We start from the raw sequence: 72,089 nt of genomic DNA on the forward strand, positions 1-72,089 counted from the left end.
TTAGTTATCTCATGATGATAGATAGATAGATTATTTATATGCAGTTCTATGGTTACTTACCCCATACTTGCATGTGTATGGTGTACTTTTCTATTTTACTTTATTTTTTACATTTCTAATGTGGTTGAGGGAGGGAGTCATAGTCACCTACTAGTTGGGATCTACATGATGCACCACTCCCTTCCATTGCTTGTTTAGTTTAGAATATATGAGTATGTACATGCATGGATTTTATAAGGATTGCAGGTACAAGTATCAACTTCCCTAAATTGCCAGGATGAGTGTACCCTATCGCAGTATCTCAATGGTAAAAGTGGGGAGATAATTCTTGAGTCCAAAACCTAACCTAAGCCAATTTTCCTAGAAAGTAGGACAAGTATCTGAGTTGTTTACCTGTCTGAATTCATCAAGTGAAGTGAATTTGTGGTTTTGATCTTGGAGTTTGAATATGTTCTTTATCTTTAGTTGAGTTGTCGTATTTAGTTTTGTGGGTCTATGGTGATTTTCAGTTATAATTAAATCAAATTTAAAAGATAATTTAATAATTTAATTTAATGAAAAATTTATAAGGAAAATTCAATATTTAAGTATATTTAATTAATTGAGAAATTAATTAAATTTAAAAGATTTAACTAAAGTTCTAATTTTGGCATATTTATATTATTTAGGAGTTTTATTTTAATGATAAACTCTAAATAATGTTATTAGTTAAATTAATAAATATATTATTAAAAATGTCTCGTAATTTAATAAAAGAGAGAGGAATTAATTTAATAAAGTTTATTTTAATTAATTTCAAAAAGTTTGTGCATGAAATTAAAATAACAATAGTAATAAAGAAAAGGGGTTTCACGTGATTGCATAGTCGAAGCCCTAAATTAGGAAAAATTCCTTACTAGGAAATTAGAGTTCATTTCTCCATAACAAGATTTGGAGGAGCCAATTTCTAAAAAGAAGGGTTTTAGAAGAAGGGGAAATTTCTTGCGAGTTCTATGCATTTGTGGTTTTAGCATCAGATCCAGGTAGGATCCTATGGGTTTTGCACAGTAGTTTCCATTCTTAGAATTCTCAGACTTCTTCATGTTTGGATGAATCTGTTTTCAAAGTTTTAAATTGGGTTGAAACCCTTGTTGTAAATTTCATTGTTCTTCGTTTTGAGATTATATGTATATGAATTGATAAATGGAAACCATCGTTGTAAAACTTTAGAGAACCGTATTTTGATACGAATAAGGTTTGGAAAAGATATTAGGATTTTTTATATAGATTTGATTAAATTATTCATATTTCTCCTATCAGTTTATTTAGGGAAATATTTTTTTAATGTTAATAAAGTTACCACGGAAAATTATTTTATTGTGATAATTTTATGACATATTATTTTAAAAAATTATAAATTAAATGGGGATGGGGTTTCGGCGATTTTTGGTTTTTCTTTTTTTTTTTTAAATAAAAAATAATGTCATGGTGGGCAAGGCCACCAACCCCCCACCCACCTTCCTCCTCTCCTATCTCCACCGGTGGTAGGTACTATTGTCTGCGCAACAGTATTCTATTATGATCGCAGCAGACTATTGTGGCAGCTGTGAGCTGTAGGTCGGTGAGTCTTTAATCTTGCTTTTAATATATGTTTTATTTTTAATTAAAATTTAATAATTTTTTTAATATAGTTTTTATTAATTAATTTAATTAATATAATTTGTTAATTATTATTAATTAATTAAATTTATATTAAATGTTATTTAATAAGTTTAAATTAAAATTTATTATATTATTATTTAATGATTATGATTATTAATAACTTTGAAGTATGTTATTAATAATTTGATAATTATTATTTAATAAATTAGTAATTATTGTTTAAATTATTTTGTAATATTTTTTATGAAGGTATTAGTTCTATAGTGGTAAACTGTGTATTCAAGCTCTAAAAAGGGAAAATGGGTTCAGTTATTTGGGAAAATTGTAAACTTTATCAAGTCAAAAATTTATAGCAAAATGTAAACTTGAATCTTACTATTAAACCAAACTATATATTTTCAAAACCAAACAGAAACTATGAAACTACACTATCAGTTGTATGTTTTATTATGTATAGATTGTTCGAAATATAAGATGGGCTAGATTACTAAGAGGGGAGGGGTGAATTAGGAACCAATAAGACTTATTGTTGTTTCACCAATTAATACTTCATATATATTTTGATCTAATTGCATGCATGAAAAACTAAAAGCATTAAAACATTCATAACACTCTGACACAAGATATGGTGATCCAAAAACCTTCCAAATAGAAAGTAAAATTGGGTTGGGGATGATACCCACAAGCTTTAGTACTGCAGTATAAAGTTGGTTGGTTAAGGCTTACAATTGATCACTTCTGATGATCTGCTCTGTTAGGAGCAATAAGGACTGCTAGGTCCACCTTGTTAAAGAATTTACAAAACATACAATGAAGTATGTACTTGGTAAAGAGATTTGCAAAACACTACTAAGTCTACCTTGTGAAAGGATTTAACTCTTCCACCTGTTAGGATGAACTAGTGCTTGATCTCTAATCTACACCTCTAATTTGATGGTTGAGATTCCTTTGAAGTGTAACGGTCACCTTGTTGTGATAGATAAATCTTTGCTACTCCTTATACTACTTGTAACCTTCTTACTTCGCACTTCTGCTCTTATTATATCTCACACATATATTTCTTGTCTCTCTTTGGATGTGATAAAATACATTTCATATATACCAATCCAAATTACAATTCATCAAAGTTAGCTACAATACAAGTTTCACCAAAATACACAAAGTCAGCTCAATTTTTGGCACTCAAGCTCTAAAGACAAACTTGGTGAGATTATGATACTTGTCAACCATTATCAACACTTGGCATCATCATGCTCTAGATAGAAGTAGAAGCTTGGTTCAAATTGATCACTTCCAAGTAGTTTGAACTCAGTCAGCACTAGTGACTTGATGAATACTACGAAAGTCGGCATATAAACTGAATCACTTGGTTGACACTGCATGGCTTGGTCAACACTAACATTGTGATCTCAATATAAGTTGAATCACTTGGTTGATACTTCCTGGATCGGTGAACACTGGATTCATATCATTGATACTGCAAACTCGATAAACATTGGAGACCACAACTGACACTATGTAACACAATTAATACTATGAAGCTCAGTTTGCACTGTTACTTATCAACTCAGTAGATATTGCTTGGTGTGAATTGAATACTGGTTTTAGAACTTGGTAGAACCTTGATTACTCGGTTAATATTGTAAACTGCAAGATAAGCTCGATAGTTGCTAACCAGTTGACTAAGTGTGAGTCACTAATAAAAAAAACTTGACCATAATGTCAACAATCTCCCCCTTTGGCATTAGTGACAAAAACACTTATCAAACAAAACTAAATTCTCAAAATTTCAAGTTCATAACATTCTTTTGTCTTCATCATGTGTCTTCAACTCAGTAACATACTTTGTTTTTGAGATTTTTCAAAAAATACTTTTGTAAGAGATGTTTTCTAATTAACTGTACATGTATTTATATAATATTATGTTGTTGCCCCATACATATATCACAAATTATACTTTATTCACTATACACATTACTCATATCTTATTTTCTCCCATTATCACATCTTCTCCCCCTTTATATATTATCTTATCTCCTGCCCCCTTTTTTACATAAATGCCAAAGGTGTATGTTACATGGTGATGCCAAAATGTGACAAGAAGTCAGAATATACCTTCAAAATCAATTCCATTATCTTGTCCCAATTTTCCTCTAACACCTTGCTTGCATGAAGTGCAATCTATACTTCTACTGATAAGTCTATCATGTGATTAGCTATGGAGAAGTTATTAACATGGATGAGAGTTTTGGCATGTGCAATGTGTTTATGCAATGCAACCATGTTTGGGAGAATCATGCCTTGGATGTCTACAAGTGTGGCCTTGATCCTGGCTTCTTCCCTTAATAATTTTGCTTGCATATTAGTCAGAAATTTGATCTTTGAGTAGTGAGCAGAACTGTAGCTCAGGTCAAGTGACAACTGGTGTGCACTTGCCTTCAAGTCTTCATCTATCTTAGATATTTTATCTTTGATTTCTTGAGTAAATATAGATGTATCACATAACTTGCTAAATAATGAAGTTACATTATTTGTAGAGGTTTCCTATGAGCTAAGAATAGTAGATAATTCTACTTGATTTATTGCAATTTTCTGTACAACTTTCTCCAATACTTTGTTCTCAAATTTCATCTTTTCTCTTTGTAAAAACTTTTCTTGTCCATTTAGATCTTCATTGAATTTCTAGATAACTTTTTCTAACTAAACCAAAATAAGTTGTGTACTATCAACCTCAGTACTTAGTGCATCTACAAGTATGTTCTTCACATCTTCAAGCACTTGGTTTTCTCTGTTTTTCTCTTCTCTAAGCTTATGTTGCTTAGCTTTCTTTTGCAATAGTTCACCTACTATGTTCATTTGATCAAGATTTAGAGTAGAGATATCTTAATCGGGATAACTATATCCTCATCAAGATCAATGTCTTCTTCTTTACCTTTTCCCTTGCTTGAAACTTTAGTACTCAGTTGAGGCTTGCTCTCAACTATCTTTGTACTTACTATTTGTATACTTGGAATTGTAACAACGGTAGAAATAGAAGGGCTAGAAACAAAAGTAGATATTGCACTAACAATAGAAATACCTTGTTGCTATGTAGCCAAATCTGATGATGGAGGAAGCACTAGCTGATTGGTAGATGAAGTGTTGATCACTTCAGTCAAAATGGTACTCAACTGAACAGTTGTAGAGATTGGTTGGGTGCATGTTGTTGTAGTAGTTGCCACAACCAACTTGATAGAAGCTTTCTCTAAGCTTGATGGAATTTAAGCTTTGCTCAGAGAGTGAGGAAATGAGGCCATAACTGTTGTTGCAATCTTCTCTTGATTGGTTTCCTCAATGCTTTGAATCTCAGGGAGATTCTACTCGGTAGCTTTCTATTCTTGCTCCTCATCATCTAGATTTACATTAATTGTTTCTACATCTTCTTCATCATTGTTGTCATTTTCTTCCTTCTCATCTTCATCATCTATGTCACTAACATGAACAACAAAATCACTATGTTGATGAAGTGTGTAGATATTCTTTCATGTAATTATAGCTAACTTCACTATGAATTCTATGTCTTTGAGAAGAATCATGCATGTGTTCATTTTGAGAGTGAACTTCTATTCATTCTTCTTCATAGAATCTTTCACCTCTTTATCACTAAGACTTGGCATGAGCTACCTCAGAGTTTGTTCAAATATATCTTTTGTAGTTTTCTTAGCATTTTCCCATCTTGGCTTGATTGCTTGCATAAGCTCATTGGGGATTTGTTGTACAAGGTCATTAGGAGAGTATTTCCATCTTCTTAGTTTATTCATAATAGCATCCTCAATTTGCCTTTTCTCATTTGCATTCCTTGACTCATATTTGAGAAATCTAAAACATGTCATACCAATTCCTTCTTCAAATTTCTTCAACTTTTCTTGAAGTGTAGGAGGAGAATTTTTGAAAATAATTTCCTCAGTATCTTCTTCACTTAACTTCAACTTCCTTTTGGTCTTAACTGACCTTCTTGTAAACATAGTTGGGGATGATTTGGTAGGTTTGGTTATGATAACCTTACCTTTATTTCTTATTGGCTCTTCTTCCTAAGACTTTGTTTCTTCTACTTCATCTTTTTCCTTATCATCTCCTTTTCCTTCTGTCAATAAGAGAGTAAACTTGCTTGCCTTAGTTTTTCTATCCTCTTCTTTCCTTTACTGACTGCTTGAGGAAGCTTAATTTGAAGTTCTATTCTAGCTTTTGCTTCATCAAAAGTACCAAAATATGTGGCCTTGGGATCCATAGGTTTATTCAATAGTGCCTCAATGATACCCTTGTTGTCATCAATGTTAATCTCATAGCTTAGAGGCTTAACCCACGCCACTCTAGGTTTGACTACTTGAATGTACACTTTGTCATAGTCTACCATGAAACAAACATCATCCTTGTAATCTTCTACAAGTTTCATTGGAATTATATATTTGTTATTCATCTTTTCCTTAACTAAATCAAAGTAATTGTCCATGATACTAACAAAGTTCTCACCCATCTCTGTTATATATTCATTAATCTAATATAGTACCAGTACATCTTTTCTCCATACTATTGTACCTTTTGAAGGAAAAATCTTTTGTACAAATAAAAATAAACAAGTCAGGAGTGAACCAAACTTACATGGGTTATTCTTTGAAGTTCTGATGCTCTCCATATTCTTCTTGAATTGATTCAACATCATCTCAGCAAGGTCAAAGGACATATTCTTCACCACCTTGAAACAAACATCATCCTTGTAATCTTCTACAAGTTTCATTAGAATTCTATATCTATTATTCATCTTTTCCTTAAATGAATCAAAGTAATTATCCATGATACTGATAAAGTTCTCACCCATCTCTGCTATATATTCATTAATCTGATATAGTATCGGTACATCTTTTCTCCATACTATTGTACCTTTTGAAGGAAAAAACTTTTGCACAAAGAAAAATAAACAAGTTAGGAGTGAACCAAACTTACATGCGTTACTCTTTGAAGTTCTGATGCTCTCCATGTTCTTGTTGAATTGATTCAACATTATCTTGGCAAGGTCAAAGGACATGTTTTTCTTCACTACCTTGAGAGCTAGATCAATTGCCTCCCATGACACGTTGTTAAGATGACTAGAGCTATAGATCTTATGAGCTATCACATGAATTCTAAATTTCATATTCATGTCAGTCACATTGCTGATCTTCATACTTCTTCCATCCCACTTGGCAAGAGTTTTGTTTTCTAGCTCTACCCAACTTAGGGTTTTGGTAGTCTTTGCTTTGTTCAACATTGGGAGTCCTATGATTCGATGAATCATTTTCCTTGTTATTTGAATAGGCTGCTCCAACCATAGTTGTTTGTTGTGTACATAGCTAAGGATAAACCTTATCCTATATGGAAGTCTCGGGACATATGAAGAATGTTTGTTAAACCCTTGGTCTCCAAATGTTGATGCTCAGGTTTCAACACACCATTCACACATAACTCTTTTAGAGTCTCATCCATCTCTAGGGTTTCAATATCTTGTATTAAATGGTGAAAATGTGAACAAATATCATTAACAAGTAATACCTTTGGTGGAATCTGTGACTGAGCTCTGGTTGGATCAAGTGCTTCTGCAATTAATGGACTCAACTTGAAGTTTGGTGCCTTCCAATCAACACCTTGAACCAACATCTTGGATCCTTTCATGTTCTTGATGCTACAAGATTCCATGCTTAGTAAGGTTTATGAAAACACAAAAATCTTCAATAATAAACACACAAATCACTTGGAAGCACAGAAATTGCTCTTACAAATAGTTATTTGAAAATTCACAATGAAAAATGAATTAAATTTCCTTCTTTTTAACAAATTTTCATTTTTCAATCACCATAAATGCTTGGTACGATTACTCAATCGATGATAGATTGTCTTCCACTTGGTTCAATCTTAATGCTCAATAGAGACATTCATAGCTCAGTTTCTACACAATATTATAGTGTATCATGACCTTTCTCAGCAAGGTCTTGCAACGTAACCTAGCTCGGTAAGGTCTAGATTTTCCTTAGTCACTCAATGATCCCTTTGCATCTTGAATGTTGATATAGATATTTCCTTCTAGCTAGTTGAAACTGATGTAAGATGTCTCCTTCAGAGTCTCAATTCCAATCATCCCTTTGAGAGATCAAGTTGAAATGCTTTTGTCACCCAATTCTTGAGTGACATGTGCTTCATGGCTCGAACTTGCATTCTTAGAATATTTAGGAATCCATTGCTACCTCATTTGCTTTCTAATATTATCAATTTTGGCTTTCTTTTCATCTTCAATCCTTCTAGTGTTCATACAGTTCTTGGCAAGATGTCTAAGCTCTATACAAATAAAACATCTTCTAGTGGTGCCTCTTGTCCTCATGTGATGTTTCACACAATTTTCTCCAATGTGCCCAAATTCTCCACAGCACTGGCATCTACACCATGTGTTGTAGTCCCAACCAAATATGGCTTTCATAATTTGTTTTGCTGGGTTCAATATCGTGGTTTTGCATTCAGAAGATTTATGCCCATGCTTATTGCACTTGTGACATTTACTTTCAAGTTTAGGTTTCTCTTTGCATTCACTTGCTCTATGACCATGTTTATTGCAATTGTAGCATTTTCCATTGAATTTTGCTTTACCATTACTCCAAAATTTGTTTGATGTATGACCTAACTTACCACAGTAATTGCAAGTACGCCTTTTATTTTTTTGAGTTCCTTGCTTGGATGATTCACCTTCTTCTATGTATCGTATTCCTACTTTTCCTTTCTGTCTGTATTGACTTTGCTCATTCAATTGATTCATGTATGATGGAGATTTCACCATCTTCTCATTGGTTTTCTTTTCAGTGTTTAGATCATTTTGCAATTTTTCATTTTCTGATCTTAGATTCATGATTTCTTCATTTGTATTAGTAAGCCAATCAATGAAGTCTTCCTGTTGAAGGGACAGAAGCTGGATTTCATTGTTCTTTCCTTCTATCTCTTCTTTGGCTTTGTCTTTTTCTTCCATCAGTTCACATAATCTTACTAACTAAATTCCTTGTTGTCTTTTTAGTTTTCTAACTTCTTCTTGAAGATTGCAATTCTTTTTCAATAGGTCTTTGATTGCCTCATCAGCTTCATGTCAGTTTCTTTCTGGATAGATATCTTCAATTCTTTCTTCAGTGTAGAGATTGTCATTTATTTGTACTGCAAGATATTTTCTTCTTTTTGAGGATTGAGAGAGTTGATCCTTTGCTTTCCTTAGTTTCCCAATAGTGAATTCCAAATCTAGCTTTTCATTGTCAATAGCCTTGTCTAGCCTGTATATCTCCATTGCCTTTGATCTTTGCTCAAGTTGTTAAAACTCTTTTCTAAGAACCACAAAACTCTGATACCAATTATTAGAAATATAGGATAGGATAGGTTACTAAGAGGGGAGGGGTGAATCAGGAACCAATAAAATGTATTCTTATTTCACGAGTAATCCTTCATATATATTCTGATATAATTGCATGCATGAAAAATTGAAAGCATTAAAACATTCATAACACTTTGACACAAGAAATGGTGACCCAAAAATCTTCCAAATGAAAAAGTAAAACTAGGGTGGGGATGATACTGACAAGCTTTAGTACTACAACATAAAGTTGGTCAATTAAGGCTTACAATTGATCACTTCTGATGCTCTGCCCTATTAGGAGCAATAAGGACTGTTAGGTCCACCTTGTTAAAGGATTTACAAAACATACAATGAAGTATGCACTCGGTAAAGAGATTTATAAAACACTGTTAAGTCTACTTTGTGAAAGGATTTAACTCTTCCACTTGTTAGGATGAACTAGTGGCTAATCTCAAGTCTGCAACTTTGATTTTCTGGTTGAGATCCCTTTGAAGTGTAACGATCACCTTGTTGTGATAGATAAATCTTTGTTGCTCCTTATACTACTTGTAGCCTTCTTACTTCGCACTTTTTCTCTTATTATATCTCACGCATATATTTATCTCCTCTCTTTGGATGTGATAAAATCCATTTCATATATAGAAATCCAAATTACAATTCATCAAAGTCGGCTACAATACAAGTTTCACCAAAATACACAAAGTCAGCTCAATTGTTAGCACTCAGTTCTGAAGACAAACTTGATGAGGTTATGTTCTTTGGAAACCATTGTCAATGCTTGGCATCATCATGCTCCTAGTAGATATAGAAGCTTAGTTCATACTGATCACTTCCAAGTAGTCTGACCTTGGTCAGCATTGGTGACTCGATGAATACTGCAAAACTCAACATATAAACTAAATCACTTGGTTGACACTACATGGCTCAATCAACACTAACACTACAAGCTCAATACAAACTAAATCACTTGGTTGACACTTCTTGGCTTAGTTAACACTAGATTCATCATTGATACTGTGAACTCGATAAACACTAGAGACCGTGGTTGACACTATGTAACTTGGTTTATACTGTGAAGCTCATATTACACTATTACTTATCAACTTGGTAGATACTACTCAATGTGAACTAAATATTGATTTCGGAACTTGGTAGCAACTGTAGAACTTGGTAGAACCTAGATTACTCAGTTAATACTGTAAACTACAAGATAAACTCGATAGCTACTAACCATTTAACTAAGTGTGAGTCACTAATAAACAAACTTGACCATAATGTCAATAAGGTTTCGAGTTAACTTAGAGTATTGACTAGTTTTGGGATGTCTACCAGAGCTTGAGAGTTATTATTTTTCGTGATGTCATGGTTGTGTATATGTGTGTTTGATTTTGGATTAGTCCTGTTAGGATGATTGTATTGATGGGATCTATGAATTTTGATCAATGATATTCCAGTGCTTTCTAGTTGCTTGTTTAAGAACTTATGTGTATTTTATGGTCGTATGAGACCTTCTACTTTTACTAAGCTTAGGGTATGTTATCTTCATGTCATGTCTTGCAGTGGCTTGCAATGGAGGTCGGAGCCCTAAAGTGGCTACTTTGGTAACCCATTGTAGGTTATTTTAATAAGTGATAACATTTCATTAAATGAGAGTGAAATTAATTAATAAGAGCTATTATTTTTCCTCACCCATGCCTCGAGTTCTAGTATAGGCTAGGATGGGAGTAGAGAGGATTCTTGGTTGCGACCTTGCTTTGTTAGTATGCCTTATTAGTACGAAAGGATACTAGTGCCGCATAGAGTCACTAGGTGGTCAGAGTCTAGTGAGGTTGCCAGGGTAACCTTAGATTTGACTCGTGCGATGACACTTTCCCACTTACATTGTAGATTTCTTTCATGTCATTATTGCCTATGGGTTTAGATGTCATTTGTGTCTTGGTACCTTTGAGATAGATTGCTTTCAGGTTTTCCTTGACCTAGATGTTGGTTATGAATGTTAGTATTGATACATGTATGGGACTTGAGATTATCTCCTCAACATGGTGGGAGAGGACCATTTAGGTTACCACAAGGTCAGTGTGGTAGTGCTTTCTACTTTTACCATTGAGATCCAACAGTTTGATGTTATTGTTGGAATTCCTTGTTCTGTATTACCTTTCACTTTGTTCTTGTGTACTATCATGGATGTTATACGCTATTGTATTGTATTTGATTTCATAGATCTTATGAGATGATGTAATCTATTTTATGGTGTATATTCTTTCAACCTTTCATACTCTGTGACTTATACAGTGGATGATTGTGCATTCTGATTATTGCCAAGTGGTATCCCATTATTGTATATTATTTAAATGGATTCATACTTGTAGTTATTCTTTGATGTGGATTTGTTATATATTGGATTTAGTATTAATTAAACTTAAATGTGATTCAATGTCATGGGACCCTTAAGAGATGTAATCTGCTTATGTGTTGCTTATGTATGTGTGTATGTTATTGTTTCCATTATACTATATATGTTATTGTTAAGTTATTATCTTTCAAAAATAATCGTAAACTTAGTGAAACTTTAAGTTAATTTCTTTTGGGTTCCCTGGCGGGGCATTATAGGGCATATGTGGCCTTTTCACACTTTCCTTAATGTTGGGATCAACCTTCTGGACCATTGTCACCCTATCACATCAAGGCATTATACAGGATGACATATAGTCTCAATACTCCAACAAGATACGTGTGCCTCAACAAACATCTTATCTTGATTAATGTGTTAACCCAAACCCCCAATAACTTATTTATTTTTAGTTAATGTTTCCACTTTATTATAAACTCATGTGTAGAGCCAACCTACTCAGGGCCCTAGTCTCTACTAAATAGGATCCTCTAGTGACCACTTTTGGGTCCCAGCACCTATGGTGAGCCACTCACCTAGAACACCTAACTCTACTCCACAACATTCCGCAAAGAAGGTTAAAAAGGGAACCTATATTAAGGTAATACATTCTTAGGTTCACCCCAAAATCTTAATCATTTCCATCTAGGGTTTCTTAAAACACCATAAGAAATATTTATCATAACAAAAGGATAATTAAAATAATATAATTAACACCATGACTAACTACTTTAAAAACTAAGAATCACAACAACTTAATCCATGGGTAAAGGGGATGCCCAAAAAATTGAAACATTTACAAAATATATGAAACATAAAATATTAATAGAATAATGTCATGTTTATTAATTAAAAATATTGTTTATTAGTCGCTAATAGTTAACATCTACTCTACTACTCTTATTTCTAAGTCTTATTAGAGAGGGGAGTAGAACTTGGGACCTCTTACTTATGAAGGCTACAATTCACCAATGTAGTAAGTAATTTCCTTAAGAATCTTACCCTATTATTTATATTTTAAATAAGAGCTAATAAATATGAATTTTAAAACAAATAAGATTAAAACTTAATATATGTATTATCTATATTTGTTAAACTTTAAATAACATCATTGTTTAAATTGATACACCAAGTTATCCAATGTTGATGATTAACAATATTTTATTTAAAGTAATTTTTTAAACATATATTATTTATTTTTGGAAAAACTAATTAAAGATTATATATATTCTTTCTACATGGAGTAGTCCTATCTTTATGTTAATATGGTTGTCTTTGGCATAATGTAACCTAATATTTTATTTTATTTTATTTTAAATCCCTATAATCTAGGCATTCCTATAATTTTGGCTATTAGCTTGCCTTGTTTTCCTATCCACTTCAATCCTATGTTATTCATTTCTATATTATATCTTTCTTATTGTACTTGTCATAGACAATACTATTGCATTCACCTCTATTCAATTAATCAATAGTTTTGCACTCACAAACTAATCATAAAATTGTATTTTTTCCATATTTAATTATTACTAAAGTAGTCATAAATATTTATTAATTTTAAATGTTATATAATTGATTTATTTCAATTATGATTTGCTCAATCAATTTGGTCTTATAGGACCCCTTTTTTCGGAGTACTCGAGCAAGATTTCAGGATTGCTTAAATTTTTTAATGTGATCTTTCAATTAATACGTTGATTTACATTCACTTTCAATTAATACATTGATTTACATTCACTTTCAATTAGTAATATAATTGGGTTAAATGGCACCACCCTCATAAGCCATCGTTAAATGAAGGAATTAAGAAAGGAAGTACAAAAATGCTTGTACAAAGTATGCTTAATTCAATAAACAGAGAACTTGTCATTTCTATAGAAAAGGTGGCTACACCTTATAGAGAACCCAAAATTCTTGTGGAATATATTACTCTACAACTAAAGGAGAGAGTTGAAATAAGAAAAATAATGAAAAAGCTATTCAACTAGCTGAAAAGGCAACTGTCGAAGGTGTTAAAATAAAAATTAAAGGGCATCTTAACAAAATTGAGAGAGCCCAAAAAGAATCAGTTATGAAAGGTAGAGTGGCCCTAGAGACCCTTCGAGCTAAAATTGATTATTGTTATTATGCGGTTCAAACTGTCTATGGAGTATTAGGGATAAAAATTTGGATCTTTTTTTAAGATGAGCAATATCTTTCTATAATCTAACCAATCATAAGTCTTAAATTCTATAAGATCAAATAAAAATTATTAAACTTCTTGGAGTAGTGCTATGCTTAGTGTGCGACTCATTGAGAAGCTTTTGCTTCTTTTCTAAAATGAATGATAGGGAACTTGAAATAAAAACAAATTGGTCTCTAGTATATTTTATTTGACTAAGATCCAATAAGCTACTTATTTAAATATAGATAGTTCTATCAAAGAAATGAAAGACGGACCTTTTTTTCCATGACACAAAGAGACAAACCTATATCTCTCGTAAAGAGAAGAACAGTCTTTGGTAATGCAAGAAAAGAAAAAGCAAAGGAGAAAAAGAGAAAATGAAATATTCTTCCTTACAGTATTGTATGGTTCATAAATCACCCTCAAAGAGCAGTGTGATTATTTCTATTCAGTTTATTAAAAAGAGCTTCGGATCAATGGAAACTAAGAAAATTGACTCTTATACTAAATATAAATAAGAACTCCATTACAGAGGGTATACCTAAGTAGCCATTTAAAATCTATGGGAATGATAGAACCTATGACTACATAAGATCATATTGAAATCTTAATCATTCATTGGATAGGATGGCGAAATAAACCAATAAATAATAAATTTCCTTGGAGTCCAAGAGCAAACCCCAAATAACTTAGAGTTAATATTTGCCTGTAAGATACTTATTGGACATATAGAGGCATTTGTATCCTTATATTATATGAATAACTAATATGTGTAATGATTCAATACTGATTGATATCTAGGACCTCACTATTTATGATCCCATAGATTCTTCACAAGGAGTCGGATGAGAAGAAACTTTCATATCCAATTCTGAAATAGAGATGGAATTCAAATAGTATTATACTATACAACCATCGACTAGAACCCAAAAAGAACAAAATTTTGTCACCAACATAGGGGAAGAATCAAGGGAATATCTTCTCGAGGTAATCGCATTTGTTTTGGTAGATTTTCTCTTCAGGCATTGGAACCTATTTGGATCACATTTGGGTAGATAGAAGCAAAACAAAGAGCAATTACTCGTTATGCCCATCACGGCGTTAAAACATGGATACATATATTTCCTGACAAACCTATTAGAATGAGACTTGCAAAAATATGTATGGGTTTGGGGAAAGCTAAGGGATCTCCGAAATATTGGGTATCCATCATCAAACTAGGTCGAATACTTTATGAAATAAGTGGAGTATCAAAGACTATAGCGAGAGTAGCTTTTCAAATCGTTGCATATAAAATGCTTATACATACTAAATTTATTACTAGTTCACGTAAATAATGCCAAACCAAAGAGATATTTCTAGCAGGAAAAGATCATTTATTTGATAAGAAATACCTTTTTTCTGCTGAGGTAATAATTGGAGGAAAAATGATTCAATCCCAAACTTACTTGAATGTAGCAAACAACAGTGGAGCCCGAAAATTAATGTACATTCGAGTGCTAGGAGTAGGTAATTGTAACATCGCTAATATTGGTGATATTATCATCATTGTAATTAAAGAAGTAGCTCCTAATATGCTTCTACAAGAATCAGAAATATTTAGAGCCGTAGTTATACGTACATGTAAAGAACTTAAATGTAGCGATGGAATGATAATACGATCTAATGACAATGCAGCAGTTGTCATTGATCAAAAAGGAAATCCAAGAGGAACTCGAGTTTTTGGTTCAGTTACTAAAGAATTGAGAGAATTGAATTTCACCAAAATAATCTCATTGGCTCCTGAAGTACTATAAATACTGATAAAATATGTAAAAGTAATGTCAGGCATATTCCTAAAAAAAGAGAAAAGATAAACATGCTTTTATATTTAGTAAATTATTAAGAATTAGTTCATCATGGGTAACGACACTATTGCCAATCTAATGACTTATATTACAAATGTTGACATGGTAATAATAATAAAAGTTTGAGTGGCAGCTACTATTATTATCGAGAACATCACAAGGATTATTCTATGAGAAGGCTTTATAGAGGAGGTTAAGAAACATGGAGAAGGTCAAAAATATTATTTTTATTTTAACTTCAAAATCTAGGGGAAGGACACAAAAGAGATATATAACCGCTTCAAAGCATATTAGCAAACCTGGTCTGAGAATCTATTCTAATTATTGAGAAATCCCTAAAGTTTAAGGTGGAATGGGGATTACAATCCTCTCTACTTCGCAAGGAATAATGACTGATCGAGAAGCTCGACAAAAAAAAATAGGAGAATTATTATGTATTTTTTGGTAACTCCAAAACAAAAAGTAAATGCCTAAATTACATTTTTGCCTACAATATTGCAATGCTATAAAAAAAAAAGTAATTTACTATTATTATAAAAAAAAATTATTGATCATAATTTAATTGAGTGTTCATTGTCAAAAATTTAGCTGACAAAAAAAAGAATTCAATTATATTCAATGAATATTATTAAGTTAGTAATAGCTGATAAAAAAAGATATTAACAAAAAAATGAAATGTCTTTTATTTAATTAAATGATTCTTCTCTTTTAGAAATCGAATGTTATAGTTAGGTAATAACAAAGTTAATAATATTATAATTTAGCAAAAATCTAGAAAAAAAATGAGTACCAAAAAGAATTTTGTCACTATTGATGGCGTAGTTACCATAGCATATTCTAATGCTATGTTTTTAGTCCATCTAGATAATGATAAGATGTTTTAACGGTTATATCAGGTAAAATGAGATTTCGAACAATACGAGTAATACTGGGGCATAGAATAAGAGTTGAATTACCTGTTTATGATTTAAGCAAAGGATGTATAATATATAGACATCCCATCAAACGAAAGGATGATGCTACCAATGAGGCCCATTAACAAAAGATTTTAGCATTCAAAAAAGGACCAAAAATATGAAAATGCGTGCTTCTATTCACAAACTTTGCGAAAAGTGCCGCCTGATTCGTAGATGGAAACACCTTGTTGTAATTTGTTACAATCCGAGGCATAAACAAAAATAGGGATAATTCCCATTATAAGGAATTATAGAATAAATAAATTTCAGCGTCATATTCATATTATTAGATTTTAATCTTTCTAAAATAGATTATAATCTATTTTAAAATTATTATTTTTTACTTCAAAATATCAAAATTGATCAGAAATTATAACAAGAAAATATTTGTGTTGTGTCAAAAAAATGAAAAAAAATTGTGTCAAAAAATACAAGAAAATATGTGCCGCATAGAGCTACAAGAAGATTTTTGCCACATAAAACTAAACATCGAATACTAAAAGGAGTTATTTTTGTTCAAAAAAGTTTTCGTAATACCATTGTTACTATTATAGATACACAAGGGCAAGCGGTTTCTTAGTCTTCTACTAGTTCTTGCAGATTCAAAGGTACAAAAAGACGTTCACCATTTGTTGCTCAAATTGCAACAGAAAATGTTGTTCATACCTTAGTAAATCAAGGTCTTCTAAAAGAAGCTGAAATTATGCTAGGTGGCAATGGTCTAGGGAAAGAACTAGCATTGCGAGCTATTTATCAAAGTGGTATAAAATGTAAATAATTAATTTTTTAAAATATAACTTACTAATTTTAAAGATAAGAAATGTTGATGTTAATAGAAAATACGTTAGTAAAATGATTTTTCATTTTCAAAAATATATTCAAATAGTATTTTTTTTTATGTTAATATTATCTTTAATTAAGAAATTAATATTATTATGTAAAAAATAAGTCATTAAATATAATGAAATTAATTAAATAACTATATGATTTTTATGTCATCTTTCTATTTCTAATACAAAGTTGTATTTGTAATTATAATAATAATAAAAAGTCACATATTTTGATATAGTTAAACTCCTCTTATTATTTAACATATTATATATAAAAAAATTGTAAAACTAAAAGTTTTCTTTTTAAATATATATTATACTTAGTTGTTGTAAATTTTGAAGAAATGTTGGATAATAAGATTCATTTTTTACATTTATATAAAGGTAGATCTAAATCTAACAGAAAATTGAAAGTGTATATTTCATCATTGTGACATAAAATATTTATGCAAAATTTATATATTAATCACTTTTATTTAAAAAATATCATATTTAAAATTATGAAGTATCGTGTTGACCTAAAATTACACTTGAATGTCATTTACACAATAATTATAACAATTCTATTTTTGTTTTTCTTTCAAATTAAATAAATTATGAAATTAATTTTAGTCCTAACCTTACATTGTAATTAATTTCTAATCTATTACAACAAATAAACACCATTATTTAAAATAATGTAGTATCTTGTTCTAACATAATGTTATATTTAAAGAGAATTACAACAATTTTATTATATTTTTCTTTTATATTAATTTTTGAACTAAATAAATTATAAAATTAATTTTAGTCCTAACATTACATTGTAATTGAAAAAAAATCATTGTATTTTCATTGTTTTGAAATTTAGTCAATGGTAGAAATTAAATAATAAACCATGATGGCACTCTGTAGGTCGACGGTGTGTGCTAGGGCCCGTGTGCCCTAGTCGTTGTTCCTTGCTCGGTGTCTATTGGAGGTGTTGGTGTCTCCGTGCATGGGGGGGTGTCTGTTTTTGCTAATCCGCAGGGGCTGCAAGGGTGGGATTTGTTGCTTGCAAGGGTGAATTCTTTGCTACATTTTGGGCAGTTATGCAGGTTTATTTTATTTATTTTGCTAATTGCGGGTGAGAGCACATATCTGTGTGTGTGCATAATAATAGGTTCTTGGGCTGGTGGTTGTGGGGAGATTGGAGACTGTAGGTTTCCTATCCCTTCCTCCTTTATTGGTGGATTGTTGGGTTGGCCCTATGGTGAATCGAGGCTCGGTATTATCGCAGATTGCTTCTGAGGATATGGAGATGATTGAGCCATCTTCTTCAGCGCTGGTCAATGGTGTAGATCTGATAAGCAATTCTGCATTGGGAGATGGAGGGTCATCCTCAAAAGGAGTACCCCGAATTTAAAAAGTTAATGGATGTCTGGAAAGATCTGAAGATCGACTGGTCTTAGTCATCCAACCTGAACAAATTTTTGAGGATGTTGAATATTGACAAAATCATGCCCTCATTTGCAAATTTTTGGGCCTTCATCTTTCCTTACCAGTGTTGGATTCCTGGGATCGTCTGGTTTGGAATCTCGAAGGTGATATGGAGATTATTCTGGCTGCGAATAATTATTTTTTGGTTATCTTCTCATGCATGTCAGATAGGAATAGGACATTTGAAGGCGGCCCTTATTTCTTTAATTAGGTGGAGCTTTCTATCAAGCCTTGGCACATGGGCTTTAATTCATCTGAGGAGATCCCCTTGAGGGTACCTGTGTGGATTCGGTTGTCAAGACTACTGCTAGAATTTTGGAGAGAAGACATTCTTCATTCAATCTCATTACTGCTTGGAAAGCCTGTGGGAGTGGCTACACAAACTCAAGATCGTAAGGTAATCTCTTATGCTCGTATTTGTGTAGAAGTTGATTTAACTAATCCATTACCAAATTCTATGGAAATTCATATGGGATCCTCTTCTTGGATCCAACAGTTGGATTATGAGACCCTTCCTTTCAGATGTCGTATTTTCCATGAATATGGCCATTTACTCCGTAAGTGTCCCAGATTCAGGCCTGCTCCTTTGGATACTTCTAGACCTCTTAAGGGTGACAAGAGGACGGCTCCAATTTCTACTGATCCTATGGATAAGGAGGGTTTTACTCAGGTTAAATCTCATAACAAAGGAAAAGGTAAGAAGAGAACCTAGCTAGACAGACACAATGATGGTACGTTTAACAAATTTGATGTTCTTGAAGACCTAGTTCAGGAGGAAGGTATTTCAGTTGAGCTTTCTTCTGGGGATAAAGGTCTGCATGTAGTTCAAGAAGAAGAGGAAAAGAAAGAGGATGATTTGCTACCTTCAAAGGACCTTTAGAATGTACAGATTGATATGGATTCACATCCTCAGGTTCAGATTACCAGGGATCACCAAGGTTCATAGGTTATGATGAGTTGGATAGAGATGGTTCTAGCCCCCCCTGCTCCTAAAGGGGCCTCAAATTTGGCCAAGGGAAATAAAGCCCATCCTACATTAGGCTTACAGCAGAAATCTTTTAAAAAGGGGCCTCTTGATAAATCGACAAGGAGTGGTAGGAAGATAGATCAAGAGAGGGTGAAGATTATGGGGGATACTTTAGTTGAATCTGGGTCTATGAAACCCATTGATTCTCATTTATCTCACCCCCATAAATGATTTTTCTATCACGGAATGTTAGGGGGTTGAACAGCATCCCTAGACAAAAGGCTATTCAAAAATTAATTGATTCTTAGTCACCTAATGTGGTTTTTACCCAGGAAACTAAGCTTGTAGTGGATGGCTTAGCTAATTGCGCTCCTCACATATGGCCCCAGGGCAACTAGCAAGGGGTGGGAGCTCGAAATAGTTCAGGGGGGGTTGCTTTTTTTTGGGAACCCAAGAAAATTCCTTCCCTTATGGTGGATTTCTAGTCGATCCTCTATTTCTTTGGTTGCTTTTTGTTTGGACACTGGTGAAATATGCCTTCTCTCCAATATTTATGCTCCTACTAATATTTCAAGAAAGTCTAATATTTGGGCTCATATTAGCTACATTCGTGCCTTAAATCCATTTCTCCCATGGATTTTGGTTGGGGAATTTAACTCTATTATTAGTCTAGATGAAAAATGAGGTGGGATTGCCAGGCTGGACCCTTCTGCAAATCTTTATAGAGATATGATAGATTCCTTGCAGTTCATTGATGTGAAGCCAAACAATGGTGTTTTCACATGGAATAACAGGAGCTGTGGTGCTGAGGCTATCTCAGAAAGACTGGATAGATTTTTGGTTTCCTCTTACTGGATGAACAACAAGTTGATGACCAGCTCAAAAATTCTTGATTAGAGAGGCTCTGATCATTGGCCCATCAAGCTCTCAGTTACTTCTTATGGAATCACCAAAAACACTTCTTTTAAGTTTCAATTAATGTGGTTAAGAGACCAGTCTTTGCATGACTTAATGGTGGATTGGTGGTATGAGGGGAGGATTGTGCATGGGATGGAAATGTACACTTTCTGCAAGAGGCTCTAGCATGTTAAGTACAAGCTTAAGATGTGGAATAAACAATGTTTTGGGAACCTACAGGCAGAGAGGATTTCTGCTCAATCTAAGTTAGACAATATCACTCGGTTGATTCGAGATCAAGGGAGGACTATTGACCTAAGTGAAGCTGAATCCTTGGCCATTAAAGGATTAGAAGAGTGGGAGCTTTGGGAGGAGATTTTTTGGAAGCAAAAATCTCATGTTGATTGGCTTCAAGAGGGGGATAGAAACACATCATTCTTCCATAATTCGGTCAAGGCTCGGAGATAAGGGAATTCTTTATCCTCTTTGATTTTTCCTGAAGGGGATCACCTTTCTTCCAATATTGAGATTTCCAGGGCTGCAATCAACTATTTTTCATATCTCTTTTCTAAGGAAGACATTGATGTTAGGGAAGAGGAGAGGGCAATATTGGATTGCATTCCTCATCTTGTTTCTGAGGAAATGAATGAGGCTCTCTTATGCCCTATTTTGTTGCCTGAGCTGGAGAAAGTGGTGTTTAATATGAAGAAAGGTAACGCTCTTGGCCATGATGGATTTTTGATTGAGTTCTTTCAAGAGTTTTGGGAAATGGTTAAATTTGATCTCCTTGAGGTGGTTTAGGAATCTCATAGAAACAAGCAGATGCTCAGGTCCATAAACTCTACCTTCTTGGTTCTTATACCTAAACAGGAAGGGGCTAATCGGCTGACTCAATTTAGACCTATTGCACTTTGTAATGTTTATAAGATTATCACTAAACTGATGGCTAGGAGACTTAAGCCTCTTCTCAGCTCTCTGATCTCTCCGAAGCAGGGGGTTTTTTTGAAGGAAGACAAATTTTGGATGGGGTTGTGATTGCAATGGAAGCTATTCATTCTATGGCTAATTCTAAGGAAAGGGCTATGTTTATGAAGCTTGACATGGCTAAAGCTTATGATCGGGTGAGCTGGGAATTTCTACAGGATATTCTTTTGGCATTTGGTTTTGCTGAGGAGTGGGTGAATTAGGTTCTTAGCTATGTTACTTCTCCTTCCTACTCTGTTCTTGTTAATGGGGAACCATCTGATTTGTTTAATGCTTCTCGGGGACTTCGACAGGGGGACCCTTTATCTCCTTATTTATTCATTATCATAGCAGAAGGTCTTGGAAGATTCATTAAGTCTCAAGTGGAGCGGGGTCTTATTCAAGGTTGGAGTTGGGACAACTTTCTCCCTTCTTGTTCTCACCTTCAGTTTGTGGATGATACAGCATTGATGGGCATTGCCAGAATTAGTGAAGCTAAGAACTTTACACGGGCTCTAGTTATCTACTTGAGGGCTTCAGGTCAGTGCATCAATGATGAAAAATCTTCCATTTACTTCTTCAATACCCCTCAGCCTATTCAAAATAAGATTGCTAGGATCCTTAGATTTTAGATTGGATCTCTTCCTCTGATGTACCTTGGGGTCCCTTTGGCTCTGGGATTGCAGTATCGGGTGCATTGGCAAGGGATTTTGAATAAGTTTCAGAGCAAAGTCAATCATTGGATTAATAGGTGGCTTTCTTCTGCTGGGAGAATGGTTCTTCTAAAAATTATGGTGCAAACTCTCCCTATTTACAGATGTTGTGTGCAAGTTCCCCCTTCCTCCTTTGTGAAGTATTTTGATGCTCTTTCTCGACAGTTTCTTTGGTCAGGTACCCTCCTCTCTTCAAAGTGGAGCTTAGTTAAGTGGGAGTATGTTTGTAGGCCAAAGCATGTTGGGGGCCCTTGTCTCAGGTCTATGGCACTTGTTGTTATGGCACTGGCTGCTAAGCTGTATTGGAGATGGTGCAACAATCAGTAGTTGGATTGGGCCAAGATTCTTACTCACAAGTATCTCCCTGGGGTTGATAGTTTAGATGTGCTGCAAATTGCTTTAATGGAGAAAGGTTCTTGTGTTTGGAATACCCTTAAGAGGGGAGCCCAACTGACTAAGGAGGGTCTATTTTGGATTTGCAACAGTGGATCGGATGCTCTATTTTGGCAAGACTCTTGGGATGACCACCCACCTTTGATTACTAGCTTTCCTCAACTTCAGCCTCTTTGTCATGCTTTAACTATTGTTGGCTGGACTAAGGTGGAGCATTTTAAAACTATCAAGCATTTGGGCCAAGTGGAGGTGACTTGTTGGAAAGATTCTCAAGAGTGGCTGAATGGTGGATCTAAAGAGGATCACGCTCTTCTTTCTCATGTGTTGGAGGATAGGTTTTGTAGCTCCCTCAAGGAGAGGGATGTTTTGGCTTGGAGTCCTAGTCCAAAAGGAAAATTCTCTGTGGCTCAAGGCTATGCTACCCTAGACAGGAACTTGCATGGTTTAGCGAAAGTGCACTGGTGGAAGAAGGTCTGGAATAATTTATCTTGGCCCAAATGTAATTTTTTCTTATGGTTGTTAGCCTAGAAGAAGTGTCTCACGTGGGAGAATATTCACAAAAGAGGCTTCCAAGGTCCTTATGTTTGCTTCTTATGCACGCAAAATGAAGAAAGTATCTCTCACATGTTTTTCATCTGTCCTTTCTCGAGGGAGATATGGCATAGATGGTGGGAGTCCTGGCACCATGGTTGTATCCATGCCACTTCTCTCATTGACTTTTGTGATAGCTTGGGTAGACCTCCTTTCTACAAGTTGCTTGGATGGTTGGACCGGCTCTTATTCTCTGGAACCTTTGGTTGGAAAGGAATCGCAGAATTTTTTGTGATTCCAAATTGGATAGCCTTCAGCTATGGAGGAAGATTCTTGGTAGGCTTCAGGAGACTATTTTTGCAAAATGTGATATGTCTGAAAGCATAGAGCTAGGTGATCAAGCTATTGTGAGGAATCTGAACCTGGATGGTTTAAACTTGGAGCATTCTTTTAGAAGAAGGAAGAGTTATGGTAAGCAATGGGTATGTAGGGTTGGGAGATGGACCCCTCCATTGGTTGGAATCTTGAAGATTAATACAGATGGTTCTTCTAGGGGGAATCCTGGTCATGTTGGCATTGGTGCTATAGGTAGAAATAATGAGGGTGGGGTGGTTTTTCTTTTCTCCATCTATAAGGGTTAGCACTCTAATAATTTGATGGAGGCCTTGGCCATTAAGTCTGTTGTTGAGAGAGGATGCTCTTTAGGCTGGAAGAAGATCATCTATGAGTCGGACTCTCAGATTGTAGTTGATATGCTAAATAACCAAAGGTTGGAGAATGTTAATTGGGAGCTAGCCTCTTTGGTAAGATAGATTTTATATCTGTGTTGTGCCTTGGAGTCTATCTCCTTTCATCATATCCCTCGGGAATGGAATAATGTGGCAGATTGTTTGGCAAAGTGGGCTTCAGAGAATGTGGATAGTTGGGATATTAGTGGTAGGGATGGATTACCTCTTGATTATTGTGGAATTATTGACCAGTTGTTATTGGAGGATAGGCATATGTAGTGTTTTTGTGGGCCTCAAGCCTTTGCTTTGTAATTTGAAGTTGATTGAATAATTTTTTACCCCTTTTTAAAATTAAAAAAACATTACATTGTAATTAATTTCTAATCTATTACGGCAAGTACATGCCACTTTGTGTTTAACCTTTTAACCTTATTATATTAAATTTCTCATGCCTTTCTATTAAACATATTTAAATTAAAAACAATATCTATTTAAATTAATTAGAAATATAGTTAGTTAGATTTATGAAAATATTTTTAATACTATTTTTAACTAATAATTATTTCTTCTCATGTGAATGGTTTCCTTGAATATTAGGTCAAAGTAAAGATAGTAAGAACTATACAAGTTAAATAGAATATTGACATCTTTTAAAATTTGTTTTTGATTAAGTAAAACAAGTTTTACAGGGATCTTGAAACCCAAAAGTGAATATGAAATTTGTTATGAAAGTGAATATTGACACCTTTTAAATTTTGTTATGAAAGTTTAAATGTTGAATGGTTTAGGTGGGAGATTTTTTAATAATGGATCTCAAGTAAATGAAGGAAAGGATATTGTTTATTAATTAGATCTTGATTAATAAAATTCTCCATTTGAATATTTTAAATAAATACTATACTTTAGTTCTTTTCCTTTTTTATAATTAATAATTAACATCTTATTCCATTATAATTTAATATATCATCTTAAACTAATGTTTTTGTATTATGCTTCTCACCCTCTTTATTTTACTATTTAGGAATTATACATTTCACTAGAATACACAATCAATATCTTTTTTTTGTTCCTCAAAATTAAATTATACACACATACAAAGGAAGTATTTTGGGATTTAAGATCCTATCTAGTTGAATTAGATTTTTGTTCTGATGCAACTTATTATTGGGAGCGGACCATCCATTTAACCAATCCAAAGCATTGCAGGTGATCTCCCTACACACACTCTAGATATTTTTCTCTCAATTTCTCAAACAAAAATTGATGTATGTAAAAAACAAAAATTAAGAAGATCCTCCTAAACCTTGTTGAATTGCATTTGTAACTCTCTGATAATCATATTTAATAAATCAAACTTTATTCAGTGTGATTAATTTTATATATTATTTTTAATTTATTTAAATTAATTAACTTTCACTCTTTAACATTATATTCCTAGGGACATAGTTTTAAGGAATATAAATAGCATACTTGTTTCAAACAATTCCTTGCAACTCCCAAGTCCAAGGTTCAATTCTCTTCATGAGTTTCACACATTTCTTTTGACTAATAAAAATTTTACCTACTCCAAAACTAGATTTGTTTATTACAATCACTATGGTGTATAAATGGTAAGTCGGTACATTACTAGCTTGAACTTTGTAAGGTTAGTGGTTTGAGTTTCTTAGATGTGGGATGATTTTCTATTTTAGTTATTGTCATTTAATTATTTCTATATTCTTCTTTATTTAGTTTTATATTTAACACATCTATTTTACATAAGAATATATAATTAACTTAATTATCATAGTCACAATAGTTTGTATATTTATTTGGGCATATATGTGTGTACCCATATATATCCATATAAATATACCTAAAGTATCACGCATGTTTAATTATTAAAAAAATTGACAACATGGACATATAAAATTTACATGAAATTCATACATCAAGATCATGACACAAACTACTAAATACTAACATCCACTAATGACTAGGTGGCTAACTTCCTATCATGGTTCTAAGAATACAAGGGTGCCCATATAGGACGTGATGTCATCTCATTATCAACAATAATTTATTTAAATATTTTGAGCCACACTCAAACCTATGTAGCCAAGTGAAGTCGATGTATGGTACCTGCACACGCCTACATCAAAGACCAACAATATAGGCACAACATACATATATATGTACATGTGAAAACATTAATACAAGAAAGGAAGAAGGGGTGTAACATCATGTTAAAATCTTATAGGGGTGACTACAATTTTTTTCCCTCTTCCAACACACATGTCAAATAGAGTTGATAAATATGATGGGTTAGCTAAGTTATAGCCAAAATCATAACCTTAAACAAAATAAATCATTTTCACAATATCCATGAAAATATAGTATGAAATATAATCCTTAACTTGATACTAATCAAAGATTCAAACAACCAAATACAAATATCTAATCATACAATAGTGTCAAAAGAGTGGGCATCATAATGCCTAGCTTGATTTTTTATAATATTTACTATGGTGTCAGTTGATTCAAAAGTTTTGTGACCTTTGGTGTTAGCTTGTTCTTTATCCTCTCCCTAGAGAAGGTATGTCAAGGGCATAAAGTATATTTTCCTAGAAGAGCTAACAATTGGGAAGGAGTTATAGAGCTTCCCTTGATAATCAAGATTTGTATTATATATCTAGAGCCATTTATGTGGAGATATGCTTATGTGTTCAACTAATTCTTCTAATCTCTCTAATTCATATGTATCTTTATTGAAGATCAGACAAGTGTGAGTAGCTATCTGAAACTTGGTTGTAGAAAACCCACACCAATTTTATCTCTATTTTTTTGGCCTCTAATGGTGCTTAGTGTTTATACAAGAGTGGTTTTGTGATCACTAATGGGTCCTCATCCAGAGTAACCCATTTTCTAAAGGAATTCATAATATTTTTTGTACTTTTTCAAGGTGACCTCAATATTTATGGTTTTTCTAGTGTCTTTTCCTCTATAAATCCATCCTTTGATAACTCTCACATCATTTTCTTTAGAAATGGAAAAAGAGGATTGAATAAATTACCCATGTTAGATGGTTGTTGTAGATGATGTTGGTCTAATAGCCTTAGAAGGATTTTTATAGGACCTAGGTGAAATAGGGAGAGACGTGACACAGTTCAATCAATTTTCTCCCATGCTCGTATTCAATAATTTTAGTTTATTTCCACACTCTGCTAGTGTGTCTCTAGAGTTTTCAGATACTTTTTTGTTTGGGACAAGGGTGTCTTTCATTTGACAAAGAGAATTGTAGGATTTTTTTTATCACCTGGGATAGTGACCTCAATCCCATTGTATGGAAACTTGATGTATTAGTGGTATGTTGACAACATACCTACATTTCATGAATCCATAGTTTTCTTAGCAAGATATTATATGCCAAAGGCAATTCCAATAGTTGACAAACCATGTCTTGCTCAACAAGTCTGACTATGATAGGAAGAACTACGAGACCTTTAGATGATCTCTACTCTTCATCACATGCCTCGATTGTAGTTTTCCTTCTTAGATCAATGACATGCTCAAAGAATCCCAATTATCGAATTAGACTATACGTACAAATGTTCAAACCTATACCTCCATCTATCATAACACACTTAATATGGTGCTTGTGAGTGAGAAATTCTATATGGAGAGGTAGATTCCAAGGGTAATTGAATTATTTTGTGTCCTCCTCATAGAAGGATAGGTAATGTGGTGAAGTCGAGTGCCTTACTATGGTCTGGAATTGGTCAATATCAATGTCCTTAAGGATGTTAGCCATAAGAAATATTTTCTCCATAAATTCCCAATGTACAAGAGATATTCCCAATAACTCAATGACTAAGATATGGGTTGGGCTTTGTTGAAGTTGGTCCATGATGTTGTATTTAGCTAATGCAATAATGGATGTGTTTTTGGAAAATGAGGCTCCCATGTTTTTAGTAGTTGATTATTTAGAAGGGGCAACTCCCTTGATGGTGACCTTAGCTTGGCTATGACTCATTGCATTTAAGTGTTCAGATATTTTTTTTGAGGGACCTATTCCCTTGGTAAAGACCTTAGGTGTATTTTGGGTCGTTATGCTTGATTTTTTTAAATTTTGATTTGTGATACTACAAATGTGTGGCAAATAGGTTCACATCCTTGAGGTCAACCTTCTTAAAAGGTGGATCGGATAAACCTGAGGTAGAGGACTCTTTCTTTTCTTTGATCTTGATTATGTTGACAGGACCATAGACAAGTTCTAGCATGTTGATAATATTGTCATTGCTAGTGTAAGTATAGTTTACTTTGGCATTCACACCTTTTATTTCGCATCCTTCTTCCTATTCATATTTAGGGAAAGGCCCTTGATAAGCCCTATAATTAGCATTATTCTTATGACCATCCACTTCAATTTTATTAGTATCAATGAGGTCTTGAATTCCATGATTCAATTTCATTCACTCATTTGTTTTGTGACCCTTGTCTCTATGATAGTTGCAATAGTGGTCATCATTCCACCATCTGGGTTTAATATCGAGTTTGTAAGGCCTCAATTTATTTAGCAATGTGATTATTTTGTTGGACAATGATGACTTGAACATAACCTCAAGAGGTTTTCCTTGTTACATAACTAAGAGGGGGGGGAGGGGTCAATTAGTTATGTTCAATTATCCTAAATTCCTTTCAAACACTTTAGTATCAAATCAAAAGCAATTACTCAATGATCCCATTCAGCTTCACAATTAACGTTCATAATCATTTTACTCCAAACTATTAACTCATTGTTCATTACTTTACTAAATATCAGAAATAGTACTTTACTCTATCTTAATTTTTACCTATCATTTACTAAGTTATCGTAAAAAGTAAATACCATAAAAATCAACTTACAACATAACAACATTCACACATTTGACACCAAGATTTTTAATATGGAAACCCTATAAAAGCAAAAACCACCTGGGACTGGTAACCCAAAAATTTGCACTCTTATGAAGTGAGCTCTACTAGGAGCCAACCTTGTTAAAGGTTTTCATACACATTGTTAGAGGGTTTTAACACAAAGGTCATCTAAACCTTATCACTCCTTGACCTTGTCTAAAGAGTGGTCTTCTCTAAAGGACTTATAAACACCACTAATTAATGTTACCATATAGGATTTCACAAACTTGTTAGGTTCACTTGGTTAAGATATTTTTTTGCTACAATGGCAAGAAAGTAATAGTTCAAATGATCTATTAGGTTTAGCACTGCCTTTCTTGTTCATATCTTTATTCTGCTCGATCTTTGTCTGATCTCTTAGTAGCTAGTTGATTGCTTTGCATTTCCACTTTTTCCTTAAATTTGCTTTCATCTTCTCCCTAATTAGTTCTCCCTACTTTTTTTAGCTTCATCAAATTCATACTTTGATCAACAACTAGAAACTTGTTCCAACTTCTTCTTAAACAATAGTCTCTCTTCTTCTAGATTTTTCTACTTAAACACAATCGTTGATCTCAAATTCATTACATTTGGTCACTTAGAAAATATAACTTTCATAGAAATTTGTGCTCATCCTTATCCTTCTTCAACCCATCATTGGATACTTATTATATTTTTCCAACCATAGATCTTATAACAAACTTTGACTCATGTGTTTGAACTTCTCAAGCATTATTTGTTTTCACCAAAAGTTGGCCTCAAATTCCATCTTTATAAACTTGTTCTTCTAGTTGTTACTCAGTGAACATAACATTTCATTGGGATAATAAATTACTTGTTTAACACTAAACTTACTCAGTTAATACTAATCATTAACTTTACCTTGTTAATTGCTCAGTGACAACTGTATTCGCTCAGTGAACATTGTCTTCCTTCTTTCACCTTGTTACTCATTGTAGCTTATATATCTCATTACATTACAATATTACATGATTGTAAAACAATTAAGCAAACATTAAATTATCATTTTCCAACTCATTCAAGTGCCCATTGAATACCATACCTTATCAACTTTATCATCAACATACTTTATCAACTTCTAATAATAGAAAGGTGAAGATTGAAGTCACTAGGTTGAAAGGTCATTCCTCACTGTGGTGGGATCATTTTCAAACTAGTAGACAAAGAAGATGAAAAGAAAATATTAGGACCTACTTCAAAATGGTGAACAAGGTGAAGAATAAGTTTCTTCCTACTAATTACCAAGTTAGCTTTCTAAGAAAGATGCAAAGTTTGAGAGAAAAGGACATGACTGTGAAGTAGTACACTGAGGAATTATATAGATTGGACATCAAATATGGACATGTGGATGATGAGGTTGAGAAAGTTGCAAGATACCTAAATGGATTGAGATCTAGAATTCAAGATGAAATAAGTTTTGTGAAATTGGATAGTGTGGAAGAAGCATATCAGTATGCATTGAAAGATGAGGCGATCTTGACAAAGAACCATGAACAAAGATAGAAAGGTAGAGGTGATAGATCCCAGAGAGAGAGAGATAGATCTTATGGAGATAGTGAGAAATCTGATAATTATGTGCAAGATAAAGGCAAAGTTAAATGTAAAAGTGATGAGAAAGGCAAGACCAAGTGGAAAGGTAGTAATTCTTACCGAGGAGGTACTAGTTCTTACCAAGGAAGAGGTAATTCTTACCATAGAGGTAGTTTTCGTGGTAATTGTTTCAAATATGGGCAAGAAGGGCATAGATCCTTTGTGTGTAAATACTCTGGTGAGAGTGGAAATAGTAAAAAAAATGTTGTGATTCAAGGAGATCTTGAGGATTCACCAAGTGGACCTAAGGATGGAGAAAACTTCATGGTAAGGAAAACTTTATGTAGTGAAAAAGTTGATGAAGAATTTTTCCTGAGAAGAAGTATTTTCAAGACCAGATGTAAGATGGCTAGAAAAATGTTGCAAATTGATCATTGACAGTGGTAGTTCAAAAAAAATTCCATCTGAGGAGTTGGTTACAAAGTTGCAGTTATAGAGGTTGAGACACCTTAAGCCCTATCGTGTTTCATGGATCAAGGATGAGCATAAGTTGTTGGTAAGTGAGAAATGTGTGGTGAAATTCAAGACTAGAAGCTACATTGATGAAGCTTTGTGTGATATTATGTGTATGGATTGTTGTCATATTATGTTGGGTAAACCTTGGCAATATGATAGACATGTTGTGCATGATGGTATATTGAATCAATATAATCTTTGGGTCAATGGATTGAAGCTAACATTGTTGCCTTTAATTAAAGTGCCAAATGAGATAAATTTTACTATTGTTAGATTTTGTATGGTTAATGGAAAACAATCTGAGAAAGAGATGAAGAAGAAGCAAGTTTATTTTGTTGTAATCCCTAGAGAGTTGAGCTATAATGGTAATGGTTAAGTAGCAGAAAACAGTAATGACTGAGTGAAAGAAGATAGAAAAGGTTGAGCAACAAAAGGTAGTAGAGGTTGAGTGAGCCAAGTGCCAAAAGAAATTGAAAACTTGTTGAATGAATTCAAGGAGATTGTTGCAAAAGATATCCCTAATAGTTTACCACCAGTACGAAGTATAAGTCATTGTATGGATCTAATTGTCATGAACCCATTTTAATATATCATTTTAAACAATTAAATATAATATTAAATTAATAAGTAATCATAGTGATGTTAACTTATTATTAATAATTACCAATGATGGAAATTAATAATAATAATCAATTCATAAGTAATCTTAATTCCAAAAAAATATATTAAAAATAAATCTATTATCATTAGTTTAATCAATACTATGTATAATAATATAATATAAGTATTATAGTATACATGTATCTATTATAAGTATTTTATATAAGATTTTAATTAAACTATAAATATATATCTTAAATTAAATAAATTATCAAAAGTGACTAAATGAATAGTCGTGAACTTTCACCCACACACATATATTAGATGGAAACAATGATACCAAGAAATCATGAGAAAAAATTGTTCTTTATCTAAAATGATTGAAATTGGATCATCATTGGCATTTATCGTGGGCATTGACTGACTACCTTATGGTTAATATTAGTGGAGCTTGTGCTCACTTCTTACTGCATCATGTGTTTGATGAGTTTTGAGTAACAAAGGTTTTTTATCCTCCTGTTATTTCATCTTCTATTCTTGCCCAGTACTCATTCTTTTTTGTTCTCAACACCATTCCTGCTTTCATGGATTTCCTTAACCCTATTCCTTTGTATTTTCCGATGAATCAAATCCTGATGAATTCTATAAACTAGAATATATTGATTTGTATTGTGGTGATATCCTAGTTTGCATTGTTCAGTTTAAATAATAATTTTCGTGTGAATTCTAGTTCTTTTTGGGTCTCAGAGATTATTATTTTTTCCCCTTTTGCAAACCAATCATGCTTTTGCTAACAAACTTAGAACTAAAATATCAGGTACCCCACCAATCATAAAGCTAGTAGTTTGTATTTGACCACAATTGTCTAAATAAAAAATATAGTGTATAGTTAACATACAAGATATTATAAGTTATAAATATTGTTCATGTGTGATCAATTTCAATATTACACTTAATGATTTTAGAATTTATTAGAAGGTGTCAAGATTTTCATAATAAAACTCAAAAGACTTACCCAATTTGAATCATTCTAGATAAAGAAAAAAATTTCTCATTATTTCTTGGTATCATTTTTTCCCTTTAATATATGTGTGTGGGTGAAAGTTCACAACTATTCATTTAGTCATTTTCGATAATGTATTTGATTTAAGATATATATTTATAGTTTAATTAAAATATAATATAAAATACTAATAATAGATACATGTATATTATATTATTATACTTAGTATTGATTATACTAATGATATAATAGATTTATTATTAATATATTAATTGGAATTCAGATTACTTATGAATTGATCATTATTATTAATCTCCATTATTAGCAATAATAATTTAGCATCTGTTGCATACTTATTAATTTAATATTATATTTAATTATTTAAAATCATATATTAAAATGGGGTCATGACACTAATTTCTGGAGCTAGTTTGTTGAATAAAGCACCATATCAATTGACACCTACTAAGAATGAATAACTTAACAGATAAGTGCAGGAATTATTTCATAAAGGTTTGACCAGAGAAAGCTTGAGTCCATGTGTTGTAGCTATTGTATTGGCACCTAAGAAGAATGGATAATGAAGAATGTGTTGGCAAACTACAACTGAAATAATTGTTATGTTGTCATTGATGTCAAATCTACCAATGAGACATGTTGTTATCTTATCTTAATGTCAAATATATTTGATTGATGAAGGGGATTTGAAAAGTTTCTCATAACAAAAAGCACCTAAAGGAAATGTTGAGTTATGAAAAGGAAGCTACAATGGGCATTTGATTAATTAGACTTTGACAAGATAATTTGATTGATTACATTATGAAGACATGAGAAGAAACTAAAAGATTGCATGAGCTTGACCGAAGAATACAACACAAGATTAAGGAACTTGAATTTCATGCTGAGTGATGCTAGTGTCAACCAAGCACTAGAACATAGCAAGTTGAGCACCAGTACAAGCCGAGTGAAACTTAGTGTTGAATGAGCATCAGTTTCAACTGAGTAAATAGTGTAAGTGTCGAGTAAGAAACCAAGTGATGACAAAGAAATTTAGTGATGACCAAGTGTTAGAACTTAGTGTTGGCCAAGGGATGACATTTTAATTATTTGTGAGAAATAGTAATTCCCAACTAACTAAGTTGATTTCTTGGGATATGGAAAGCATGTTGAAGATAAGGATTGATATGTTCGACCATTTAATTTAAGGAGAGGATTAGGTAAATGATCTAAGAGATAAATTTGAGGAGAAGTTTCTAGGAAAGGAGAGATAAACATAATGGTGATCAGATGCATTGTATATAATAAATCAAATCGTGAACCCTAAGATCTACAGTGTTGATTAAGTAGAAGAAGATCAAAACTGACTATTTAAAGAGGCATAGAGGAAAACTTTTAAAAGGAGGCAATGTGAAGAAAAGGAGGGGGAGAGAGAGAGAGAGAGAGAGAGAGAGAGAGAGAGAGAGAGAGAGAGAGAGAGAGAGAGAGAGAGAGAATGTGGATGCATGTGGAAGAGATACAGTTAGAACAGTGAAGTTATTTATAGAGGATGATCAAGAAGTGATCAAGAATATCCTAGTGCAAAGACTGTATGCGCATAAGAATGATTTCCAGTGAGATGGAACAAAGTTATTGAGTTTGATAAGTGAATCTAAGTAGAAGGCATAAGTTTTTTTGTGAAGAGAAGGGTGATTGTTTGAAGGGTTGCCAAGCAAATCAAGGATAGCAGTGACAAGGAAGGCTTATCAGAGAATCAACACATGAATTGAATAGAGCTATGAAACTACAAAGTGAGTTGTAATCATACAAATAAAACCCTACTATTTTCTTTCTAATCATTGTAAACAGTTTGTATTGAAATCCTTTTAATCAAGGTTGACCTAACAGTCATTAAGGACTTGAAAGTTTGTGTAAATTCTTTAACCAAGTGATATTCTCAAGGAATATTCTATAGTCCTCTGACAAGGCCACTCCTAACAAGGTGAATTAAATCCTCTAACAAGGTCACATTTAATAGTGTATATTGTAACCTTTCACATGGTTGGCTCCTAATATGGCTCACTTCATAAGAGTGAAAAAGTGGTGACATGTTGTTGGTGGTTTTTCCCAAATTGGGTTTCCACATTAAATCCTAGTGTCAAACTTGTGTTGAATGTTATATGGTGTTTTACATTTCAAATGTTTACATTCTGCAAGTCTATTATATTAGCATAGTGAAGAACTAGTTAACATTGTTATTGAGATTATAGTAGAGACCGAGTAGTAGGATAAGTAAGACAAAAAATTGTTCAAGTTTTTTGTTTTTTCAATTGGTACATATGGACCTTAAATAACTAATTCACCCTCCATGGAAGATTACTTTTAATACAAAGGATGGTTTATATGAATGGATGGTTCTGCCTTTTGGTTTGACTAATGCACCGTGTACTTTCATGAGGTCGATGAATGAAATTCTAAAGAGGTTTTTGGGTAAGTTTGTGATTATTTACTTGGATGATATTTTGATATTTAGTAAGACTAAGGAAGAAATTATTAAGCATATTATGCAAGTGTTGTAGAGGCTAAAAGAGGAGAAGTTGTTGATTAATTTGAAGAAGTGTTCCTTCATGCAAGAAAAGATTGTGTATTTGGGATTTGTGATTTCAACTGATAGTTTGAAAATGGATCCTGAAAAGGTTAAAGCAATTCTAGAGTGGCCTACACCTGAGAATATGGGTGAGGTAAGATGATTTCATGGTTTGGTTAGTTTCTATAGGAAATTTATAAAGAATTTTAGTTCTATTTGTAATGTTATGATTGAGACTATGAGAGGAGATAAAAAGGATTTCAAGTGGACACATGGAGCTGACAAGAGTTTTGAGACTTTGAAACAAAAGGTTGTTGAGTTACCTGTATTAGCTTTGTCTGATTTCAATAAAGTATTTCAAATTGAGTGTGATGCAAGTGATAGTGCAATAGGAGTTGTGTTGAGTCAAGAAGGTGAACTTGTTGCTTTCTTTAGTGAGAAATTCAATCATGCTAAAAGGAAGTATTATGTGTATGATCAAGAGTTCTATTGTAACACCCCACCAAGGGATCCAAAAGAATTAACCCAAAGTTTTAATAAGTTTGCCAAACATTTATTTTTATTTTTTAAACAAGAAAGATAATCATACACATTAAAGACACAATAGTGGAAGCAATATCATACAATCAACTATAAGCATACATAACAGGTAACATTCCTTAAGGATCCCAAGATGTTGAGTCACATTTAAATTTTAATTACTACTAAGTATAACAACTACCACATCCACATGAAAGAATAGTTAGAAAGTCCAATGTCCATTTTATACATTTGTTCTGAATGCTCTTGGCGAATTAAATTTGGAATGCTCAATCGTCCATTGTACATGTCACAGGATATGAAAGGCTAAAAGAATATACATATGTAGAAATAAAGATACATCATCCTCCTCTAATCCATGATAAAAAGTACAATAAAATAAATGAAACTAATAACATACATGATACATCCATCCATCATAAAAGATATATACATTCAACATAAAATACAACTATCCATCATAAAATACAACTAACTAAGTGCACAGTTCCTCCCAACCATCAATAGCATCATTAGACCATTGTGGGCCCTAGCCATCCCCTGTGCGTAACATCCCAAGCCATCGATCATATCATCGATACTATAGTAATAGGGATGTCACCACTAAAACATACTACAACATAAACATAGGAAAATCTAACATACTAGTCATCAATATAAGAAAATGCATCAGTAAATACCATCATCTAAACATGATAAACAAGTATCCCAAGAAGCTCCAGCCATGGTGACTACTAACAGATCTCAATGGTAAGAGTAAAAAGCACTACCACTCAACTGCGTGGAACCTAAATAGCCCACTTCCACTGTGCTGAGGAGATAGTCTCAAGTCCCAAAAAGGATATCAAATCACATAACACAAATACACTCTAAGTCCAAGAAATCCTAAAAGTATACTAACTCAAAGGTTCCAACATAGATCAACATCTAGACCTAGAGGCATACAAAGACACGTAGGAATCTACTATGTAAGCAAGCAAGTGTTCATTGCATGAATCACATTAGGAGTTACCCTGGCAGTTAGCTTGGGACTCTAGGGTCCCTAGTGATCCCTGTGTGGCCACTAGTATCCTCTCATAATGACAAGGCATACTACAGAATGCAAGGTTGTAACTGAGCATTCTCTCTACTCCCATCCTAGGCTATACTAGCACTCGAGGCATGGGCGAGAACATACAATTAATCTTATTAGGTTCATTTTACTCTCATTTAGTGTAAATGTTATCACTTATTAAACTAACTTACAATGAGTTACCTTAGTAGACACTTAGGGCCCCGGCCCCCATTGCAAGCCACTTCCCGACACTACACATAGATTACCTACCCTAAGCTCGAGAATCACAAATCAAAGAATCATAGTAAAACCACCTCATTCTTGTACAAGTGACTAGAAAGCATCATAAATATAATCATAATAATCACATCAGTTCTCTACGAGTAACTGAGCATCAAATGATAAATCATAATATCCATCGATTCTCCAACGAGCAACCGAAAAGTATCCCAAAATAATACTAATTAAAGACTTCAAAATGGTCAAGTCAAACATGTCACAATATGACATCATCAAGTACAAATTATCCAAAACATCTTAGTCCTCTCAAAGCGACTGGAAAGAAAATCAAATATAACTGATCAATGACTCAAAAATGGTTAAGTCAGATAACCCATAACATAACTCTTGCCATCCCACAAGGCACTAAAAACAGTAATCAACAATATAAACACACTCAACATAGAGCATATCAACAGATACATGGTTGAGCAAAATAATCAAGATCGAGATCAACATCAGTAGAACATCACAAGCATATAACCCCTGAGCCTCTAGTAACAACCTAAACTAGTCAACATCTAATCAACCCCAAAACATAGACAGTAAAAACAAAACAAAATAGTTTCATAAATAGGGTTTGATTTCAAAATACTCAATAGGATTAAAAGTAAAGTTTCAGTTTGTGTTTCAATGTATGTTTCCAGTGCATAGGATTCTAAGTATTACCCTTATAATTTAACCTGATCATTTATTCAACCCATATATATATATAAAGTTACCCTCATGTTCAAAGTCAATTTCCTAACAAAATACTTTGAAGATAATCTTTTATTTTATTAAGTTATAAAAATAATCATTAATGATTTTAAACAAAATAATTACGATTTTATTAAAATTAATAAATTTTTAACATCAATAATTAAATCCTCATTAATAACTTCCATAATTAATAAATCTAATTTAAATCATATTCAATTAAATTAATTAATAATTTATTTAAATATATTACATTCATTATTATTGTATTAAATTATAAAATATTAATATAATTTAATAATAGAGTTATTAATAAATGATAACATAAATTTAATATGATTAAAATTTAATAAAAATTAAATACAATTTTATAATATTAAAATTAAACCACATAACAAAATCAAATTCTAACTATTTTTAGAAATGCATATTTTAAAGTTTTTAAAATATGAACTAAGCGATTTACAAATTGTTGCCTATGATTTAATTATTGTAGCACACGGCTGCTATCACAGTCGTACTGCATTAGCAGGTATGACTGCGTACAGCAATAACCTACCTTTAATAAATAAGGGGGGTAGAGGGTGGTTAAGCCACCCCTCCCCAATCCAATATTTATTATATATATATAATTTTATTTTTTAATAAAACTTTATTATTATTATTATTTGTTAAACATTTTCTTTTAAAATAAAATTTATAAATATGTAAAATTTATTAAACAATTATATATATTTTTTTTTTTAAATTGTTTTCATCTTTACTCTGATAGAGAAAATATTATCAACCATCCAAATTTTTAAATTTAGAATTTCATCTTTAAATTCAAACCCTTCCCAAATTAAATCATATTCTCTTTAATCTAGAAGATGAGGGTTTTCTGATTACTTTTCTATTCCCCACGTATGCAAAAGTTAATGATAGGCATTTAATAACTTACAATATTGAAATATTTAAGCTTTCATCATAGACAATTCGGATTTACAATCCATAGGCACAAAGAAGAAAGGAAAGGAAAATTGTGTAATTAATCAGTAATCAAAAAACACAAGATCCTACCTGCACCTGATGCTAGTATGCAACCCCCGAAAACAGTGAGAGAATTCGCTCCTCTTCTAGAACTTTTCTCTAAAAAATTTCCCAGAATTCTCCTTCTAAAATTCACTTCCAAAATTCGCGTCCAAATTCCTCTCTCTCAAAAATGAACCCTCAATTAGTGATAAGGAGTTCTCTCCTCAAATCAAGGCACTAATTGTGTGTTCACCTGAGAGGACTCCTTGTTCACACGAATTGAACTCTAAATTAACTTTTATTAATCTTTCTTAAATCTTTTCCATGCACGTGGAATGAATTATTAAATCACTTTTTTTAGTTTCCACTTGACTTCGCTTTTTTTTTTAATTAATTAATTAACTTTAATCTCATGCATGCATTTTATTAATATATATTTATTAAGTTCACATGTTTTATCTTTTTAATTAATTTCTTCTATTTTCAACTCATGCATACATCATGCGAACTTAATTTACTCTTCATAAATTAATTTATTTTCACTTCTTAATTTATTTTTGAAACTTAATTGATAAAATATTTATTAACTTAAATAATAATAATATTTAGCATTTATTTAAAAAAAAGAATTCTAAATATATTATTATTAAATTAATTAAATATTATCATGTTCTAAAATTTAAACTTATAATTTTTATCTCCAAATTTAATTATTTTTATTTAATTAATTTCTCAATTAATTAAATATAATTAAACATTAAAATGTCATAATAATTTTTCATTAAATTAAATCATTAATTTAATCTTTTAATTAGACTTAATTAATAAAAAATACACCAAAGACTCATAAAACAACATACAAAAACTCATCATACAAAAACACATACAAAATCAAACTAAAAAGGTTATAATCATGAATTAACATCATTCAAAGCATTCAGAGGGTACTTGACTCAGATACTTGTCCTAATTTTTAATTAGGAAAAATGGCTTAAAGGGTTGGGATTTGGACTTAAGAATTTATCTCCCCTCCCTTACCATTCAGATAATGCAATAGGGTATGCTCATCCTAGCAATTCAAGGAAGTCGATACCTGGTACCTGCAACCTACATAAAATCCACGCATGTACAAACACAATATTCTAAGCTAAACAAGAAATGGTAGGAAGTGGTGCATCATGTAGATCTCGACTAGCAGGTGACTACGACTCCCTTCCTTAACCACATCAGAAATGCCATACATAAAGAAAAACAAACGCGCACACCATATACATGCAATATGGGGTAAGTATCTATAAGAAAACACATATGATAATAAACCATCTAACTGATCATCGTCAATAACTAAAAACATTGAATAATCATCATGCATACATGAAATATGGAGTACCAAGTGATCTCATCATAAAATAAACTGAATGTAAAACAATATCTGATAATCTCAAAACAATAGTATTAATCATCACACATAAAACTGGCCTAAAAGAGTTCAGCAATGATAGCAAAAAAATGTAACTTAGGGGCAGGCACTACATCTATGTTATTGTTCAAGCCTTAAAGAAGTGGAGACATTATTTAATTCCTAATGAGTTTGTGTTGTATATTGATCATAAGGCTTTACATTATCTTAGAAGTCAACATAAGTTGAATCAGAGACATATGAAGTGGGTTGAGTACTTGTAGAGTTAAGAGTGGGGTTACTAACTGTGTTGTTGATGCATTGAGTAGAAGACATTCTTTGATGACCAAGATGAAGGCTAAAGTTCTTTATTTTGATGAGATGGAGTTGTATAACACTGACCATAATTTTCCTAGGGCATGGAGAGTGTACAAAGAAATGAATCTATCAAATCAACCAAGTAAGTATGAAGATTATTTCATTCAAGAAGGTATATTTTTCAAAGGACTTTAGTTATGTATACCAAGAAGTTCTATGAGAGTTAATTTGATTAAGGAAAAGCATTATGGTGGATTGGATGGACATTTTGGAATTGATAAAACATTGAGTTTTCTTAAAGACAAGCATTATTGGTTGCAAATGTATAAGGATGTTCAAAAGTTTGTTAGGAGTTGCGATATTTGTCAAGTTGCAAAAGGAGTAAGTCAAAATACTGGATTGTATCCACCTATTTTTGTTCCTGAAAAAACTTGGAGTGCCATCAATATGGATTTTGTTCTTGGATAACCTAAGACAACAAGAGGGTATGATTCCATATTTATTGTTGTGTATAGATTTTCTAAGATGGAACATTTCATACCATGTAAGAAGACATTTTATTTAGTACATATTGCAGATCTTTTCTTTAAAGAGATTGTTAGATTGCATGGATTACCAAGAAGTATCATCTCTAACAGAGCTAGTAGGTTTGTTGGTTATTTCTGGTAGAAGAAGATAGACACTGAGTTAAAATTTAGTTCTACATTCCATCCATAGATAGATGGATAGACAGAGGTTGTGAATAGAAACTTGGGTAATTTTTTGGTATGTTTAGTAGGAGATGCATTGAGTAATTGGGATATAGTAGCAGCACAAGTTGAGTTTGTATATAATAATTCTATGAATAGGAGTACTAGGAAAACCCCTTTTGAGATTGTTACTGGAATGAAGCCTAGAGGTATCATAGATTTGAGGGATGTTGCTGGTGAAGAGAAGAGAAAGTGTTTAAGGATAAATATTTGTTGATTTTATGAAATCTTTGCATGAGGAAGTGAAGTTGAGGTTGGAACACAGTAATCAAAAGTATAAGGACAATGTAGATAAGTCTAGAAGACATCATGTTTTTTAAGTTGGAGATGAGGTGATGATTCATTTTAAGAAAGGTATATTTCCTATTGGAACATATAGTAAGCTAAAGATGAAGAAGTTTAGTGCTTATAAGATCTTGAGGAAGTTTGACCATGGCAATGCTTGTGAAGTTGAGTAACCTAATGACATGGATATATCTCCTATATTCAATATTGCTGATTTGTATGAGTATCATGAGTCAAATGATGAAGTTTTTGTACCAAATGATTATCCCAAGAAGTAGATTGAAGAGGTTGAATAGATATTAGATCAGAGAGTTGGTAAAAGCACAAGAGAAAAATATTACTATGAGTATTTGGTGAAGTGGAAGAATAAACCAGTTGAAGATGCTACATAAATTTCTCAATCTAATTTGGATTTAGCTTGGGTTGTGACATCTCAATGATTTAGGAGAATCATTTATTTCAACCCCAGTTGTCTAATGTAGGAGAACACAGTTAGTAACTCCACTCTTATGCTTGATCACAAATGTGAAACTTTGCAAGTACTCAACCCACTTCATATGTCTCTAACTCAACCTATGTTGAATTCCCAGATACAATAAAGCCTTATGATCAATATACAACACAAACTCCTTAGGAATTAAATAATGTCTCCATTTCTTCAAGGCTTGAACAATAGAATAGATTGTTAGAATAAAGCCTAGAGGTATATCAAATTTGAGGGATGTTTTTGGTGAAGAGAAGAAAAGTGTTGAACAAGAAGTATTTAATGATTTTATGAAATCTTTGTATGAGGAAGTGAAGTTGAGGTTGGAACATAGTAATCATAAGTATAAAGAGAATGTAGATAAGTCTAAAAGATGTCATGTTTTTGAATTTGGAGATGAGATGATGGTTCATTTGAAGAAAGTTAGATTTCCCATTAGAACATATAGTAAGTTGAAAATGAAGTTTGGTCCTTGTAAGATCTTGAGGAAGTTTGACAGTAGTAATTGTTATGAAGTTGAGTTACCTGATGACATGGATGTATCTCATGTATTCAATGTTGTTGATTTGTATGAGTATTATGAGTCAAATGATGAAGTTGTTGTACCAGATGATTACCCCAAGAAGTAGATTGAAGAGGTTGAATAGATATTGGATCAGAGAGTTGGTAAAAATACAAGAGACTACTATGAGTATTTGGTGAAGTGGAAGAGCAAACTAGTTGAAGATGCTACATGGATTTCTCTATCTAATTTGGATTCAACCTGGGTTGTGACATCTCAATAATTCAAGAGAATAATTTCTTTCAACTCGGGTTGTCTGATGGAGGAGCATCTTGGGTTGCCTTACTATCATGCTCATCTTTGTGCATTTTGTCAGTTATTGTCATGTTGCAGTGTTGGTTGAGTTCCTATAGTTTTGGCCAAGTTCCTATAGTATTGGTTGAGTTCCTACAGTGTTGGTCAAGTTCCTATGTTGGCCAACTTCTTACAGTATTGACTGAGTTCTTGTTTTGGTTGAGTCCTATTATTGTCAAATTCCTTCATGTGTCAAGTGAGCTCACTAGTTTGTTGATGCTTGGTTCCTTCTCTGGATGAGTTTTTCTATGATTGGTTCCTAGTATGAGTTGACTTGTTCATTTAATTTGAGTCTTAAGTTTAATGTAAGGATCATGCATTGGGATGCATGCAAGCCATTTTGAGGTTAGCCTTCTCTTATGTAAAGATCTAGAATCTTTTGTAAGTCATTTTGGCAAGTATAAGTAGGGGTGTTTAGGATTAGGTTAGGTAGTGCTCAGAGAGTTTGAAAGGAGATGTGAATGATCATAGAAGAGTGAGTCTAGAGTTAGAATTTGCAAACATAATGGATCTTGAAGTTGTAATTTGTAATCTTCTTGTATTAGATGTAACCCAGAAGACCTTACAGTTGGACAAGTTTGTTGATAGTTTGATGAATCAATAAATAAATTATTGTTCTTTCTCTCCTTGGTGTTGTTCTTTGTTATTTTCTTTCATTGTGTTAACTCTACAAGGTGTTTAGACTATTAGGTGTGCCTTGGGCCCTAATTTCCAACCATCCCTACGTCATAACTTTTGCTCTCAGCACATTTGGATCTCCATTATGTACAAGTGCCAATTTGTCCCACATTTGTGAAGTTCTTGATATCATCAAACTTGAAATCATTAAGAGAAGATTCAATATCAATCATCAACCTATTATGATTCCTCTTCTCAGTTATTTGCTCCACAATCATAGGAGCAACAGGTGTAGTGTATTCATTGTCCAACCAGCGTTTATTATTATCTCCAATTCCATATAGATGTAGCTTCATTTTTTATTTTCATGAGGATAAATTATCCTTATTTATATTTGGTACCTCTCTCTTATATATCTTATGATCTTTAGCTCAAGTTCCTTTAAACTTCTTTCTCCAAGCATTGTGCTCTAATACTAATTTTTAGATAAATGAGAGGGGGTGAATTAGTTATGTCCAGTATCAAAAGCAATTACATAGTATTTCATTCAACTTCACAATTAACTCTCATAATTATTTTACTCCAAAATACTAACTCATTGTTCATTACTTTAGGAAATATCAAAAATATTACTTTATTGTATCCTAGTTGTTGCTGATCATTTATCGAGTTGCACTAAAAAGTAAATACCATAAAAAATCAACTTGCAACATAACAACATTCACACATTTGACAATAAGATTTTTAATGTGGTCGATAACCCAAAAAAATCACTCTTCTAAAATGAGCTCTACTAGGAGCCAACTTTGTTAAAGTTTTACGTACACATTATTAATGTGACCTGGTTAAATGGTTTTAACATAAAGATCATCTAGATATTATCACTCCTTGGTCTAGTCTAAAGAGTAGCCTACTCTAAAGGACTTATAAACACCACTAATTGATGTTACCATATATGATTTCATAGACTTGTTAGGTTTCTCTTGATTAAGAGATTTTTCTGCTATAATGGTAAGAAAATAATAGTTCAAATGATCTATTAGGTTTAGCATTACCTTGCTTGTCCATATCTCTGTTATTCTTGATCTCTTTCTTCTAATCTCTTACTATATGTTTCACTCCTTCACACTTCTACTTTTTCCTTAACTCTACTTTGATCTTCTCTCTTCTTGGTTCTCCATGTTTCTTTCAACTTCAACAACTTCTCAATTTGATCATTAACATTAGCAACCAAAAACTTGTTCCAACTTCTCCTTAAACAATATTCTCTCTTCTTCTACATTTTATCACTTAAATGCAATCGTCGATCTCAAATTCATTGCATTTGGTCACTTAGAAAATAGAACTTTGTGCTCATCCTTATCCTTCTTCAATCTCTATCATCATATATTTATTGTATTTTTCCAGTCATGGATCTTGTAACAAACTTTGTGTCATGCCTTTGAACTTCTTGAACATTCTTTATTTTTGCCAAAAGTCAACCTCATATTCCATCTTTATAAACTTGTTCTTCTAGTTGTTACTTAGTGAACATAACATTTCACTCAAGCAATACATCACTTGGTTAACACAAAAATTACTCGATTGACACTGATAATTAATTTTTCTTTGTAAATTGCTTGGTGACAACTGTCGTCGCTCGATGAACATTTTCTTCCTTCTTTTACCTTGTTACTAGATGTAGCTTGTATATATCATTACATTACAATATTACATGATTGTAAACAATTGAACCAACATTGCATTATCACTATCCAACTCATTCAAGTGTCCATTGAATATCATACTTTATCAACTCTGACATGAACATATTTTCCTCAAATCTTCTTCATTAATCAAATGATATGGCACTCTATTGGATTAGCATAATTTCTAATCAACTAAGACTTGATATCAATGATAACATAACAATTAATATGACTCTTTTACATATTTTCATAGCATTCTTAGTTGCATTATCAGTTGGGGCTAACACTCCCAATGGGGTGAAATTATACTTTTATTTTGGTGCCCAATATGTCTTTTCCCTTTTGGATTCATTCTATGATCTAGGGGCATCTTGTTGTTTAACAATATGCATGTTTTTGGAAAATTTGAAAATAGGTTGCTTTGGTTTCATCATGGAACTATCCACTATATCGTTGAAGAGCATATTCTATTTTTTGTTCCAATATTTTCTCTTGTCCTTATCATTGTTGTTATTATTAGAATTGTTTAATTTGTCCTTGTTAAGGGTGAGTTCTCCCTTTTTTATTAGGACATCTTCAATTTGAAGGGCAATTTCCACCATTTGGTCAAAGGTAGAATGCAATTGTTTTCTTAGTTTATTATGTAATTTTGGTATGAAGTTGTTTACAAATAGGTTGATCTTATTAGTCTTCAAAAATTGTCCACGATAGTGGGATTAAATCTTTCTCCATCATTAAAGGAAAGTAATAAAGGACTCGCTAGTGCATTGTTTGGTGTTATACAAAGCCAACATGGACTCAATGTATTGGATGCTATAATAATATTGTTGTATGAATTGCTAGACTAGTTTTTCAAAGGACAGAATTGGTGGAGATATTTTAGTAAACCACTCCATGGTTTTACCACTAAGACTCCTAGGAAACAAGCTCATCAGGTATGTTTCTTCATGTATGAACTCCATACTAAGGGAGAAAAACCCGTCAGGCAGTCTTAAGGATTGGTGTTCCCATCATACTTGTTGTACATTGGGATCTTAACCTTTGGGGAGAAATAAGGCATGTACAAATCTCTTTCAAACGGAAACAAATAGATAGTTTATATCCAATACTTTGCTTTTGGTTGCACTTTCTCTTTTCTTAGTTGGATGAGTTCCTTTCTCATTTCCATGACTTGTTTTTTAAGAATAGAAAAAGTAGATGACTCATCCTTTTGGATTAAACCCTTGATGTTGAAATTAGGTCAGAGTTTGACTCCATGAGATGTAAGATGCATAAAGTATTTGTCCTTTTTCTCATTGAGGGTTATGTTCATCAATTTGTGCATCACTTTTTCATGTTGAAACTATAGAATGTCCTCCTCAATGGATTTGTCATCACTTTTAGAAGATGAATCAACATGTTGGTACATGTATTGGGATGAATGTTGAGATGCATGTTGGGATGCACTGTGAGATACTTTTTGTCTAAGGGTATTGAGCTTTGCCTCTCTTCAAAGTCTTTGGTCCTCTTTTAGTTTCTCCATAAGGCTATCCATACTATTTTTTTTCCATTTTTGAAGTGGAAGAAATAGACAACTCTAATTTAGATGTAGATTTAGAGTAAAAAAGGGACCCTGCTAGGGGTTAAGTATCCAAGATGTTGGAGCATCAAAATAGGTAGTGTAAGTTGCTTTGGAATTTCCTCCTTATCTCCTTTGCCTCATAGTTTGTACTAGCATGAAAAAGATAACCCAAAGTTAATAGACAACTAAGGTTTCTTGACTTTCCTATCTAGTGAACAAGGTATGCACTTGTCTTATGGTGAGATAGAACAAGATTAACTTTCTACAAGGTATTCATGTTGAGGGTTGAATGTCTGATGTTTTACACTTTTGAACAAGTGATGGATGAGGTAGATAAAAGAGTAAGATGATTTGTGCAATTTACTAGTTGAAGCAAAAAATAGGCTTAGACTTGTTGTGAGACACTAGGTGATAAACTACATCAAAGATCAGAATGTTAGAAAGTATTTTTGATAGTTTTTGGGATCTTTAAAAATATTTTCAACAAAGATTTATACTATATGATACAAATCTGAAAAGGAGACAATGAAACTTAATCAACATGATGAAATTTTGTAAGGAAAATAATGAAGCTCAACTAATTGATGAAGTGTTATTACTAAAAATGATAAAACTCCAGACTAGAAATGATGAGATGTTTAGTATGCGTGCAATGAAATAAGGAAAATTCTTGTATCATACAATATGATGTCACTACTAGGTTTGATCATATGTATTATCATACGATCAAATATATAATATGTTAGAAATAGGGAATACTAAGAGGGGGTGAATCAGTGTTCCATATTTTTTACCCCACTATGGATATCATTAACAATCTTTAAACTTGCATATTTGATCAAATTAAAAAGTGAACATAACCATTACATAATGCATCTCATAACTCCATTATTTGTTAATTAGGGAACCTCTGGCCAAGGGAAAACTTCGATGGGGATGGTACCCAGAAAATGATCCACTAATCAAAAGTATCTTGTGAAAGATATTGATCTTGGTAGGAGTCTATTATGTAACACCCCACCAAGGAACCCAAAAGAAATTAACCTAGACTTTCACTAAATTTGTCAAACATTTTTTTTGAAAGATAATAAACAACAAGAGATAATATAGCGGAAGAAATAACTCACATACATACAACCATCATAAATAGATAACATCTCTTAAGGGTTCTATAATGTTGAATCACATGTATAAATAAGTTTTATTAAATACTAAAAGTAACACAACCAAAATCCACATCATGGAATAATCACAAGTATGAAATTAATGAATAATATACCATTACAAAGGATGCCACTTGGCATAACTAGAATGCATAATCATCCACTGTACAAATCACAGGGTATGAAAATCTTAAAGAATATAAATCATGAATAAATACATCATCTCATAAGATCTCTAATAATCAAGTACATAGTAACAAGGCATAACCATCCAATAGAAATACGAGATCAGAAAGAAAGGTACATCTACACAAGCACATCTAGCAATGGTAACCAACTACCGAATCTCAATGGTATAAGAAAAATGCACTACCACCCGACCTCATGGAACCTAAATGGCCCACTCCCACTGTGTTAAGGAGATAGTCTCAAGTCCCAAACAAGTATCAATCCACAATTCATAACCATCATCTAGGTCAAGGAAATCCTGATAGCAATCTATCTCAAAGGGTACCAAGACAAAAGTATCATCTAATCCTAGAGGAAACAAAGACACATAGGAGATATACTATATAATTGGACAAGTGTCATTGCATGAGCCAACTCTAAGGTTACCTTGGCAGCCTCTCTGGACTCTAGCCCCCTAGTGTCTCTATGCGGCACCAATATCCTTTCGTACAAACAAGGCATACTAACAAAGCAAGGTCACAACCAAGCATTCTCTCTACTCCCATCCTAGCCTATACTAGCACTTGAGGCATGGATGAGGAAAAGCATTGACTCATATGAGTTCATTTTAAACTCATTTAATGAAATGTTATCACTTATTAAAACAACTTACAATGGGTTACTCAGGCGACCACTTAGGACTCCAACCTCCATTGCAACACTTCCCAACATAAACACAGATTACCTACCCTAGGCTCATAAAAGTACAACTCATAAAATCATAGTTTTCACCTTAGTGCTTTACAAGCAACTAGAAAGCACCTATAGATAAGACATAGTATTCACCTCAATCCTTTACAAGAAACTGCAAAGCACCTAGAGACCAATCTCAATATCACCTCAATCCTATACAAACAACTGGAAAGCACCAAAAGATAAAACACAATAATCACCTCAATCCTTTACAAGCAACTAGAAAGCACCAAAAGATAAAACACAATAATCACCTTAGTCCTATACAAGAAACTGGAAAGCATCCAAAGATAATTGATTAAAGGCTCAAAGATTGCACCAAAAAATTCACACCATTCACCTCAGTTCTATCGAAGCAACTTGAAAGCATAAACAAGCACTGATCAAAACCTCATTATAGAAACATGTGACACATCACCATGGTCAAGTATAAAAGATCATATACATAACATCATCGCAGAACAAACTCCCAAGCCTCTGGTAAACATCCTAATTTGGTCAAAGTACTAAGTCAAAACCTGAACCCCAAATCATACAATACAACATACATCACATCAAAAGTAATTCATAATTCATTTGTTTCAAAAACATACATATCCGGTTTACGAATAGGGCTTTCGTTCTCATCTTTTCAGAACTAATCAAAACTACTAAGGTTTTTGAATTATCAAAAGATGTAATAAATTTCCCTAAAATAACAGAAATCATTTTCATATAAAATTGATCCATTAAGTACAAACCCAAGTTTACTTAAAATAATCATTTTTCCCAAATTCACAATTATCCATTTACTTCACAATTATATTGTAATAATAAATTAATTAAAACTTTAATTAATTATATTTACAACAACCTCATCATTAAATAATATTATTAAATTTTTATTAACTATTATTAAATTTATAATACTAATAATTATTTAATTAATAATAATATAATATATATTATTTATTAATAATTATTATTATTAAATTAACTAATATAATAATATTAATAAAATAATATTATGAAACTTCTAATAGACTAAAACAAGAAGAAATGTTGAAAACTATAACCAAGGTAATTTCACCTAACGATAACAAAATTCTCAATAAACCATTCACGTTGCAAGAAATCAAAATGGCTCTCTTTAATATAAATCTAGACAAATCACCTAGACCTGATGGATTTCAAGCTTTCTTCTTTCAACAATGTTGGGAGATAATAGGAGAAGATTTATGGAAAGCATTGGAAGCATCCAGGAATGGAGGAACCCTTCTAGCAGAAATCAATCACACCTTCTTGACTCTTATACCCAAGAAATATAAGAGTGAAGAACCAAGAGACTATAGACCAATAGCTCTTTGCAACACTATATACAAAGTATTCTCCAAAACCTTAGCTAATCGTCTCAAAAAAATTCTCCCTAAGTTAATATCAAAAGAACAAATAGGATTTGTACCTGGGAGATCTATCCTAGATGGTATATCAATCATCCAAGAAATGATCCATTCAACAATAAAAAATAATGAAGCATGTATGTTATTAAAATTAGATATACAAAAAGCTTACGAGAAAGTCGACTAGAGATTCCTATGTAAATCTCTCGAAGCTTTTAGTTTTTCAAAACAATGGATAAATATTACCTTTCAATGTATCTCCACCCCTAAAATATCAATCCTCGTCAATGGGACTCTAAAAGGATTCTTTACTATATCTATGGGGCTCAGACAAGGTGACCCTATTTCCCCTTTCTTGTTCATCATTATGGCTAAATCCTTTGGAAGAGTGATCAAAACAACGCAACTTTAAAGCAAAATATTAGAGTAAAGGTTACCAAAAATGTGGAAAATACCACTCACCAGCAATTTTTTGATGACACAATTCTTGTTGGAGTAAGTACTAAGAAAGAAATAGACCATTTCAAAAATATCCTCAACAATTACATAGAAGCTTCTAGTCAAAAAATTAATGCAGAAAAATCGGAAATATTTTTCTTAAACACCACAGCAAAAAGAGAAGATTACATCTGCAATAAACTAGGTTTCAAAAAGGGTACATTCCCTTTCAAGTATCCAGGAACATATCTAGAAAAAGGAAACAAAAAGAACCATGACTGGGAACAAACTTTGGGAAGAATAGACAGACAAAGAGAAGCTTGGAAAGGAAAATGGCTAAGGCAAGAAAAGCTATAAAAATCAAAGTTGTTTATCATCCCTACCTAACTATCAACTCTCATGTTTACAACTACCCAAGAACATAAATCAAAAAATCAAAAAGAAGTTTAGAGACTTCTTTTGGAACAGCTTAGAAGATAAAAAGAAAGCAACATTAATCAAATGGGAGAAAATATGCAGACCTAAAGAAGCAAGAAGTCTAGGTATTAAAAACCTAGAATGGCATAATGAAGCCTTAGGAGCAAAACAAGTTTGGAGAATGTATCAAGAAAGAGATAGTAAGTGGACCAGAATTCTATACAATAATTACCTCAATGCATCTGAAAGCACCTCATTATTTAGAACAAGGAATCCCCCTAGAGGTTTGACAGCTTGGAATTTCTTAATGAAGTGTCATCCCCTCATAACCAAATACATGACTTGGGATATTGGGAAAGGTGATAAAACATTATTCTGGGAAGACTCCTAGAATAGATACCCCCCTTGAAAACTAAGGTTTGACCCACTATGTCATAATTCAATTAAAAAATAGATGGGGCTCTAAAGTTAAAGATTACATCAGAGTAACCCAAACCCACGAAGAAACCTCCTGTGAATGGAATCCTTAGTTGATTGTGGCCTAAATAAAATGGATCAAGAGACACTAGAAAACATTTTGAAAGACTGGTTGATCAAAGTTTAAAATAGGGAGGATAAGCTAATCTGGGCAGCATCTAAAGACGAAAACTATAAAATCAAAGAAGGATATAAACAAATTACTAATCATAGAGATGGGAAACTTTAAACATCCCAATGAATCTATGTTGGGATCCAATAGGGCTCCTCAAAGCTAGTATCTTCCTTTGGGTAGCTATCCAAAAAAGAATCCTCACAGTAGAAAGAATTAGAAAAATGGGACTAGAAGACCCATCAAGATGTATTTTATGCAAAGAAGAATCAAAAACTATAGAGCACCTCCTATATCAATGTAAATTTGTGAAGGAGTGTTGGATCTGGCTTAAATCAAAACTAAATTGGTCAGCCCCCCTACCTTAAAAATGGCAAGATCTTATAATTGGATGGCCAAAACACTCAAACAAGAAAGTATATGGAAAACTCTGGAACATCACCCCAACAATTTTAGTATGGGCGATATGGAAAGAGAACAATAGATGGATCTTTCAAGACAAAGAACTAAATACACTATCGCTCTACAATAAAATTGAAGCTAATATAGTGGAAGTAATAAATAGTGACTTAAGAAAAAAGATGATAGAAAAAGGCTCATTTACAAAGTGGGACACTGAAATCAAAAAACACTGGAAACTTCTAATCAATCCACCCCGAACATACATGAAGAACAATAAAATGGCCAGAAAAAAATGTAAATGGGAACCACCCTTGAAAGGATGGAAGAAACTAAATTTTGATGGGCCCTCTAGAGGCAATCCTAGCAAGGTAGGAACAGGATGTATAGTTAGGGAAGAAATGGGGAACTAGATAGCAAAAAGAGCAAAACCTCTAGGAGTTACATCAAATAACATAGTAGAACTAGAAGCAATAGAAGAAGGACTAAAAAATTGTAGAAAGCTAAGAATTAAGAAAATTATAATTAAAGGAGATTCACATATAGTCCTAAACACACTTAGAAAAGGAAAAACTCCAAACTAGATTATAAACTCTCGATTGGAAGAAACTTTAAAATTAATGGAAAGATTTGAAGAGGTTAGATTCTACCATATATTTAGAGAAGGAAACATTGAAGTAGATCATCCAGCTAACAAAGGCATAGATGGAGAACACATCATAACATTTAATCATAGCTAGTTCAAGTTTTATTCTAAGATGTTCCTAAAATCATTCCCCTTGACACTTGGCTTTATGGTTCCTCAAATCAGTGCATATATTGGCTCACGTATCTATGATTGCATAAAATTGGCCTTAAAAAAATAATATGAATCAAAGTGACACTTCAATTATGACTTTGAGAAGGAAATCATCATCCAAAGAGCATATGAATGGTGTCACCTTGCGTAGTTCTAGATCCTTCCCTCTATATATTATATTAAACCTAACTGGAACTGGTTTCCTCATTTTTACCCCTCCTTTCTAGTATCACGCACTGTATAGCTTCTCCATTATAGAAACTAACATGTTCTTGTAACATGCCTTTCAAAGCTAAACAATGGCATTTTGTGGTCATGTTAAGCCAAAAAGATGGAACCAGTTGTTTCAACCCATCGATGACATGAGTAGAGTGGTTGTTAGCAGGGTCTTGGGGGAAGGGGTTTTCAACTATGAATACTTGTGGTGAACCAATAATGATATGTTGGGGTTATGGATAGAATGTCTAGCAAGGGTTGAAGTAGCAAAATGGGACATTATCAGATTAAGCCTCAATATTTTCGACCTGAGATGGCCAATAAGTTTGGAGGAAGTAGTATTCAACATTGATGATAAACTATAAATCCCTTTGCCAGAGGCTTAAATGGAGTATCAATTAGGCAGCCTTGAACTAGCAAGAAGCCCTAAATGCCCTAGCCTAGTTATCCAAGACAACATCCTCTTTTACAGAGAATGGTCGAGAATGGAGGCAAGTGTGCAATTTTTATTATGTTGGCAAGATATCATAGAGGACCTAGCAAGAGATTGGCTTACAAACTACCTACAAGCTTTTGATGCCTACATTCACTCAGAGGTGAATTTCTCTGACTTAGATACAATTGAATTATGCCTACCCAACTATGACAAGTCAAGCAAGACTAGGAAAAGAATTTCCTTCGGGTTCAAGGGTGAAAAACCTCCAAGAAGCCATTGAAATTATCATGGTCTACAAGAAATGGAACTAGGAAGCATAACCAAGACTACGAGAAAAACCTACATCTTCGCTCTGGTTTCTCTCTCTTCTGTCACTATAGCTTTGAGCTGATATTACTATCGTTAGTCTAAAGTTTTCTAGATATGGCTTGGTTGTATGTTCCCTTGATAGTGTATATAATGTATAAAGTTTCAAATATGACTTGGCTGCATTTTCCCTTGGAAACATTTATAATGTATAAAGTTTAATAGATGTTGTCTTGTTGCGCTCTACCTAGGTAGCCAAGATAATTTTTTGGGTAATCAGGGCTAGATAGGTTGTTTTGTATAATTCTGACAATATTAATATGATATCCTTATTTAGTTTATCTTGATTCAAATTTGATTAGGTTTGGTTTGGCTCTTGACCAATATGCCCTCTGTTAGTCTATACTCTATCATCTCTTTTCATATCCTGATAATCTTCACACTTTTACCCTTAATCCAAATTACAAGGTTAAAACTTGGCACAGGTGGACAAGATTTTTTAGTTATACACAAAGATCTCAGAGTTAAAATGGAATACGGGTAACATTATAATAAAGCTAACATCAATACAACTATTATTTGTAAGAACACTCCTCAAAATCTATAAAGAGTACTTTCACCCTTATTTCACTACAATTTAACCTATTAATCAATCTAGACACAAACTTTAATTTATCCAATTATTATCAAACTTAGGAGAGCGGTTTTTTGCTCCAGATTCGATCACTCTTAACTACAATTGAGGATTACACATCGGATCACTCCAACACTTTTTGCAGTTTATTCCCTTCTTGGATTACACTATTATGGACTTTGATTGTATTCTAATTTTGGACTAACAACTAACATTGTTTGGTGGTTAGTTTGTGGTGTTTCTTACGTAATCAGGGCTCTTACTCCAAACACAAGGTTACATTCCTCGGAGTGTTGGTGGATTATTCACAATAACATTACTAAAGTATAAATGTATGCAGAATATTATGAAAATTATTTGATTAATTTTCTTACTAGGGTATGCCCCTTTTAATTTTTTGTATAATAAAGGACTTTGGTCCTAGGCTAGACTAGAGGTTTTCTTTCTCTGTTCTTTCCTACAAATGCCCATCAGAATGGAGAATCTTGTAATTATTTATTCATTAATATAATACAAGGCTTTGGTCATTTACTGATCAAAAAATAATAAACAATATTATTATTATTAACATTAATAATTAATAATTATTTTTTTTTTAAAATTGATCGGTAAGAGGTCGAAGCCAAGGTCAATTATTATAATTTTTTTGTGATTAATTATTTCAATTATTAGTTAATCTTGAGTAGGTTCGAACCCAAAACCTCTGAATTAAGAGGCTCACAATTCACCATTGTGTTGTAGGATGTTGCCTCTAATTATATTAATATTAATATTAATAATGTTATTAATATTAAATAAATTATAATAAAAAATACAAAATATATCCTATGTGATTTCATCATATAACCCAATATGGGGAGCCGCTCGTCAGCTTGGCTACCAAAGGCAGTCGCTACCTTGGCAACGTGCGCTATTATGGCAGCCGGGGGGGGGGAGGTCACTAACCCAAGTTCCCTTTTTTTTATAATTTTTTTTAATATAAACAATAAAAAACATAGCGCCCCCTTCCTTATTAAATTCACAGTCTAAATTTGCAATGATAAATACAGCAATATGAAATTTAATGTATATATAATTATCACAATAAATTTATTTACTGTGGTAATTTTATATATATATAAATCAATTTTCATAGTAGATTTGATAAAGAAGTTACGAACAACCAAACAAATTTAACATTCCATTTCTAGCATTCTTTCTCAAACCCCATCCCAAATCCCAAGAAATCAATTACAAATCTATAAAATCTACCAAACAAGGGTTTCAAATCCTCCATTCATTTACAGATGCTTTTGAAAATGAAGAACAATAAAAACACAAACAAGGATTTCAACCCAATTGAATTATGAAAGCAATTTCTTCAATCACAAAGTAGACAGATATTTCAAAGAATGAATCCACTACGTAAAACCCACAAGATCCTACCTAGATCTAATGCTAAACAATCAAATGCACAGAACTCACAAGCAATTCCCTTTTTCCTTTGAAACCCTCTTCTAAGAAAAATGGCTCCTTCAAACCTATGTGTGGAAGAGCTTTGATTTCCTGATAAAGAGATTTTCCCAAATTATGGCTTTGATTTTACAAGCATATGAAACCCTTTTCCTTTATTATTTTATCATATTTTGATTTCATGTGCAACCTTTTGTAATTAATTAAAATAATCTTTATTGAATCAATTTCTTTCTCTCTCTTATTAAATCGTAAGACATCCTTAATTTAATATTTTTTAATTTAACTAATAATAATATTTAGAGTTTATTCTAAAAAATGGAACTCCTAAATAGATTATTATTAAATTAATAAATATAACTATGCCAAAATTAAAACTTTAATTAAATCTTTTAGAACTTTATAATTTTTTCATTAAATTAAATCATTAAATTATCTTTTAATTTGATTTAATTATAACTAAAAATCACAACAGGCCCTCAAAACCAAATACGAAAAATCAACTGAAAGATAAAGCACAAATTCAAACTCTAGGGTCAAAATCATGAATTCACGTCACTTGATGAATTCAAATGGGTAAACAACTTAGATACTTGTCCTACTTTCTAGGAAAATTAGCTTAGGGTTAGTATTTGGACTCAAGAATTGTCTCCCCTCTTTTACCATTGAGATACTGCGAGAGGGCATGCTCATCCTGGCAATTCTAGAAAGTTGATGCCCGGTACCTACAATCTATATAAAATCTGAGCATGTACATACAAATATAATCTAAACTAAATAGGAAATGGTGGGAAGTGGTGCATCATGTAGATCCCGACTAGTAGGTGACTACGACTCCCTCCCTCAACCACATTTAAAATGTCAAACATAAAGTAAAAATACATCATACGCATGCAAGTATGGGGTAAGTAACCATAGAACTTCATATAAATAATCCATCTACTATCATCATGAGATAACTGAAATCACTGTATGAACATGCATGTATCATCATAGAAATAATCTTGAACACATGAAATAATTGAGTATCATGTAGCTCATCAATATGAAATAGCATCTAATCAAATCTAGTAATCAAATACCGCTAATCATAAAACATATTCTTAAAACTAGCCTAAAAGAATCTGGCAAAATAACCAGAAAAGTAAACTAGGTGTAGGCATTACATATTACATCTGTATAGTGTGTATGTCCTTGTTAGAGGACTAGGCCATGTAAGAAGCCTCAACCCTGTTAGGAGTTGGTATTACAATACAAATAGAAAGTTGATACCACTACCCAAACATGCGCATACTGGTAGTCCCAACTGATAATGTAACTAAGAATGTTATAATTGTATGTAAAAGAGTCATATCAATTATTATGTTGTCATTAATGTCAAGCCTTAGTTGGTTAGACATTATGCTAATTCAATAGAGTGCCATATCATTTGATTTGTGAAGAGGATTTGAAGAAAGTATGATGATGATATAGTTGAAAAGTATTGGTATTCAATGGGAACTTGAATCAGTTAGACCCTGACAGTATAATGTTGGTTTGATTGTTTTGCAATCATGTAAACTTTTAATGAAGTTCATGTATTCATTGAGCTACACCAGTTACACCGTGTGAAAGAAGGAATACAGTATTGCCTAAGCTACTAAAGTAATAATTGAGTGCTTGGCAAAATAAAGGAGTTTAGTGTTAACTAAGTAATTTTAATGTTAACTGAGCACAATTTTTCCCGAGTAAAGTGGTAATGTCCACTGAGTAGAGAAGCAAATAGAAAGATGAGATTTGATGCTAACAAATGATGAGAATTAAGAATGTTTGAGAAGTTCAGAGGCTAAAGTCAAAGTTTGTAACAAGATCTATGACTGGAAAAATATAATGAAGATATGATGAAGGATATTTAATCAAGATGAATATGAGCACAAAGTTCAATGAAGTTTTATTTTTTGAGTGTCTAAATACAATGAATCCAAGATCTACGATCGTGATTAAGCGACAAAATCTAGAAGGATCTAAAAGGAAAAAGTTAACTATTTAAGGAGATGATTGAGACCATTTTTGTTGTTGATTGTTTGTTGATATTGGTGATAAAGTGTGAACTATTGAAGGATAAATAAGAACAAGGTGAATCCAGCAAAACTGAGGAAGAAATATCAAGTAGAGGAAGTGCAAGGTGAAAGAGAAAGAGTGTGAATTAGCTAGATAGAGATCAAAAGTAAGAAGATCTAGTGAAGCAAAGATCTAAATAAGAAAGGTATTGCTAAACCTATATAGATCATTTGATTGTTACTTTGTTTCCATTGTAGCAAAGAAAAATCTCCCAAACGAGTGGACCTAACCAGTCTATGAAATCCTATATGGTAGCATAAATTAGTGATGTTTGTAAGTCCTTTAAAGGATACCACTCTTTACAAATGTTAACGAGTGAATAAGGTATAGATTATATTTGGTTAAAATCCTCTAACCAAGTCACACTAAAAACGTGCATGTAAACCTTTTACAAGATTGGCTCCTAGCAGAGCTCACTTCATAAGAGTGAATTATTTGGGTTACTTGTCCCAAGTGGTTTTTCCCTCTATAGGATTTCCACATTAATATTATGTTTTCAATTGTTTGATTTCTTATGTGTTGCAAAGTTTATTTCATGTTTTATGTTTCATGTTGCAACTCTGTATAAGTTATATAGTTATTCTAATACTTGGTATAGTCATAAACAATGAGATAATAGTTTGAAGTAAAATGTACATAAGTGAAAGATGAAATGTTGAATGTGGTTACCGAGCTTGTGATTAGAAAGTATATAAAGTTGAATTAGTGATGAGTTATTTTTAAGGCTTGTGGGATAACTGAAAATAAATGATTCAACACCCCCCCCCCCCCCCCCCCCTCACCCACACACAACCTTAGTTATCTAACACATATAATAGTACAATTTGTATACAAAAGGTGTAGATACAAAAACCTTTTACGCATTGTCAATATCTTCAATATTTGATTTCTCCTTAGAGCTCTATCTCCAAAATTGATCATACATACATATTATACTATACTATCATCAATTTCACATCAATTTTGATCATACAAAGTGTGCATTCAAGCATACAAATAAAAAGTGTCTTCCTTTATACCAAATTGCTTAACTAGTAGACCTTCAATAGCTTGCATGTTTTCCAAAACTTGAAGTTACTTTTTGGTAAGTGAGGTTTAACATCTAGAATATTGTTCTAATCTTACTAATCATTATTTTGGTAAACCAAAATAATCCCTTAACCAAAATGCCTTTACTCAAACATTTTATTTGTTCTATCAGTCATAACATGTACTTGGAAATATGCCCATAAATCTATCCGTACATCTCCAGATCTTTAACTTTTTTAACCATGTGCTATGTACATCATGTACTACCTTCCCTTAACCTTACATAGCCTTAAGTGCTTCCAGTAAAATACACTAAAACAAATACCTTGATTGTTCATTATTTTGTTGAATAACACTCAGACAATTTTCTAAGTCCAAGTATCCAAAACTCCATAGGATATTTTTCCTTATTCATAGTAGGCATATGTTTCCATAAATGACAACTCAATATCATCCTCACACATCCTCTTAGCCAAATTTCCAACATAGTAGGGGTCCAGTTTGTGTAGACCAAAGGGGTCACGTTTGACTTGCTATTTGGATTGTTGATGTTGATCTCAGATTGGTTTATGCAAAATGAGCAGAGCAAGTGGATTTCCTCCTCAATAGAATGGTATCAAAGCCAGAAAAAGGTCTGGTGATTTGGTGGGTAGAATTTGTAACTGGTTACTAGAGCGATCCATCAAAGCTACAGTAGAACAAAGATGTTTTTGTGGGAATATCTCATGAGCAGAGGTCTTGGTATTGTCTCCACCAAGATAAGGTTGGGTAGAAGGTGCAAGCAAGCAACCACTAAGTGAAGGGTGGTCTGCATCCTCCAAGATCTTAGGTGGGTAAGATGGCAATAAGATGATGGTGTGTAGCAGCATTAAGCAAGATGGATAGCAACCAAGTCAGTTGCAACATCAGAGTGAGTAGCAGAAGCATGACCCAAACAACATTTCCATGGGACATAGAAGTCTTTTAAGCTTGGGAGTATGATGTGGGAGCATTGTGACCCATTAAAATTATGAGGAGTTTCATATATTGTAATGTTCAAAGTCATTTTGATTCGTGGGATCATGTCAAGAAATGGTTAAAGTCCCTGAAAGTGGATTGTAATGTGTTCATGAGAATATCATTGTAATAGGTTAGTTTTAATAACCACCCTAGAAAATCTCTTAAAAAGAGAGAAAAATGTAACTGAAAGAGGATATTGGTGAGGAGCTATGACATACTAGCAAGAGAGAGCACAAAAATAGTGAAATGGGAGTCAGCTTTCTAGCGTCAGCTAGGGAGCCATGCAAAGGAGCCATGCAAAAGTGTATTTTGTAGTTTTAAGTTAATGAAATTTGCCTTTAGGTGCATCATTTTTGTTTCTTTGCATGTTAAAACTTTTTGCAGTATCATCTATTCCTTATTTCCTTGTTAGTCATTATCAATCGATGTCTCAACAGCTAATGTGATTTTTGAACTAGTTCTTAGAGTATGTTTAACAAGTTTTAATTAATAATTTAGCTTGCATGTCAGCTTACTTGACAGTCTTGATTTGGAACAGTGATGGATGCTTCCAACTTGGTTGCCTTGTATGAAACCATTAGAAAATATCTATGATGATGGGCTTGGCCCAACTGCTATCAAATTATGTTTGTGGCTATAATGTGGTGACTGTCAATAGAAAAGTGATAACCCACAAGGTGAAGTAATTATTAAAAATGATTGGAGAGAGACCTAAGAATTGCCAAGAACCAATACTGAATGGTGGAAAATTGTGAATGCTTGTAAGGAGTCTTCATGCTATGTATGGATTGGAAGAGATGGTAGACTATGTTCCTCGTGCATGGTCCAAGATGATATCAAATATCATTCCTATAGCAACCGACAAGTTCCATCATTTTGTTTGAGCAATGTATGGATGGGGTCTAGATATAGAAAAGGAGGTGAACAAGACATTTGTGTTGGTAAGAGACCACAGAGTTAGTTATAATGGTTGACCATTGGAAATGAGTATATGATAGAAGGAGCCACGAGGGACTTGGTTGAAAAGATTATGTAGAGTGTTTGGTGTTAGAACCAATTATTATTATTCTTTGATAATAGAAAAAGGTGGCACAAAATCTTGCCAATACCTATAAGTTTGTGGGATGATAGTCCCATGTGATGTTGTATTCAACTCGATCAATGGAAGACCAGAAAAGCATGAAGTATTAGCAAATACATGAACCAATTATCAGTGAGTTGATATGTTGAGCTCGGTGTATGTTCATGTAGTACAAACCATGGAAGCGTAGGATTACTTTGATGTGATCAATAGGAGATAAGAGTTTTGCAATGGTTGTGAGCTTCAAATTTTTGTTTACAAAGAAGAACAACAAGATAAGTAGATTGAAGAAAGTTTATGTAGAATGACCAGAGCAAGTGGATTTCCTCCTCAACACCTTCTCACTTGGAGGGTTTCTAGGTAATCATATCTGGTGTTATGTGTGTGAATGCTTACATGTTTTCATGATTTAGATGTATTTGCTTTACATGTTATTTCAATTTACTCATTTAATGCATGAGATAGATGTGTGGTGAAATTTTTATGGGTCCAAGTTTAAACTATTGATTCACACCTCCCCCCCCCCCCCCCCCCCACAAGAAGTTTACCTTTCCTATTGTAATTCCAACAATTGGTATCAAAGCCTTGTTCTCTGAAAGAGAAGCTTTGCAGCTTTGAGGAAAGATCTTGAAATGGAAGTCTACAAGTTGGGAAGGACTATTGAGAACCAGAAGATTGGAATACATCTCATACTACATCAACTGAATGAAGCAAGAGAGGAACTAAAGAAATCCTTGAAGAGAAGGAAAGAGATTGCTATTGTAGAGAATGACACATAATACAAAGAGATAGACACTACTAAGCTATTTGCAAATGGATACTCCAATGAATTTGATGCAACAGTTGTAGATCTAATGGAAAAGAATAGATTTCAAGCTGAGGAAATCAGAAACCTCAAGTTAGAGCAAGAATCACAAGCTATACTGCTATGTGAGGTAACTAAACAAAAGAAGAAAGCTATGGAAGACAAAGCAATGATTAAAGAAGAAAAAATAATTTTGGCCAACATACTAGAAGAGAAGTCAACAAAGCTAACCAAGATTTCCAACATGCAAGTGGATACTCTAAGTCAAATGATGAATGCCAACTATGAATTGAATGCCAAAGATACTGAGATAACTACATTGAAGTTGTAGAATAAACAATTGCAAAGTGACATAAAGAGAGAAAAGGAATTTTTTGAAAGTTTTAACAAACCAAATGAAGCCATCAAATACTTTGAGCAACTATTGAGATCTCTAGATCTAAGAATGATACATCAAGATTAGGCTACACAAGCACTGAAGGAGGAGAATCATCCAAAAGTGCAGAAGAAAGGAACAAAAAATGTAAGAACTCCAAACCTACTTGTCATATTTTTGGTAAGAAAGGACATACTACTAATGTGTGTAGGAGAAAAACTACAAATTAGAATGTCAAGCCTAAGAACATGATTCATTGTCACAAGTGCAACAAGCAAGGTCATCAAGCACATGAATGCAGAACTAGGACCATGCATACACAAAGATTTGAAGGATATTGCTACAATTGTCAGAAGTATGGACATAGAGCTTTTGAATGCAGATCCAAATCCATGTGGTCATCAAACAAGCAAAATAAGGTAAGAAATAATGACAACTCTTATAATTGGGATTATAACATAGGATATAGCTATCATTATTGTCAAGAATATAGACATGTTCCTGAGAATTGTATTAGGACACACTTCAAAGGTAACTACCAAAGATGGTTGAGGTAAACTACATGTTTTAGCTATTTGAATACTAGTCATGTCAGTAGGTATTGTCCAACTAGGTCAAAGGCACCAATTTGTGAATTTGATAAAGGTAAAGGCAAGGCAGATGTTGAACACATCAAAGATGAGATGAATAAGACATGGAAAAAGAATGATGTTTGCAGCACATCAAATGGAGAAGGGATCACTTCACCCAATGGGTCAGGTGATCACACCTCATCAAACTAGGCAAACAAGAGGTATGTGGGACTAATATTTAAAGGATATATCATGCATCAATTCCAAAAGAAGATAGTACTGAAAAGACTACATTAGCATGAGTAAAGATCCAAGATGTTGTTAGAAATTCAAGACAAATCTTTAAGTTTTTCATGTTGTTGCCGAGCATGAAAATTTTCCTATATGTGCCAAGTAGAATGCTAGAAGATGTCGAGCTATTAGACTAGGTAGTTGATGTCGAGCTCATAGTAGTTGTCGAGTGATGGAAATGACAAAGGATGCCAAGTGAACTTGAAATTGGTTAATGCCGAGCTTATAGTTGTGTAAGCACTCAACATCAAATGCAAGGTTTTCAAAGGGTATATGATCAATTTTAGCTCATTTTGAATTTGAGAAAGAGTGAGTAGAGAAAAAGGCCATTCAGAAATCCATTCAAAGTAGTTGCAAGAGATTTTAGTAGTGATCTCATGCTAGTTCATCATATTCCTAAGGTATTTATCAAGAGCCGAGCTACGCAGTTTAAATTTTCATAAACCCTAGTTTGACACAATGGCATTGAGCTTGAAAAATGTTGAAGGGAAGGAAGCTTTAAATGTTCAGCTAGTTAGTAATGAAGTTAAGCAGCCCATGTTTAAATCCATTCCTGACATTGCTTATAAATAAGACCCTTCTGGTGCATTGTCAATGATCCCACCAAATGTGATAATGGTACAAGATGTGAGAAAATGCTACAACTATAAGATAGGAAGCATTGGTGACATGGAAATCAGAGGTGCATATAACAGGTTGTGTGAAAATGGTGTTTTGAAAGAAGAATTCAAGATTGTTGATAAAAAGGGTTTAACACAAGCCCTAGATTTTCCTAATGTGTTTAAGACAGAGTGGATATGAATAGTACTGAGCCAAATTCATGATGGTTCCTTATGGTTAGAGTGTGGACCTATTAAGATAACTAAGAGAATAATTCATAGGGTTACTAGCTACCCAACCCTAGATCAACCTAAGACAGTAAGAAGTGATTCCAAGGAAATGATTGAAAAGAATACTGGAGCAGTCTGGAATAAGAAAGGTATGACTATGGATACAATCACAGATCCTCTTATTAACTTTGTTGTAAGGGTAATCTCACACAAATTCTATCAATCTAGTAGATTGAATAGTGTACCCTGTATAGCTGTGGATGTTGGTTACAAGGTTGTTAAGAAAGATCATACATATGATCTAGCAGAACTACAATTACAACAACTGATGGAGAACCTTGGAGCAATTAGGAAAACCAAGAGTGCCAATGCAAGTTTGGGTCTATATTGATTTGTATATTCTTTTGTGTACAAAACACATTCTCCTCATTTGGAACCGTAGGATGGAAGACTAATAGATTAGTTGCAACATAGATTGGTGAGTATGTTGAGCAACTAGGAGAAATTTTTGAATCCTTAATGACTAGTTACTTTAGAGATTTCAAAAAGTCTATGAAGGAGAGACTCAAGATACCAATTTCTTTAGTTGAGAAACATTATAATGATGTATGTTTTCTTGTTGATGTTGACTACACATTTGTACAAGCTTCCACACCAAGGCTAAGATGGTTGAGACCCTTAGGATATGAGGTAAATGTAGATGAAGCCTCAACAGCCATAACAACTCTACTAGCAGAAGAAGTGGACAAAGCTACAAAAGTTTTTGGAAACTATGAGATGGTAAAGTCTAAGATTACCATGGAATTGAGAACTACATCAACTATCAAGAAGAAGGACAAGCTAGTAAAGAAGTTGAAAACAAAATTTGGAGAGGATGTTGAGGAGGAAGAGGAAGAAGAAGAAGAAGAGGATGAAGATGAAGAAGAAACTTAAGCACAAGAACCTCTAGCACTAACACAGGGCATGGGAGAAGATAAGGAAGAGGAGGAGACTGAGTGTGTTGAGGGAGAAGAAGTCAAGGAAGCACCTACTCCTACTGAGAAAAAGAAAAGGAAGGCACAACTAGTGGAAAGGACAAAGAAACTTATCAAACCAAGTTAGCTAAAGCCCACTGCACCTACAACTAGAGCCAACAAGTGCGCTACAACACAAATGGCTAAGGAAAAGACAAAGCAAATAGAGCAAGGAGGATAGGAATAGAAAAGACAGAGAAGGAAATATGTGGCACAACTAGATTATGATGAAGAGAAGACAAAATTAGATGACAATAGCCAATTCAAGGTGGTGAGTCACAATACTCACTCAGATCTTGAGAATCTATGTGAAAATGTTAAGAACAATGCAGATTTATCAGGTTTTAGTCATGTTAATTTTGATAAATTAGGTAAAGTGAAGAAAAACCAAGTGGAAGGGGTACTATATGCCACGATGTCAAAGTTCAAGACAACACCAGTAGAATTTTCCAACTCTATACCTAAGAGTCTATATGACATAGTTGAGCAAAAATGGCATTATTGTCTAAATTTGGAAAGACAAATCAGGGAGACAACATTAGCCCAAGTAATGCCAAAGTTGAGTAAGGGACGAATTGCTAAGGTTGTAAAGATATATATAGTTAGTTTCACACCTAAATACAGAGCCTTTAGCATTCTCCAAAATAATATTAAGGAAGTTGTAAAGAAATCAACACAAATATGGAAACTCATTTATGGTTTAACCACTATGAATAAAGGATAAACTAACCCTTTAGAGTCCAAAGATGATGATAGGGAAGATGATAACAAAGATAACATAGTTGGAGGAGAGACAGAAATGAAAGAAGATGACAAGGTAATAGTTGAGCCTGAGTAGCAAGAAGAACAGAGTGTGCATGACACACAATTGTTGAGTGTCAGTCCTCCCCATGACACAACCAAGACAACTGAAACAATAACCATAAAGGATGTCTCTAATCCATCAACTCAGAACATCAATCCTCTTACTATAGAAGACTTGAAGAAAATCTTAGATCAATCTACATTGCAAGCCAAACTAAGTGGCAATCCAGTTTTGGTTAGTGTAGATGAACTATAGAAGGCAATTACTAATATCACGAGGGAAAAGGTGAATCCACAAGAACCACCTTCCATCATCCCTTTAGTTACTCATTTACAACCTTTGGTCCAAGTGCCAAAAGATACATCTACCAAGGTTGATACAATTGTTAAAGTTGATACAATTGAGAAGAAAACAATAGAAGAGAAAGACACCATTACAAAATAGAAGGAAATGGGTCAGATAGACTCATCTGTACCTACAACATAGGGACAAGATGCAAGTAAAGTCATAGTGATCAACTAGGGCAAGCCTGAAGAGAGTGAGCTAACACCAAAGGTAAAGGAACAAGTTTCCATCCAAGCACTGGTAGCTTTACCAACATCTAGCACTCCTTCTACACAAACTCTTCAGAAGCTGAGCACAGATGCAACTCCATTATAGATCTCAATGCCAAGCCCAAGCTCATAAAAATTTGAAAAGTTAATTCACTATGGAGATATCACTCTTGATGAAGAAATTATTATTCCAAAGTATGATTATGATAATATGACACTATAACAAATAAGCATACTGCAACAAGCCTTAGAAATGAAAAAGCATCAAGAAATGCTTAGGAGAGAACATAGGCAAAAGTAAGCACTTCAAGATATTAAGGACATCTTTTTAGATGAATTTAGTTTGCCAACTCCTGAAGAGACCAAGCCATTAATAGAACAACTAACAGACATAGTGGAGAAGGTCATTAATGAAGACCTTGATACAAATGCAAAACTCTTAGAATGGTCTGAAAAGAAGTTCCAGAAAAAGGTGAATGAGAAAATATCTAGTGACATAGCACTTACACAAGTAGCATTGGCAACTAAGGTTGAGGATTTGAAGAAGGTACTCAAGAATATATTCTCATTGTACACAAAACAATGCAATCCTACACTCTTCACCGAAGAGATCGGAAGTCACATTTTGAGTTTGGAAAGCCAAATATCTACACTGGGTGCAAGATTACCTACAAATCCAGCTTAGAGTGAGAAGCATTTTAGGAAATTGCTTCAATCACAAAGTCAGTCAATTGTTTTGAAAGTAGATGAGGCTAACATAAGAGCCAAACTAAAAAGCATACAAGCAAACCTCACCCCACACATGGAGATATTACACAAAGAACTAGGCTATGGTGAAACTCTACTGAAGAAAGACCCCAATCTTTCTACTCTAGATGGTCTAGTCCACCTTGTTGTCGAGCTTGCAATCCAAATCAAGTCATTGGATGTTGCATGTGATAATTGGGATGCAGCCCTCAAGATCATAATGGATGTCTATAAATCTTTTATGGAAAAACACACAATAAGTGTATAGCCCATTTGACATAAGTGTCAAAAAGGGGGGGGAAATACTTTTGGGGGAGAATAAAATAGAGGAGAATAAGAACAACGGGGGAGATATATTTTTGGGGGAGAAACAAAGAAGAGAAAGAGCATTGAAGTCAAAGTGTATCAATAGAGACACATTTACTCAAAAAGGAGCAAAAAATTTTGGATACATAATGAACATATCAACTCATGGGGAGTTATCAAATTTTGAGGTATACAAGATATTGCAAAATTTTGAAATTTTGAAGTTTTGTATATAAGACAAGTCATGGATATGTTATGCTCGAGAGATTAAGGATAATATTGTGTATTCAAGTGTTTTTGACACTCATGTCAAAGGGGGAGATTGTTGATCTCAAATTGGTTTTGACAAGTGAGTGTCAACACACTTGAGCCATTTACTTAGTTCATGTCAAACTAGTAATACATGCCAAGAAAAACATGTAAATATTAGACCATGTCGAGTTCCAATGAGCGTCGAGTCACTCAAGTGCTGAGCAAATAGACCATGTCGAGTGATTCAAGAGCCGAGTAAACAATAGATATTGAGCAATATAGGTGTCGAGTCATAGTATAAAGATTAGTGTATGTCGAGCATCAAAGACTTCAGATGCTGAGTAAGATAATTTTGACATATTTGTTTGTAATGGCACAAACAACTATGTAAAGCATTTTTGAGCCGACTTAAGATTGTATTTTGATATTTTGGAGATAAGGATGAATCTCTATTTGGATTCCCTATGCAATTACATGCAACCAATCAGAAAATGGGAAGGATTAAGTGGCAAAATGGATGAATCTCAGTCGTAGATTCATACCTAAGCCTTAGCCAACAAAGTCTTCTTAAGGAGGACGAAGCCCTAAACTCTTTATGATGAGTGTGTAGGGAATTGAAGGAGTGAAGAAGATAGTTTGTATGCAAAGAATTCATGGTGACTTAGAAGTTATGAAGAAAGATTGAATTGTAGAATCAGTTAGAGAAGAATAGAGGATATAGATAAGGATACAACATTGAGACATCTGATCAAGAAGGATCAAGAAGACATTGTTTAGAGGTGATCTGTTATCAAGCAAGAAAGTGTCAGCCGTAGGATCTATAATAAGAAATTTTAATAGGTGATTTCAGTCAAATCTCTCAACAGAGTAGTCCTAACAGACTGTATGAAATCCTTTAATAGGGTGCTTACTTAGTTGTAAGTTGAAGTCCTCTAACAAGGTACACTTCTAACAAGGTGTTGGAATCCTCTAACAAGGTGAGACCTAATAGTCTTTGTAAGTCTTTAACATGGCAGACCTTTCGTAGGGTAGATCATGTTTCATGGTCAAAAAATTTTAACGTTCATTGGATACACTTTATTACTACAGTAGTGAAGATTTGTGGGTGTCATCCCCACCCCACTTTTACCTTCTCACTTGGAGGGTTTCTCGATAATCATATCTGGTGTTATGTGTGTGAATGCTTACATTTTTTCATGATTTAGATGTATATTTTTTATATGTTATTTCAATTTACTCGTTGAATGCATGAGATAGATGTGTGGTGAAATTTTTATGGGTCCAAGTTTAAACTACTGATTCACCCCCCACCCCCCCAGAAGTTTACCTTTCCTATTGTAATTCCAATAGTTGAGACTTTTTGGATAGACTTTGATGGTGTTTGTAGATGAAAAATATAGTTTTTGAGCCACACACACACACACACACACACACACACACACACACAGGGAAAATATAGTTTTCTCACCTCTTAGAGAATTTTTTGTGTTTGCAAATTTGGTAAATGTGGATGTAGACAATCAATCTTTCCAATGCGAACAAGCTAACAAGAGGGAAGTGATATGATCCAACTTTGACATGTTAGTTTCCCTTTTTTTGCTTTGACTGGAGTCATATGGTTTGAAGACACAATGAAGATAGTCCAATTGAAAATAGTCCTACCAGGGACAAAGCAACCTGACAAAAAACACTCTTTATCCCTAAAAATAAAATGGTCAAGGAAACAAAACCTTTTCCCACAACTTTGTGTATGGGTGCAACTCACACAATCATGGCATCCCAAGAGGGTGTCTATATTTTTTTTATTTCCAAGGACTTGATACAACATGTTCAAAGGTTACCCTGAAACAGGGGCTAGCATCATACCTACCTTTAAGAATCTAGATGGATAAGTATGGAGAGTTATTCTTCAAGAGAAATTATTCCCCCTCCTTGCATAAAGACTATGCTCCTTTCAAAGGTGATTCAGGTATAAAACTATGTAGCAGTATCTAGTACAAGTTTATGCTCATCACCAACCCCTGCATGGTCTTGTAAATAAGATTTAGGCCTCTTGGCCCCACTGACATCTAAAAATGTGTGGTCTCGTAAGAAAGATTAAGAGTTGTCACTATAATCAACATGTCCATGGCTTGATCATGTCAAGGAGAACATAGACCAAGCTCATGTATCTTCTAAGTCTTTGGAATCAAGAAAGCATCTTGATTATAGTGAGATGGAATTGTTAGCATTAGTGTGTTCTCACTTGGGTCATTCTTGGCATATTTTATTCTTGACTAACAGACTCTCTAAAGATAATAAAGAAAAGAAAATGAGATCCATGACGAGGATCGATACTTCTAATTCTCCTAAGAGGAGAGGAACATAATCTCTTACCAAATCATTTCACTCTAGACATGAAAGACAAAGTTCATTTCCAAAGTAAATGCACTTAATATCACAAGTGTACCCTAGGATATGAGTAGATTCCTAATGAAAAATAAATCTGAAACAAGCACAATTTTTTCTTGAAGATGATCTATGTAACTTGCATAAAATATCAACAATAGTTTCCATTTTGCTTTGTCTTTAATATGTGAGAACCTGTAGTTAGCATTTTTGAATCAATTTCTTTGTTAAGTGTATCCTGCATGCAACGGTTAGACAAAAATAGACTAATTGTAACTAGGTTGCATAAAAGAAGTTAGCACCTCAGACAAGTGTTGGAAATGATTGAAAATATCATGAATGAAGAACAATGGAACTAGTAAAGAATGTTTTCAATCATTGTTTTGTCATTAATGTCAAACTTGCTACTTGTAGGAATGACAATTGCTTAAGTGATCCAAGTACTAGCAATTGGTTGATTGACAAGGAGGTGGTAATCAATAAGATGTAACTAGAGCACCTAGAGAAAGGTTGAAGTTATGATGTTGTAAAGGAGTATAAGGATCAGCTAAGCCATTGATGAAATAGTGTATTGATGACATACTCTAAGAGGATGGACACACACAGACACATCAAAGATGTAAGGTTTAACTAAGTCATTTGTAAAGCCTAACTAAGTTCATTGGAGAGAGTTGAGCAAGTTCAACTTCAGTGTGAGCCGAGTGATTATTCAAGTGTCGAGCATCAGAAAAAGGTAATGGATGCCGAGTAAGTCTTCAAGTGCCAAGAAAAGTAGAAATTCCATAGGTGCTGAGCGCTAGTAAAACAACAATAGAAGCTGAGTAACACAAAAGGAGCTGAGCATCAGTAAACCAATGATGCTGAGTTGCTGCATTATTTGTTAAGACAAAAGATTCGCCAAATCAGTGATGATATGTTTGTTACATAAATTTTTTTGAATTAGTTGGATGATAAGGATGATGAGTAGATGTCACAGAATTTTATGTAATCCATGCAAACCAATTCAAGGTGAATGCTGATGGATCTATCATGAAGTTTTTGGAAGAAACAATTTGGATGGAAAACAATACCTTTTTCTCAAGATCAAATCAATATTTGAGTGAGAAATGAAGAACAAAACTTCTTTATAAGGAGTTATAGGTCGAAGATCAAGTGCGCATATGTGTGAGAGGGAGTTGGTCAGAAGAGTGGTCGTGCGAAGAAGCTAAGAGAAGGCTAGTGTCAAGAAGAGGACACAGTGAGGAGTAAGAACAGAGCATCAAGACTCTAAGTTGATCAAGTGACCATAGAGTGCATTGGCATAATGAGTGGAAGAACTCAAGGAGACATATCTTGAAGGGTGAACAAGCTATCAGCATTGCAAGGAAGAAAAGCCAAGCAAAGAAAGGAACTGAAGAGTGATCTAAAATCTGCAAGGCTAGAGTTGAAATCTATCTCAGGTCAAAACCTTTCTAATACTCTCTTACCATTGTGTTAGATATTGAAATCCTACATTGGTAGTTTAGCTTAATAGCTTGGTGGATAAGCCTCAGGAAAAGAATACAAGATCCCCAGGAGAAGGATAGGAGATCCTCAGAAGAAGGATAGCAGATCCTTAGAGAGGGATAAAAGATTCTTTTGAGAAGGTGACTGTAAATCCCATGGACTTGGGTGAGCCTAATAGCTCTATATAAATCCTTTAATAGGGTGACATTCTAAGTTTAATGTTATTAAGTCCTCTAACAAGGCACACTCCTAACAAGGTGTAGAAATCCTTTAACAGGGTCACATCTTACAGTGTGTAAAGCCTTTAATAGGGCAAACCATCAAAAGTGGTTGAAATCAATTGTGCAGTTATTTTGTGGGTGTCATCCCCACCCCAGTTTTACCTTCTTATTCCTTGAGGGTTTCTGTGATGCATATTTACTTTTCATGATTGTTTAATGTTTAATTGCATGCATGATAAGAAAGTAAAAAGGGATAGTAGTTCTAATTCACCTCTATTTTACTAGAAAGTTTGGATTGGACATTATTGAACCTTGGATAACTGATACACCACCCCCCCCCCCCACCTCAATTATTCTAAATAATTCTAACAACGAGTAGTTAAAGGTTAGATAAAGTCAAATCCAAAGTCAACTTTTTATTTTTTTTTGCATTTTGACATAGAGATAGAGTTCATACTATGAAATGCTACAACCTAGCATGATGAAAACTAGTATTGTATGATGAAAGGTCAAACTAGGAGCAAT

The sequence above is a fragment of the Cupressus sempervirens genome, chromosome 3 (genome assembly GCF_028749045.1).
Source record: "Cupressus sempervirens isolate cs-2001-9-10 chromosome 3, ASM2874904v1, whole genome shotgun sequence".
Taxonomy (NCBI): domain Eukaryota; kingdom Viridiplantae; phylum Streptophyta; class Pinopsida; order Cupressales; family Cupressaceae; genus Cupressus; species Cupressus sempervirens.